This window comes from Eleutherodactylus coqui, chromosome 2, assembly GCF_035609145.1.
Source record: "Eleutherodactylus coqui strain aEleCoq1 chromosome 2, aEleCoq1.hap1, whole genome shotgun sequence".
Classification (NCBI taxonomy): Eukaryota; Metazoa; Chordata; class Amphibia; order Anura; family Eleutherodactylidae; genus Eleutherodactylus; species Eleutherodactylus coqui.
In genome coordinates, this window is record NC_089838.1 from 308151948 (window position 1) to 308224036 (window position 72089).

The 72089-nt window shown below is 45.0% G+C and overlaps 1 protein-coding gene and 7 non-coding genes across 8 annotated transcripts; all 8 read right to left on the minus strand.

The window, feature by feature from the left end:
- Nucleotides 1-7462: 7462 nt before the first annotated feature.
- On the minus strand, nucleotides 7463-7535 carry TRNAM-CAU (transfer RNA methionine (anticodon CAU)). The gene has a single exon. It is a non-coding gene; the product is annotated as a tRNA-Met (tRNA).
- A 707-nt stretch (nucleotides 7536-8242) lies between these two features.
- TRNAR-ACG (transfer RNA arginine (anticodon ACG)) lies at nucleotides 8243-8315 on the minus strand. The gene has a single exon. It is a non-coding gene; the product is annotated as a tRNA-Arg (tRNA).
- Nucleotides 8316-8533: 218 nt separating this feature from the next.
- TRNAM-CAU (transfer RNA methionine (anticodon CAU)) lies at nucleotides 8534-8606 on the minus strand. The gene has a single exon. It is a non-coding gene; the product is annotated as a tRNA-Met (tRNA).
- Nucleotides 8607-9301: 695 nt separating this feature from the next.
- On the minus strand, nucleotides 9302-9374 carry TRNAH-AUG (transfer RNA histidin (anticodon AUG)). The gene has a single exon. It is a non-coding gene; the product is annotated as a tRNA-His (tRNA).
- A 939-nt stretch (nucleotides 9375-10313) lies between these two features.
- TRNAH-GUG (transfer RNA histidin (anticodon GUG)) lies at nucleotides 10314-10385 on the minus strand. The gene has a single exon. It is a non-coding gene; the product is annotated as a tRNA-His (tRNA).
- A 7640-nt stretch (nucleotides 10386-18025) lies between these two features.
- LOC136613680 (U4 spliceosomal RNA) lies at nucleotides 18026-18165 on the minus strand. Its single transcript, XR_010790905.1, has one exon. It is a non-coding gene; the product is annotated as a U4 spliceosomal RNA (small nuclear RNA).
- A 1610-nt stretch (nucleotides 18166-19775) lies between these two features.
- On the minus strand, nucleotides 19776-19916 carry LOC136613677 (U4 spliceosomal RNA). Its single transcript, XR_010790902.1, has one exon. It is a non-coding gene; the product is annotated as a U4 spliceosomal RNA (small nuclear RNA).
- A 10086-nt stretch (nucleotides 19917-30002) lies between these two features.
- LOC136610254 (kelch-like protein 24) lies at nucleotides 30003-55698 on the minus strand. The gene is made up of 4 exons (XM_066589492.1): nucleotides 55522-55698; nucleotides 50720-50798; nucleotides 34982-35209; nucleotides 30003-31437 (listed from the first exon to the last, which is right to left on the minus strand). The coding sequence occupies exons 1-4, from the start codon at nucleotides 55580-55582 to the stop codon at nucleotides 30003-30005; spliced, it is 1803 nt and encodes a 600-aa protein (XP_066445589.1). The 5' UTR covers nucleotides 55583-55698.
- Nucleotides 55699-72089: the final 16391 nt, after the last annotated feature.

A 72089-nucleotide genomic window follows, 5' to 3' on the forward strand; every position in this document is an offset into this window, starting at 1 on the left:
TGACTGTTTTAACGATATCGTAGAGGGAGCGATTCCAGATAATTTGCTTGTCTCCGTATCCCACAGAATGTCCATAAATTGCAAACACTCAAAAGAATGAACAAAAGAAACAGTATTAGTAATGGGTGAAACATAAAATCCATCATCTTTCCTGCTGTAGGTGACCATCCAGTAAAAAAGTATCATACCAGTTATACTCTGTGTCTACCTGGATCTTAGTACCTATGCTGACCAACTTATCTCCTACCCATACATGTTTTTCTAATTCCATAAGGGAGAGGTTAGTAACATCCAAATTCTTTTGAAGGTGTTCAGTGTCTTTCATTAGTCTTACAATTCTACCCAAGGTTACAGTCAGAGTTGTCATAGGGATAGCATCTGGGTGCCAGTAGTACCTTAATGTTGCTTCAGCATCTGGCAAAAAGGTGTAAGTTTCTGTAAACCAATGTATCACCGACATGTTCTGTATACATCCAGACAATGGAGTGGTGAGATTATACATACTGGTGGTTTTAGTTTGGTTGGTAACAAAGCATATATATTGGGGGCCAACTTCTATCAGCATATAGATGAAGCAGGTAACACCGTCCAATCACATATGCTGACTGAAGGCTGCAGGAAACATGGCTCATATGCGGCTGTACTCCGTCCGCATACTAGGCCATCCAGTGTTTCTTCACAGTTCTCTATGCCATGGGTTTTATTTTCACTATAAATCATCATACCTGCGAACTTGGGCAACCAATATTGTAAAGCATATAGAGGCGGTCCAAACACCACAGGTAGTACTACAGACTTACACATCAGGCTTGTGTCCTTTACATCATAAAATCATTTCCCCAGTGCTATACTCATCAGAGCATCCTACTCTATCAGCCCTGAACCGTATCCAAGATGCTACTGGAATTACGTTCTTGAGAATATTTCTCCACAATTTTCCATTATTTGTCATCACATCTGACTGCTTTGTCCCTCTCGTGAATCATAGATACATATTGCAGGCTACATTGTGTATAGTTCATGAATTTACTCATATTTACAAACAAATCCTTTTAAACCGCAAAACCAGATTAAAAAGCGTTAATACATCCTTATCATATCCTAATGCAAGACATCGGGGGAGGAACAAGGAAGGCATGCATTGTGCCTGAACATTTAGCAATCTAGAAACATCCTGTCCTACCCCAGCCATTTTATTCTTCATCACCTCTAAATCTATAGAGTTCAGAACCCCTACACCTGTACCAATTCCCCCTAATAGGGTATCATACCATTTTCGTTTTCCTCTGGTGCAGGGTTTCATTGACTGAAGAGAAATATTATAATGCACAATGGTTTTCTGGCTTTTTGTGGATGATAAGGGGTGTCAAATGCCTGGGAGTTACCCAGGGCAGACATGAAGTGTTGCATTATTTCACCTGTGAAATGTGTACCTCTATCTGACTCGATTACCTCTGGTACCCCGTATCTGCAGATTACCTTATTCATGAGCTTCTTTTCGGTTACCTGCTCATTTACTTTTGTAACAGGGTACGCCTCCAACCTGAAAAACATCAACAACAACAAGCACATATTCATACTTCCCAACACGTGGGAGCTGAATGTCGTCAATTTGCAATCCCTGAAATGGGTAGAGTGGTCCTGGCAAGTGCCTTTGTGGTCAATTTACTTCTACCCTGTTGCTTACGGCATAGCTCATGCAAAATTGGACAAATGATGTAGCAGCTACAGAGAATCCAGGGGGCCACCCTTTCTCTCTCAAGCATCAGTAGCATAGCTGCCTCCGATAGGTGAGTCTTTCTATGGATCAGCTGGGCCATCATGGGGTACAGGGATCGTGGTAGGCAAGTTACTGACTGTTTGCCATACGTCACCCTGTTCTACTGCTCCCATATTAGTCCATTTATCTTTTTCTTCTTTGCTGGCTTGTGACTGTCAATGTTCAAATTTTTATCAAAGTCCAAATCATAGTCTCTGACTTATGCGGTCAGTATCTTCTTTTCTTCTTTCTTCCACGGCTTATGGACCACTGCTTTTGCTGTGAAGTCTGTGAGGGCGTTGCCTTTTGCTACTGCAGTGTTGGCTTTAGTATGAGCTTTCACCTTTAGGATTGCTACTTTGTCTGGTAGGAGTAGGGCTTTCATAAGGTTCTGCACTGCTAGACCATTCTCAATGGGTTGTCCTACAGAAGTTTAAAAATGTCTGGCCTTCCATATTGGGCCGTAACCATGATCTATGCCGAATACATACCAGGAGTCAGTGTAAATGGTTACCTTCTGTCACTCTACACGCCTCAGTGAGGGCCTTCAGTTCCGCTTCTTGTGCTGAGACATGCGGAGGCATTCTGCTTTTAGAGATCTTCTTGTGTGAACACTGCATATCTGGTGTGGAGTTGTCAATCACCCTGGTACCATCTATAAAAAAAACAACTCAAAATATGTATTAACAAGGGGTTTCAGTAACTCTTTAAAACTTAAACTTTCTTGTTGCATCAATGCTAGACAATCATGCTGATATTCTATTCCAAATAGATCACGTTCTTATTTGCAAAAAATTTTTTAAAAATAGCTGATCTGTAATACCTAGATCACCTATGCCTCCCCCTCCCCCATTTGATCACCTATGCCTCCCCCTCCCCCATTTGAATCGGGATACTCGATTGGAAGAAGAGTAGCCGGGTTCACCATTGAAAAGAAATATTAAAGGGGGGGCATGAGCAAAGCACATTGCAACCTTATTTGATGAGCTAGAGACAGATGTTTAGGTTGCACTTGAGTGAGTATACTCTGGATGTCATGAGGGGTGAGAACCACTAGGGGGGGGTAGTTCAGGACCAACTCAGAAGACTTGTCAACTATTACTTGTACTGCTGCCACCGCACAGACACAGGAGGGGGCTCCTCGGGCTACCGGATCCAATCTCATGGAGTAATACCCAAGTGACCGTGGACGTCCTCCATGTTTTTGCGTCAATACTGCTGTCGCATGAAAGGCCAGGAACGGCAGTATGAGACAAGTCCCAAAAAGGTGCGAAGCTTTGGCAGCAGAAGAAGATACAGAAATGGCTTGAACTGCAGCCCTGCGTCGTTTTGTGAGATGTCTGCCTTCTTGAGCTAGACAACAACCTTTTGTTTACAAAGCTGTAATTTTTCCTTTTTAAGCCTTGCAGCCATTTTCTGCTAAAAATTTTTTAGAAGAGAAATGGATGCAGATTGACATGTTTCAGATCCTCAGCACAAAGCTGGAAAGTCATTAACATATTGCAACAGCACAGTTCCCTCAGGCGGAGTCCAAGCCTGCAGGACAGACTGGAATGCCTGGTTGTACATGTTTGGAGAATTCTGCATTCCTTGTAGCAGGACTGTCCAAGCATTTTTTTTTCTTTTCTTTTAGCTTTACCATAATGCCCTTTTTCTGAAAAAGGGCCGGAGATTCAGACTGTCTCCACTCTGGTTTATTATCTATGACCTTAGGGATTCCAATAGACCTTCTACAAAGGCCATACTAAGTACATGTTTGCCCATCTTTTCTATGCCCCTATACCCCAGATCTGACTAATGTTGTTGAAGGCGGGCATAGAATTGTTTTACACTTTCTTCCTTCTCTTTGTGTGATATTAGAAAGAGACAAGGAGGATTCTCTCAATTTTTTTTTCTTTTTCCCCAATGTTTCAGACAAATTAAAAATATTTTACCACTTCTCAATTCTCTGTTTAATTTTATCCCAATCTGTGCCGCAATAGTCTTTCACATAATTTTAGATTATAGTTCCCGCTGCCTTCCCTGTTTTACATATACTCCTGCATCTCCTCCTTGTCCTCCTTCTCATGCTTCCATTCACTAGCCTAGGATCTAGTGAGCATAGGCATAACCGGTTTGCACCGAGGAGCTCCGTAAGCAGGGCAGCTCTCTCTCCAATCCGGGTTCTGTTGTCCACAATGCCAGCAGGTCCATCCCTCCAGTCCAATGTTTGACCTTGGAGTGGATGACTAGGCATAGGGTGGGGGAGGAGACGGTTGGAATTGAGATGAAGGAGGGGGTGAAGGTGGAAGAGGGAACTGACCCCACAATGAGAGAACATTATATACCTGTGCTTTGAATTCTTTTCTCATTTCATTTTTAGCTATTGAACAGTATATATATATTTAATATAATACAACATAGGGGCTTTTTCCTGTGCAGCCAAATATAAGCAATTCTCAATTCACATTTCTTTGCAAAGACAAGTAGGCCCTCTAGTCTAAAGCCCAATATTCCACCCTTTGCCTATAGAACACAGAAAATTCTCCAGACAAATAGCAGAGTTGTATAACAGGTTCCACTGCCTGTAAGCATCTTCTATTGTGCAAATAACCTGGGCTGACTATTCAAAATGAACTTAGAGTGTAATATACCTGCCCCACCTTACAAAAACTGCAAATTCACACTCACTAAGGGGGGTTTTATTCATTCCTATACGGACTGATAATATGTGAAGTAGAAATTGGGATTGTATTTACTGTACACCAGACTTCCAATAATGAGCGAATTATGTATAGATAAGAAAAACTCTTAGTACCGCGGTTTTTACACAATTCGCTCAGAATAGGCTACCCAATGACAAACACAATACAACTTATGCCCATTTCTACCCACATACTGATATTCATCACACTGCGACCATTCAGCGGCCAATATATTATAGGGGGCTTTATTCCACCCTGGCATAATTAACAATTCATCGGACACTTCTTTGTTCTTAGCTACCGACATTTTCGTACTATTGCGGATTTTCTTAAAAGGCGACATTTTCACACTATGCCAGATTATCACAAGAAATTCTTCAACTATCAGTTTATCAAAATTTTCCTTTAAAACAAACTAGTGTATTACTCTCTGCGTAATCCTGTTCACAGCGCCATTAATATATATTGCTGCAAGGAGCAAGACTTAGTTCAAATTACGTTTTAAAGAGAATAAGACACTATAAAAGGTTCATACTGTAGTGGCTAAGGAGGAGTTGATTGGGACCCTAATAAGTGGGATGGGGACCAATATTCATTTGCCAATTTTTTTTTTAGCTGTGTTCCACACCTTATCCTCTTTACCAGCAGTATTGCCCATGGCTGGCGGTTTATGTACACCAAGAGGCTTATTGTTTTTATTCTTTCACACACATAAAACAATTGTTTGTTTCACTATTTTCTGTGCAGTCTTTTACACCTTATCCTCTTTACCAGCACTATGGCCAATGGCTGGCGGCTTATGTATACCAAGAGGCTTATTATTTTTATTATTATTTTCTTTGTACACTCTTCAAATAAAATACTGTTGTTAATTGAAAATGAATTACACTTTAAATAGAACTTTTGTTATTAATTTGACTAAAGTACTTATCAGGTGTTTCAAGTACACAATTATCTCATATTAATATCTAAATTCAATAATATTCAAATTAACACAACTCAATATTTTTGAATTCCACATATTCCACGAATCTGTATATACATATATACACTGTGGTAATCCTGGGCTATTATCTCACACAACTAGTCTCAGGAATAAAATTAGATGCCCCTCCTTTGGTCACTCCATTTGTTCAAGTGAGAGACTTAACATGGAGTCTAAGAGTGACCTTCACTCTATACATTACCACAATATACATATATATACACCAACATCCACTTAAAATGGAGACACACTTTTCACCTAGGCTGGACTGTGTGGAGGGTGGAGCAAGACCTGTTCCTATTGTTCTTCCCTCCCATCTCCTTACATCACCTAGCTCCACCCCCTGTGGTCTGGCTCAGCATTTGGTCATTTTTGCTTCATTTCGTTTCTGGTTACCGGACAGTATACACCATATAACACAGTCTCTCATACAGGTCCTTCCATTTATACACACACATAAAGACAAAAACATTTGCATGTCAGTTACTACTTTTTAAGTGTCAGTACTTCCTCACTTGTCTAAAAGTGTCGGTACTTCCCAACCCTGCTTATTTCCCCCCGTCTCAACTTCTTCTCTTATACCTATAAGAGGCTCCCATCAGGGATTTTATCCCCTGAAAATTTTAGGCTTCCCTGGTACAATTTATACCATGCCTTCCTGAGATCGGCAAGAGGGTTTAATATTCTGTACTTCCTCACCCTGCATATTTTACCTCGTCTCTACTACTTCTCTTATGTTTATAAGAGGATCCCATCAGGGGTTTTATCCCCTGAATACTTTAGGCTTCCCTGGTATAACTTATACCATGCCTTCCAGAGATTGGCAATAGGGTATCATATTCTGTACACTGACCATGCAAAGTAACAGATAAAGACAATAACAGTTAAACACCCGCACAGCATATTCAGCCCACCATATGGATTCTTAAAAGCTTGAAGATTTATAAGAGGCATGCACTTCTTACCCCTCGGACAGGAAAGGAGCAGCCAGGAAGCACGGATAGATTGTGGCAAGATAAAACCTTACCTTACTGCGCAGTTTTTGTCAATCCGTGGTTCTGAGTGGCTCCTTATCCCATCTGGGTCCGGGGGGGGGTTCGAGGTGTAGGTGGTCCTCTTGTTCCATCAAGCCCCGCGTTCGGGCGCCAATTAATGTTAGGGATAAATCCATGTTACGTTAATATGCTGTGGGGCTCCAAATCAGAGGTGGTTATGGCGGCCACCGTGAGAAAGCAGTAGACACAGACATCACGGTCGTGTCTTAGAGCAATCTGAGTTTATTGTGTAAATTGTCTTATTCTTATACAAAAATAAGTAGGCGTATCCAAGTGTCGTCCGAATCAAAGGCTAGTATTACAGAGGTTGAATCTGTTATACTGAGGTCAAAGTACTAAGGTGGTGAATAATTGCCTTTTCTCAGTAAACAATGCTTTATTTATTTGAATGTAGACTCACTGTCTGGTATCCTTGATTCCAATCTACATTTTAATCACATGCCCTACCTAGACAGCCGTCAAGAACAAAGCATTCCACACAACCTTTTGATCAGTGTAACGAGATAAACAAGATCTTGGAAACATGATGGACATTTAAGATTACACCTCTACTTAATGTAATTAAGTACTAACCTAAATGTACAAGCATTTAGCAGGGCTTTTCATAGGACACAGAATAGAGTGTACAATTTAGGCCTACAGCCTCCGGAAACGTATATCAAAGATACATACATATATAAATTAATATGTTCATAACCCTCACACGAACCTACAATCTTCTGATCTGTAGTCAGATGCGTTATCCATTGCGCCACTGGCCCTGTGTGAGAGGTTGCCACTAATCATGCTCCCCATTTTGGACTTTTGCTACGCTCGCAGCCATATTCAAAGACCTCAACACGGTTGCTTTTAGCCCCTAGCCAAAACCCTTCTGCCTTGTTTGCTACCTTTCCATATTATCCAGTATCGTTTCGGTATTGAATGGCAAAGAGCTGTGCCTATCCAGTTAAGGCGGAGGGAAAAAACAAGGATAGATCCATGCCCCGTGTGAGGATCGAACTCACGACCTTCAGATTATGAGACTGACGCGCTACCTACTGCGCTAACGAGGCATCTTGCGTGTGATTGGTTGTTGCCGTCCAAAGATAAGATGGAATTCTGTAAGCACAGAACTTCTTTTTTTTTTTTTTAATATGTACATGTATATAATCTACATATATCGGAAAGTTTAAAGCAAGCTGTGAAAGCAACTTTTCCCATATGGTCTAGCGGTTAGGATTCCTGGTTTTCACCCAGGCAGCCCGGGTTCGACTCCCGGTATGGGAATGAGTGTTTTGCTAAGCTTGTGCCTGCATTCAAAGGCCTGCACCTTTCTTGCAGAATTAAGCGGCTTAGGTTGCAGATGCTCTTGGCAGCCAAAAATGCTGCGCTAACGAGGCCACTAGCAAGTGGTTGTTGATGCCATCCATGCTTAAAAATGAGTTTTCAAATCATGAAACTGATTTTTTTTCTACTTATTACTGAAAAAGGGTCTCAACGGTTCCCATATGGTCTAGCGGTTAGGATTCCTGGTTCTCACCCAGGCGGCCCGGGTTCGACTCCCGGTATGGGAATGAGCATTTTCCTAAGCTTGCAACTACATCGAAAGACCCTCTGAATTAAGATAGGGCTCAAAAAGTTCATAAAAGTATCATTCAGGCTTGCCATCTACAAGAGCACCTTTGCTTTTTCATCAAGAATGCCGTGACCCGGATTCGAACCAGGGTTGCTGCGGCCACAACGCAGAGTACTAACCACTATACGATCACGGCGACATTCATGAGCCAGGTAGGAGTCGAACCTACAATCTTCTGATCCGTAGTCAGACGCGTTATCCATTGCGCCACTGGCCCTGTGTGAGAGGTTGCCACTAATCATGCTCCCCATTTTGGACTTTTGCTACGCTCGCAGCCATATTCAAAGACCTCAACACGGTTGCTTTTAGCCCCTAGCCAAAACCCTTCTGCCTTGTTTGCTACCTTTCCATATTATCCAGTATCGTTTCGGTATTGAATGGCAAAGAGCTGTGCCTATCCAGTTAAGGCGGAGGGAAAAAACAAGGATAGATACATGCCCCGTGTGAGGATCGAACTCACGACCTTCAGATTATGAGACTGACGCGCTACCTACTGCGCTAACGAGGCATCTTGCGTGTGATTGGTTGTTGCCGTCCAAATGTAAGATGGAATTCTGTAAGTAGAAAACTACTTTTTTTTTTTTAATATGTACATGTATATATCTACATATATCGGAAAGTTTAAAGCAAGCTGTGAAAGCAACTTTTCCCATATGGTCTAGCGGTTAGGATTCCTGGTTTTCACCCAGGTGGCCCGGGTTCGACTCCCAGTATGGGAATGAGTGTTTTGCTAAGCTTGTGCCTGCATTCAAAGGCTTGCACCTTTCTTGCAGAATTAAGCGGCTTAGGTTGCAGATGCTCTTGGCAGCCAAAAATGCTGCGCTAACGAGGCCACTAGCAAGTGGTTGTTGATGCCATCCATGCTTAAAAATGAGTTTTCAAATCATGAAACTGATTTTTTTTCTACTTATTACTGAAAAAGGGTCTCAGCGGTTCCCATATGGTCTAGCGGTTAGGATTCCTGGTTCTCGCCCGGGTTCGACTCCCGGTATGGGAATGAGCATTTTCCTAAGCTTGCAACTACATCAAAAGACCCTCTGAATTAAGATAGCGCTCAAAAAGTTCATAAAAGTATAATTCAGGCTTGCTGTCTACAAGAGCACCTTTGCTTTTTCATCAAGAATGCCGTGACCCGGATTTGAACCGGGGTTGCTGCGGCCACAATGCAGAGTACTAACCACTATATGATCACGGCGACATTCACGAGCCAGGTAGGAGTCGAACCTACAATCTTCTGATCCATAGTCAGACGCGTTATCCATTGCGCCACTGGCCCTGTGAGAGAGGTTGCCACTAATCATGCTCCCCATTTTGGACTTTTGCTACGCTCGCAGCCATATTCAAAGACCTCAACACGGTTGCTTTTAGCCCCTAGCCAAAACCCTTCTGCCTTGTTTGCTACCTTTCCGCTTTGTTTGCTACCTTTCCATATTATCCAGTATCGTTTCGGTATTGAATGGCAAAGAGCTTTGCCTATCCAGTTAAGGCGGAGGGAAAAAACAATGATAGATCCATGCCCCATGTGAGGATCGAATTCACGACCTTCAGATTATGAGACTTACGCGCTACCTACTGCGCTAACGAGGCATCTTGCGTGTGATTGGATGTTGCCGTCCAAAGATAAGATGGAATTCTGTAAGCAGAAAACTACTTTTTTTTTTTTTTTAATATGTACATGTACATATCTACATATATCAGAAAGTTTAAAGCAAGCTGTGAAAGCAACTTTTCCCATATGGTCTAGCGGTTAGGATTCCTGGTTTTCACCCAGGCGGCCATGGTTCGACTCCCGGTATGGGAATGAGTGTTTTGCTAAGCTTGTGCCTGCATTCAAAGGCCTGCACCTTTCTTGCAGAATTAAGCGGCTTAGGTTGCAGATGCTCTTGGCAGCCAAAAATGCTGCGCTAACGAGGCCACTAGCAAGTGGTTGTTGATGCCATCCATGCTTAAAAATGAGTTTTCAAATCATGAAACTGATTTTTTTTTCTACTTATTACTGAAAAAGGGTCTCAACGGTTCCCATATGGTCTAGCGGTTAGGATTCCTGGTTCTCACCCAGGCGGCCCGGGTTCGACTCCTGGTATGGGAATGAGCATTTTCCTAAGCTTGCAACTACATCGAAAGACCCTCTGAATTAAGATAGCGCTCAAAAAGTTCATAAAAGTATCATTCAGGCTTGCTGTCTACAAGAGCACCTTTGCTTTTTCATCAAGAATGCCGTGACCCGGATTCGAACCGGGGTTGCTGCGGCCACAACGCAGAGTACTAACCACTATACGATCACGGCGACATTCACGAGCCAGGTAGGAGTCGAACCTACAATCTTCTGATCCGTAGTCAGACACGTTATCCATTGCACTACTGGCCCTGTGGGAGAGGTTGCCACTAATCATGCTCCCCATTTTGGACTTTTGCTACGCTCGCAGCCATATTGAAACAGCTCAACACGGTTGCTTTTAGCCCCTAGCCAAAACCCTTCTGCCTTGTTTGCTACCTTTCCATATTATCCAGTATCGTTTCGGTATTGAGAGAGTTACCAAGATGGTGAGTGATCTGAAAACTATGCCCTTTGAGGAACAGTTTAAGGATCTGGGAATGTTTAGCTTGCAAAAAAGAACACTGAAAGGAGACTAAATAGCTGTCTACAAATAGCTGAAGGGTTGTCACAGTGCATACGGCTTAGATCTACTCTTATTTGCACAAGGAAAGACTAGAAGCAATGGGATGAAACTGAAAGGGAGGAGACACAGATTAAATATAAAAGAAACATTTCTTACAGTGAAGGGGGGGGGGGGGGTCACTGAGTAAAACAGGCTGCCACGGGAGGAGATGTGTTCTCCTTCAAAGGAAGTCTTCAAACATAGGCTGGACAAACATCTGTCTAGGATGATTTAGTGAATCCTGCATTGAGCAGGGGGATTGGACCAGATGACCCTGGAGGTCCCTTCCAACTTTACTATTCTATGATTGTATGATAAACTAAGGAGATGCACCTCAAATTTTATTCCACTGGTTATTCAGTGTTCAGAAATACCGTCATTGTAGCCCCATTCTGCTTACTGGACAAATAGCTAGGCATATAAAGGAGAGAGCACTCTTTGGCTTTCAGAGCGCAATTCAATAAATTATAGGCCTCATTGCACACTTGTAGAACCATCGGGCTCCTAAAACAGTAGCCTCGAAAATGACCACATTTTGAAAACTAAACCGCGTAGCACATTTATCTAGGTGTGTACTCAAAGTGTTGGCCCCACATTTTTCTGAAAGAATTAACCCCTTAGTGACGGAGCCTGTTTGCACGTTAAATGTCAGATTTCCAAAATTTGGCTTCGTCACTGTCACTTTAACAAAGAATAACTCCGTAAAGGTTTTGCCTATCCAAGTAATTGAAGGGATGTTAGCAAGGGAGGTGACATGGCTTATATGTGCAGGATATAAGGAGATTTGGGTATATGTTATTAAGAATTGAGGCCTTAAGGAGGGAATCTAATGGTTTATTCCTATTAAGCTGTCTTTCCGTATAGCCCTATGGTGGCAGTTGGGGACCTTCCCACCAAAATGTTGATTGATTTACATTCATTGCTTGATAGTAGAACCACAAATTGGGTACTCCCAGTCCAACTTGTCTGCGGTGAAGATATAGAATACCTGCTGCAACTCTGGGTCTCCTACCGCCCCACACCAGTCTTAATAATTGTTTTTGGAATCCGTTTTTGACATTGTGTGGAATCGGGAAGGCCGGGGTTTGAAAGTGGTACAAAGTTTTTGGTAATATTAGCATGTTATACCAAACTATTCTGCAAAACCATGATGGTTCTTTCTTTTCAAGCGAAACCAATTCCGATTGGATTGAGGAAAGTAGTGGATTGAAACTTAAAGAGATAATATCTTTTAGTGGATGACAAATCATTATACCTAGATAAGGAATCATGGGAGGCCCCTGAAAGGAAAACTCCTTTTGTATGTCTTTCTTTAGGAATGCACTAACATTTATACTTAGAATTTGGTATTTGCTTATATTTGGATTGTAGTATGAAGCTCTCCCAAATGAAGACACAGTACACTCCACTGCTGTCAAGGAGCTCAAGGGGTCCGTCAAGGTCAGGAGCACATCATCTGCGAATAGTTCGATTTCGTGTTGCCTGTCCCCCATTGTGAAACCTTTGATCTCTGGAGATGGTCTAATCAGCTCCGCCAAAAGTTCCATGACTAATATACATATCAATGGGGAGAGAGGACATCCTTGTCGGGTGCCATTCATTATATGGAAAGGTGATAAGGCTCTGTCAATTGGGACTCTGGCAGATGGGGCTGTATACAATGCTTGGATTGCTTTAAGGAAACCTCTCTTCATTCCAAATTTTTGGAGAGTGGCAAAAGCAAACTCCCAATGGAGTCTATCGAACGCCTTCTCTGCCTCCAGGGCAAGGAGGAGAGAAGGCGTGTGACTCGACTCCATCCTCGCCACCAGGTTCAATGCTCTTCTAGTACCATCCGCAGCCTACCTTCCTCTGATGAATCCTACCTTATTTCAATGTACAAGCCTAGGTAGAACCCCTAGGAGTCTCGAGACAAGAATTTTTCAGTATATTTTAGTATCTGTGTTTAGTAGCGAGATCGGCCTGAAATTCGCCAGGTAATCTGTTGTTTTATCAGGTTTAGGGATGGTGACTAGAATGGCTTGTAGCATTTCCTCCAGAAGGTTACCTCTAGAGATAGCTTCATCAAAGGTCATGGCAAGGTGTGGAGATAATATATTTGAAAAGATTTTAGAATATTCCTTTCAGAAGCCATCAAGATTGATTTTAATTCGCTTCTCAAAGACATTAATATTATTTTACCATCAGCTGGAGGAAGACTTAGCAAAGTCCTCTCTAGAGCTTGTATTTGAGCCAGAAGGTTGTTGATTTGTGCTTGCTTGTGTTTTTTATGTTGGGTGCTCATTTTTATCAGGACTCCTCTAATGCAAGCCTTGTGGGCATTCCAGATTGAGAAGATATATTTATTTCTAGGTTTGCATTCAGTTCAAAGTATTCCCTCAAGGAATTGCTGATTAAGGAATTATACTTTGATGATCTAAATAGGGATACATCATTTTGCCAAATACTTGCATTTCCCCGACTGTCTCCTAAATTAATTTTTAGGTAGATCGGAGAGTGGTCTGACCAGGTAGTTAACCTTATTTCCGAGGCAGTGATCTTAGGGAGCATCCATCTGTCAACTAAAATCATATCTATTCGCAAAAATAAGTTATGGCGTAAGGAGAAAAAAGTGTATTCCTTAGAGGAGGAGGAATCGAGGCATCTAAAAGAATCAGACAAAGATTCTTTATGTAGCCATATGAGTAAAACGGGGGCTGTTCTATGTTTGGTTGTGGAGTCTATTGTTCCATCTGAGATTAGGTTAAAATCCCCACATACGATCAGATTGCCACTCTGTACTTTTTTAACTTTAATGATTTTGTTTAAAAAGGAAATTTGGCCATTATTAGGAGCGTAGATAGGATTACTATCTAGAGTGCTCACCAAAATCAGGTGTCTACCTTTTAGGTCTATAATTTGTTCGATTACTACAAAGTTGGTGTTTGCTCTAAAAACAATTAAAACCCCTGCATGTTTTTTCTTTTGTGCATTTGCCATGTATATCTGGGGGTAATGCTTATTGGAGACGGTTGGACATGCATTATGCAGAGAATGTGTCTCCTGAATACATAACACATCAGCTTTATACTGATTGGCGTCTCTCCAGATCAGCGATCTCTTAAAGGGAGAGTTTAATTCCCTAGCATTTTGTGACAAGATCTTAAGTGACATTAATTTCCTTTAATTCAGCTTGGCTTATGCTTTCAGGAATGCCTCTCAGCTTTATGTTATTCCTGAAAGCATAAGCCTGCTTCTGTCCTCAAGGTCTGCCATCTTGCTTTTAATAGAAATTACTTCTTTTAAAAAGTAATGCACATATATCAAACTGTTGTGAGATGTAGTTAGTTCCTCCCTCTTGTTCTCTACGTGATCAGTGCATTCACCTACGTCCTGTAAGGAAGAATGGAATGCTGTGGACATGCTGCTATCATCCTTTAATGACCCCCTCAGTGCCAGAATGATGTGTTTTATGAATTCTTCGGAAGCAGGCTGGTTTGAGGTAGGAACCCTTAGGATGACATCCTCATCTGAGTTGGGGCAGTTATGTGTGGGGCTCGAGCAGTCTTGTGATAGATGCTGAGGAGAGAGCCTGGGCCTCTGCTTTTCAGGGTTTGCAGAGGGGAAGGGAGAAGGTGAAGCAAAGAGCTGCTGCATGTGCTCTGGCGCTATTCTGTTAGGGTCAGCAGGACTGTGACGTGCCGCTTTAGTGGAGTGACTCACGCCCTCTTAGAGAGACTTCTCTGGTCCATGCCTGTGTGATGGCCCCACACTGTCAGCAGCATTTGCAGCTCCATCCAATGTGTAAGGGATATCAGGCACTGCTTCTTCGCTCATTACTGAGCCTGCAGGAGAAGGGAGCTCATGGTCCTTTGCAATATGGCCGAAGTCCAATACCTGTTGTGGCTAGGCTCTGGAGAGTCTTCTTTTAGTCATGGCTCTCTGCAGGAAGGGTTCTCGTTGAAGGGACCTCTTCTTCACCGATGGGACACTTGCTTTTGTTGCTGCAAAGGCTATAGCCAAGCGGAGCTCAATGTAAAGCTGCCGTCTCAGTCTGCAGTAAGGCCATGCCCCCATACTGTACAAATTTTTGATAAGATATATAGTTCTGTTTACTTTATTCTGGATGCACATTGGAAACACTTTAGTTTTTTAACCATTTAGGAGACATAAATTTAACATTAATTATAATTTTGAGGAACATTTTGTTTTCCTACACTTAGCCAAGACTGCAAAGGCTCATAGGTGTCAGAATGATAGATACCCCCATAAATTACCCCATTTAAAAAAGTACACATTTTAATGTATTCACTGAGGGGTGTCATGAGTATTTTTACAGTTTTTTTTTTGCACCTGAAAATGAATACCTCGGTTTGTCCACATACCTATTGTGGCCTTAATCTTGTATCTGTATTGTAGCAGTGCAGGGGGAAACACAACAGGCCACGACCAAATGCTGAACGTCTTGTCTTTTATTCACACTTGCACAATATAACACAAAGTACTGGTAGTCTCCAGATAACAAAAGATATAAGGAAAGTCCTTTTAAATCAGCCGTCCAGTAATACTCAAAACAAAAGTCCTTTGGTTTCAATTAGGCATAGTCTCAGCGTGGTGCGGTGTCTCCAGCTCAGGGCTCTCACTCTCAGCCTCTGCTGCTCACACAGGATATCTCCCTCTGAACTGGTCAGCTGCACCACTTTATACCCACCACCTGTTCTGCTCAGGTGGAACTCCGTACCGGATCTACATCCCGGATGCTAGTAACCTCCGCGATATATACCTTTCGCCCCTCACTTCACCTCTCACCCTGCTACAGTATGCACAACGGGGCCCCAAACCAAAAAGAGCATTAAACTTCAACTGTTATTTAAACTTTTACGTGATTGCCATTATCCGTTGGATAATGACGATCACATGACCAGGGACCGCTCACTGCAGCCCTCGGTCACTGTTCCAGGCTCTCAGCCACCTCTAGGAGCAAAAAGATATTACATTTCACCGACCCTGCCCAGCTTCTGCGCTTGCATCCACCATTTTGGCAATGGGCACATTTGCGCCGAAGCTGGGGAAAGTTCCGCGGATAAAGATCCTGTTGGGGGACATTGCCGGAGACCTTAAGTACATTATTACACCTCCCCTCATGGATCAGATCTGTGACGGGAGGTAAAACTTTAATTTTTCTTTACTTTTACGTGATTGCCGTTATCCATTGAATCACAAGTGAGGGACCGCTTCCATTTTCGCGATGAGCGGTGCGCAGAAGTTGGGATAAGGTCGGTAGATAAATCCTTAGGTACGTCATTTCATCTCCCCTCGTGGATATTATTTGTCAGGGCAGATAAAACAAGCTTTTTTTAAAAAGAATTTTAAAACTTTTTACTTTACATGATCGCCGTTATCCATTGTCTAATTGTAATCATGTGACCGGAAACCGCATTCAGTGGTACCCAGTGACATCTCCCTGCTCTGGGCTACTCCTTCTGCACGTGACGAAATGACGTCTGGCGCGCATGTGAAGACACCGGTGTCAGGTTCTCGAAGACCAGAACATCGTGGGACATCACAGAGGATGGGGGTGAGTATTCTCAGCTCCCCTTATGGATCTGATCCGCGAGGGGAGCTGAAACTTTAACTTTTTTTTTACCTTTTATTTACCTAAATGCGATTGCTAATATCCATTAAATAGAAGAGATCGCATGACTGGGGGTCGGATATCCCAGCCCCCCATGACTGCTCCAGGTTGTCGGGTATCTCCAGCAGCTGACAACAGGGAGCTGTCACGTCCAAAGGCCTATATGGCTTTAATCCTCAAAGTAAGCATGTGTTTACAGCTCTGAGGATTAAAGCCCACTAAAGCAGCACGTAAAAAGGCAATGGGGCCGTCACTATGAGGTAAATAAAGAGCAGGAGAAAAAAAACTTTTTTTTTTTCTTTTTTTTTTACAAATATGTAACTTTTTATGACAGTTTTCTTTGTTGGAAACAGTGAAAACTGGGTAGACACAGCCCAAATGTTATTGCACTAGTTCTTCAGTGTTCAGCAGTACCCCTGTTCTAGCCGCATTCTGCTTATTGGAACCATGGCTAGGCCTCCAACTAAGGGGATGCATATTAGTTTTCGGGGGAACAAGTGATTGAATTCCAGACCCCACTGCACACTTAAATAGACTCCTTAAAAAGAATCCCCCTTTTTGTCACTCTCTATATCTTAGATAAAGTTAATAATCTAAATTTGCTCAAAACAGGGATTATTACAGAGGCCTGGTTGGGATGGGCACAGGGAGCAATAGAACATGGTATCCCTCATACCATGCTTGCTGCAAACCCGACGCCTTTTGGGGGCGGGGGTATTTATCAACCTATATGGTAAGAACAGGGTGTAGAAAGTAGCAACCGGTTTCCAGTCTTTTATCTCCTTTGGGCTGCAGCTATCGAGGAATGGGAGACACACATTTTTGTAGCTGCTACACAGAGCCCTGGAGAAACATTGAATGACCATCAGGACTCACAAAGGGGTTAATAATACAGACTGGATTTCAAATAATCATGGTGGGGTATTAGAAAGAGTTTATAACTAACAATAATTATGCCTTGATAAAACTGAATGGGCTATGATAGTGCCATTGTGCAAAGCCAAAAGACCCCAAGCCGCCAAAAACATTACGCTCTCATGAAGTACCTCATCCAAGTCATCGTAGGACAAAGAGGACTCATCCAGTTCCCCAGCTACTGTAAGGCACCCTTGGAGTTTAGGGACAGAAGGCTCAGGGTAGCCGTCCCTAAGGTAATAATCCAAATGGCATTTATTCTTGTCATGGGTTTGAGAAGTACACGTGGCAGTAAGACAATTGGCATTTCTTGCAGCTGGTAAATGGGCATTAGTTCACTTTATGGTAGGGTTTTCTTTTTTCCTCTGGTAGAAACAAACCATGTTAACATGCCTTCTAACTTCAATCTCTTAGGCCTCCCTCACACAAGCGTTCGACAAAGCGCCGTGATTTTACTTTCATTTTTATCCACAGCTCCCTGTGACCGACAGCAGAGGTTAACTTCCCTCATCATTGATTAGGTACGCTAAATGTCAAAAATAGAACAGACGCCACTCAAAAATTGCAGTGCTTGAAAGCGCCGTGATAAAGTGGCTGTCTGAGAAGTTCCATTGAAAACAATTGGAGCGTTATACAGTGATTAGCGCAGAGCAGAAAATGTTGCGCTAAATCGCTGAAAAAAGCATCTGCGTGAGGGAGCCCTTACTGCTTTTTCAGTTCTTCCTACTAAAGAAGTCGTTTACTGAGAAAGCAGCAAAACTGCAAATGTTGACTATGTTTCAAGCCATCATGACAGGGTGCTGGGAAAAGTTTTCGATCAGCAAAAATCACAGCTCGGTTAAACCTCATAGGATATGATACTGCCACTGCGCAAAATTAAAAGACTCCAAGAGGCCAAGAAATTCACGCGCTCTTGAAAGAGCTCATTTAAGTCATGGTGAGAAAGATGAAAAATATAATATGTAATCTGTGTCTCCTCCCTTTCAGTTTCATCCCGTTGCTTCTGGTATTTCCTTGTGCAAATGCGAATAGGGTTGATCCTTCTGCACTATGACAGCCCTTCAGATATTTGTAGACAGCTATTGTCGCCTCTCAGCCTTCTTTTTTGCAAGTTAAACATTCCCAGATCCTTTAACCATTACTTATAGGACATGATTTGCAGACCGCGCTCACCATCTTGGTAACTCTTCTCTGAACTTGCTCCAGTTTGTCTATGTCTTTTTAAAGTGGGATGCCCAGAACTGGACACAGTATTCCAGATGAGGTCTGACTAAGGAAGAGTGGAGGGGGATAATTACCTCGTGTGATCTAGACTCTATGTTTCTCTTAATACATCCCAGAATTGTGTTTGCCTTTTTGGCTGCTGCATCACATTGTTGACTCATGTTAAGTCTACGATCTATTAGTATACCAAAGTCTTTTTCACATGTGCTGCTGCTTTGCTCGATTCCTCCCATTCTAATGTGTTTTTTTTTCATTTTTCTTCCCCAGATTTAGGACTCTGCATTTCTCTTTGTTAAATACCATTTCCTTTGTCGCCGCCCACTGTTCAAGCTTTTCTAGATCTTTTTGAATACTCGCCCTCCTTCCTAGTGTAAGTTATCCCTCCTAACTTCATCCTCCAGATCATTTATAATAACGTTGAACAACACTGGGCCTAGGACAGAACCTTGTGACACCCCCCCCCCCCCCCCCCCCACACACACACACACACACACACACACACACACACACACACACAGTTGATATATTCTTCCACTTGGATGTGCAGCCATTTATGACCACTCTGAGTACAATCACTCAGAAAGTTGTGAATCTGCCTAACAGTTGCCTTGTCAATCCCATATTTGGTCATTTTTTCAATAATATTTCAAGTATGGTATGAGATACTTTGTCAAATGCTTTACTTAAGTCAAGATATACTATATCCACAGCATTTCCCTGATCAACCCAGTTGGTGTTTCTGCCATTGAAGGAAATTAGATTTGTCTGGCATGACTTGTTTGTTACAAACCCATGCTGGCTCTGGTTAATTGCTCCATTTTTATTCAAGTACTTGCATACATGCTGTTTAATAATTTGTTCAAAGATCTTTTCTGGTATAGAAGTCAGGCTCACAGGCCTGTACTCTCCTGGATCCACCTTCTTCCCTTTTTGAAGCTAGGGACAACATTTGCCCTTTTCCAATCTTTTGGAAAAGGGCAAGTTTTTTTTTGTTCTCCAGGAATTTTCAAAGATTATGGCGAGTGGCTCAGCAATTACATCTGCTGCTTCCTTTAGTATCCTAGGAAGTAATTAATCTGGACCTTGGGACTTGAATTCATTTAAGTTAGTCAAGTGTTCCCTCCTCAACTCTCGGATTATAGATATCCTGCCTTCTTTTATTCCCCCAATTTTCTGTTTTCCCTCTGGTAACAGCAAAGCAAGTTATCATGACTTCTAATCTCAATCTCTTACTGCTTTTTTGTTCTTTATACTAGAGATGAAATCTCCTGAGAGACCAGCAAATATTGCCAATGCTGACTGTATTTCAAGCCATTATGGCGGGGTATTAGGAAATGTTTTCAGTTAGCAATAATCCCGCATCAGTTAAACCTCATGGGCTATGATACTGCCACTGCGCAAAGTTAAAAGACCCCAAATAGCCAAGAAACTAGCACTCTCATGGAGGAGCTAATTTGAGGCATGGTGAGACAGAGGACTCATCCACTACCCCTGTTACTGTAAGTGATCCTGAGAGGCAGCAACCCCTGGTTCAAATCCAAGTCACAGCATTCTTGATTAAAAAGCAAAGTTAAAGGGGGGGGGGAGCATGGCCTAACGAGCAAGGAGAGAGGACGCACGTTGCCCTGCTCCTCCACAGAATCTCTATTCCTAGCTCTTTTTTGGACCCAAATCAGAGACCTAAACAAGGACAGACCGCGACACAGCACTTAGAGACCCACCAAAACCCACACCCGGCCCAGGGAGAGCTTGCCTGGAGGTCCAGGCCGCTGGGAAAGAGTCAGAGAGCTGCGGCCCTGCACAGTAGCGCGCACCCGCGACCTGGCCTGACGAGACCCGCACTTAGAGACGCCCGGCGGAGATCGCTTTCGGAGTCCCAGGCAGTGGAGAGCGGCACAGGGTAATACCCCTTGCTTGTAGTAGGGAGGCTCTGTCACTCTTGGAGGCCGCTCTCCCGTCGCGGCTCCCACTGAATATACCGCAATAGCACATACACTTACCGGGGTGGTCTCCCGCTGGACTGGACCCTCGGGTGGTGGCTTCTCTCTCCTGCCCTCCAGCAGTGACAATCAGCAGGGCACCACAGGCAGGCACGCCTGAAGACCAGCGCTCGGCTCCTGTCCCCCTGTGAGGTGGCGGCCATCTTGCCTCCCCTGAGACAATCAGGCTGGTCTGCAAACCAGCCAGACTGTATAGCACTGCCTGAGCAGTACAACAAAGTGAGACAGGGAGGAAATTGCAATCGACTCCCAGCCCATCCGCACCAGGCAAAAGGAGGGAATTCTAAGTGAAACCCTCACCCCAAGGCAGCACTCACTACAATTGGAGTCCAGCAGAAGAACGGAGACTTGCTCCCCATGACTCTCAGATCACAGCAAGCTACATTAGCGTATACCTCAGTCCACAGATTAATGTACCACAGCACCACAGGTACTTAATAGCACACTGAACCACTAAATAAAGCCAATTCTAACCTGTCAGGCAAAGAAAATTCTGGACTCACAAATCTATCTTTCAAATAACAGAATAATTTCCCCCCCCACCCCCTGCAATAAAGATCGCTAGGCTGGGAAAGTGGCTCACCCCACAAAAGCATCCGCTAAACAACTTTCCACTAATGTGAACAAAAAATACACCCTCCTCCCAACGTAGTGACAATAGGAAACAGATACAATGAGAAAGAATACCAAGAGCGCCAATTCGGAGACAACCAAAAGTTCTAAAACACCTAACAAATCACTTGAAAACAAAAAAAATAAATCAAAACAGACTTACACCTGATTACTCAAAACCTACAAGAACGAAAACTATCATAGAAGACAAAATTACACCTTTCTGCCTTACCTTCAGAACTGGACAGTGACTCAGAGGAGGAGGAGCGCACACAAGATGAGTCAAATTTGAGAAACTATATTAAAGCGCTACCCACCAAAGAGTGCATGAGAGATCTCTTCAGGGAATTCACCCAGACAATAAAAGAGCAATTTCAGAACTAAGAAAGATTGTCAAACAAATTTACTCAAGAGTGAAAACCCTGGAGGATAATTACACACAAATGACGCATCATTCCGAGAGGGTGACGGAGATCCTTGTTGATAAACAAAAAGGAGCTTACTTTCAGAAACTGCAAATCGATGACCTCGAAAAATCACTCAAGGAGAAACAACATACGGGTTAGGGAATCCCAGAGCCGATCTCAAATTAAGAAATACCAACAGTGCTATCAGCTATTTTCACAGAACTTTGGAACAAAACTGAAGGTCTCGACCTGGGCATAAAGAGAGCACATCGTGTCTTCAGACTGAGATCAATCAATGCAGATAAACCAAAGGACATACTCTGTTGCCTGCAAAGCTTCAAAATTAAAGAAGAAATCCTACACAAAGCTAGACTAGCGAAAAGGATAGAATATGACGACAAGGAGCTCATGATATTTCAAGAGCTATCCAGATTGACTCTTGACTTCAGAAGACAACTTCAGCCTTTAACCAAAGCTCTAAGAGACAAAGCTATAGTCTACAAATGGCTGTTCCCTTTTCGATTGGCTATATCCGGTACCAACAGAACATAGACCATCAGAACTCCCATGGACCTTCCACACGTCTTGTCCAAACTGGACCTGAGCCATATCCAAATACCAGACTGCACCACGGCTGAGGATCTCCTGAACCTTCCTGCTCTTCCAACCTGCAAGAATTGGTCATCAGCAACACCGCGTAAAGCCAAAAGATCTCACACTCATGACACGAGCCCAAACAAACCTTCCAGAAGAGGACCGCCTAACGATGATAATTGAACATCCCACTAAATAACCATACAAGAGATGCTTTGTGTCGCTGCCTCTTCCCTTTGATCTCACTGTTTGCCTTATAGTTGTTATGTGACTATATGCTTCAGTTTCCCTTTAACTTTCTTATATCCACAGAATTTACAGACTACGTTGGGAGTCGTGGTTTTCTCCTCTACGCTACTCCCCGTCCCCGCAAACTCTCTAATTTCTGCTCGATAATCTGGTTCCAGTAAGGACTATGTTCCCAAATCTGGTCCAGCAGCAAAAGGTTATAATAATTTCATTTGTTACTGGTCCAACAAAGACCAGCTGTTATGGTTATGTATTTCTTTTTATATGTGTTCTGAATTTTCATGACAGTTCTGCTGACACTATTTGCTTAAAATTACTCTCTACAAAATGTATCCATGGCTGATATACACTTAGCCTCGTTTAATGTAAAAGGTATTAATATCCCACAAAAAAGGTCTCAAATACTACACTACCTAGAGAAACAAGGCGTAGATATCATTATCTTTCAAGAAACTCACTTCAAGAAAAACACCCCTCTCACTAAAAATAAAACCTTCGCCAAATTGTTCAACACCACTACTCCAATGAAAAGGCATAGAGGCATAGCTATTGTTCTACACAAAAGAGTTCCCCTTCAAACACTAAATGTCTTAGCTGATCCAGAGGGTAGATTTATTTTCGTCAAGGGCTCAATTGGCGGCAGAGTACTTACCCTAGCAAATATTTATGCCCCTAATTCTAACCAGGATGCCATTTTCACAGCCTTCACAAAGCACTTCCAAGAATTCTCTGAGGGGGATATTATTATAGGTGGGGACTTCAACGTACCACTTAGCCCCACCTTGGACACGTCTAATGGCTCATCAGCGGTCCCCCTTTCCAAAATTCGAAAAATTAAAAATCTGTTGGCCAACCTCCACCTGGTAGACCCTTGGAGAGTTCTTAATCCTGACTCAAGGGACCACTCCTTTTACTCCTAGGTTCATAAAAAATACTCCAGAATAGATTTCTTTTACGTTAAACATTCTCTCTTAGATTCAATCACCAAAACTTTCTACGACCCTATTTTATACTCTGACCACGCTCCAATCTTTAGGAGGATAGCCATTTCCCCCAAAAAGAGATCAGTGTCCAATTGGCTATTAAACGACAGCCTGCTAAAACATAAAGAGGACATTGAATACATACAAAAGAGGTTTACAACATTACTTTGAAGAAAACACAATAGAATCATGCAATCCCGAGACCCTCTGGGAAGCCCACAAGGCGGTCAAACTTCCCAGTGTACCCATAATTCAATTACAATCGCTCCTCAAGCCGATTACCCCCCGAGAGGTGGAGGAATGTATCCAAGCAGCCCCGAATGGGAAATGTCCTGGGCCAGATGGTTTTGGATCCCTATATTTCAAAACCTTTAAAGAAATCCTCACTCCACATCTGGCTCATTATTTGAACTCCATCTCCGTAGGAAGCCCTTTTCAAAAGAGGCTCTGACGGCACACATTACACTAATCCCCAAAGAAGGAAAAGACCCCTCCCTATGCAGTAGTTACAGACCCATATCCCTAATCAATAATGACATTAACATTTACGCTAAAATCCTAGCTAAAAGGATCGAGGTGATCCTACCCGAACTGATTAGCCCTGAGCGAGTGGGCTTTGTACCAAACAGAGAAGCGAATGATAACACCCTAAAATTACTCAATATAATGCATACAGCACACCACAACAACTCTCCACTTGCCCTTCTCACTACAGACACCGAAAAGGCTTTCAATAGAGTTGAATAGTTATTTCTACGAATGTCCCTTTCAAAATTTGGTTTCCCAGAAGTATTTCTTGATAAGATCATGGCCTTGTACACCTTCCCCTCGGCCAAAATCAACTCGGAGTTCTGCACTGCAGTCTGAATTAATAATGGAACTAGGCAGGGCTGCCCTCTTTCCCCTCTATTATTCATCCTAACCATGGAAACTTTCTTGGAAAAAAAAAAATCAGACAAAACAATAAAATTACAGGTATGAAATGCGGTTCTAGGGAACACAAATTGGCCTCCTACGCAGACGATATGCTGTTCTTCCTTACGGATCCCAAAACCGCAATCCCCAAAATTCTGCATGAGTTCAAGATCTTTGGTCAGATTTCCAATTTTAAGTTAAACCTCTCGAAATCAGAATTACTAAATATAAACATTAAACAAGATTCCTGGTTAGAGATCTCAAAAATGTTGCCATTCAAAAATTCAAGTAAACAAGTTACATACCTAGGGGCAAGAATATCTCGGAGCGCAGCAGACCTGTACAACCTAAATTATATACCCCTACTTGAGAGAATGAAGAAGGACCTGAACTCCTGGAATTCTTTGCCGATTTCCTGGTTCGGCAGAAAGAACCTAATTAAAATGATTTATCTGCCCAGATTATAATACACGCTTCAAACGCTTCCTATAGAGGTCCCACGGCTCTTCACTAAACTTAAAAGCCTTGTAGCAAAGTTTATATGGCAAGATAAGGGACATCGGGTCAAACACACAATGCTTGTCAAAACTAAAAAATGCGGTGGAATCGGGCTCCCAGATTTTGAACTATACTGGACTGCATCACATCTGAACCGCATGGTGGACCTGTCCCGCCAAACAAGCTCAAAATTGTGGGTGGAACTGAAGCTCCTCTCACGAAACAATGATCAGAAATTTTCGCTTTGGCCCATTCCATATAACAAAGTTAAACTGAAAGAAATTCAAAACCCTTACACTAAACTAACTAAGCTTATGGCATACATCAAGCAAGAAACAAACTAGTACCTCAGATCAGCGGCTACACCCCACTGCCCGCAATAGTACCAAACAACTTTAGAGTACTCAAACAAAAAATTATTAGAGACCCCTACCTAGAGACGCTGCAATGTAGCGGCCTTATTAAGGACAAATCTGTACCCCAAGATATGCAGTTCTTAAACCATCTGGGGATGCTTCACTTCGATCCGAAGACCTATATATCATTAGAGATTCAGTGGTGCTGCATTCCCCAGATATCATAGATACAGATAAAAATGTACTATTCCATAAATTTTGGAGCCTCCAGCCCATTAAGAGTCCAATCTCTAAAATATATAGGACCCTAACACAAGAAAAACATAAACCTTCTTTTATAGCTCGCTGGGAATCTGAATTAAATACAACCTTTACCACAGACGAGATAAGGATATCATATCCAGGTCCCATTCGGTTTCTTCCTCCACTAGGTTCCAAGAACTTAATTATAAAAAATAGTATCCAGATGGTATAAAACCCCAGCTCTACTAAACAAAATAGACCCAGATTATTCTCCACTATGCTGGAGATGCTTGGACGGCATTGGATCATACTCTCACATATGGTTCTCATGCCCACTTCTACAACCCTTCTGTGAAGAGATACAGAGGCTACTAAGCAGTATCTTCAAATCCAACATCTCCCTTACCCTCGAGGCTGTTCTCCTAAACCTAGATACCCCAGGCCTCACATCTGAACACTAATCCATTATCCCATTCTTCATAAATGCGGCTAAGATCCTAATCCCAAGGTACTGGAGAGACAGCACCACCCCCTCCATATCGGAATGGTACAAAGAGGTGAACACGATCTATTCCTTTGAGAGAGTCAAGGCTAAACGAGTAGGGGACCCAAGGAGGTTTGAAAGCCTCTGGAATGTTTGGCTCCCTTTCATACATAGCCCATCTTTGCAACCCACTGCTACCCCTTGACCAACGAGGTCTCTCTTTTACTACGCATAAGCCCATTATACACCATTGCTTGTGCCCCACCCGGCTTCCGCCCTTCATAGGCTATTATTCGTTGTACTTTCAACAGAGCTGTCACCGTTTTAAGGTTTGTTATGTATTTGATTGATTTTATTTGTGATCATGCATTGCTTTTCTTGATTTCTTCTGTCCCCCCCCCCCCCCCAACCACCAACATTTCTTCTTACCAATCAAAAATAAAGAATATATACAACAACAAAAAAAAAAAAGCTAAGTCAAGGCAAACTGATACAAGACTTGCTGATTCCCCGCCTGTGTGGGAAGCTGGAATGATAATCTTATATATATTTTTTTTTGAATGGTATCTTAATTCAGAGGGTCTTTCAAATGTAGGTGCCAGCTTAGGAAAATGCTCATTCCTCTACCAGGAGTCGAACCCGGGCCGCCTGGGTGAGAACCAGGAATCCTAACCGCTAGACCAGGGGTCCCCAACTCCAGTCCTCAGGGACCACCAACAGGTCATGTTTTCAGGATCTCCTATAGTAGGAACACCTGTAGCAACATCTGAGGCACCGACAATAATTACATCACCTGTGCAACACTGATGAAATCCTGAAAACATGACCTGTTGGCGGTCCCTGAGGACTGGAGTTGGGGAACACTGCGCTAGACCATATGGGAACCGCTGAGACCCTTCCTCAGTAATAAGTAAGTAGAGAAGAAATTAGTTTCATAATTTGAAAACTCATTTTTAAGTATGGATAGCATCAGGCAACCATTTGCAAGCTGCCTCGTTAGCGCAACATTTTTTTCTTCCCCCTTTACTGGAGAGGTACAGATCTTTGCCATTCCATACCAAAACGTTACTGAATTCTATGGAAAGGGAGCAACTATAACAAACAAAGCAGAGGGGTTTTGGCTAGGGGCTAAATGCTGGACCATGCATTAAAAAATACCCCAAATTGCAGTAAAATGGTAGGGTTTCAAGCGGCGTTTATCTGAACACGTGCGAGTGGCCTAAGGCTAATTTCACATGGGCGAGTGCAACAACTGGCGTGAAACTTGGTCCAATATTGCGCTCGGCAACGTGTGACTTTCCCGTGGATGCAAGGCGGTTTCTTGTATAAAGTGCCTCGCATTCACTTAAGGGAAGTAGCGATCCTCCACCGTGGCTAAAGGTTTTCAATGGGAAATCTCACATTGTGTCACATCACACTCGCGTGCACCTAGCACGCCATGCAATGCTTTGCCAGCCCCACTGAAAACAATGGGATATGTGATGGAGCACCCAAAGGTAGGATATGCCACAATTTTTTCCCACATCTCAATGTGATGCAGGAAAAAAAACCTCAGGGTGAATTCACACAGGCGTACTACATGCGCAAATTGTGCATGTGTAATGCGCATTTAATAGAATCTTTTTATTTTCAATGGGTTCCTTCACAGGAACCCTTTTTTTTTTTTTTAAATCGCACTTATCCCTGTAAGCACACCCATAGGGCTCTCTCACACCACCGGATTTTGCTGTGCACTGCCCATGTATCTTCCATGCAGAAGCATGCCACAAGTACGCAAATCAAATGCATACTTCCCGTATTCTGGCAATCTCCTTACACTATTTTGCCTTGTGTGTACGAATAAGACATTTTAAGATTGTGGGTGCTGTGAACTTTTTTGTGCATGCATTTTGCATGCTGTGTGAGAGACACAATTGAAAGTCAATGTGAGATTGCTACTGTATATTAGTCACACAGAAATCCTATGTGTACTACCCAGTAGCATACACGCATGTGAGAGAACCCTGAGACCATGTGCATATGGCTGATTTTACTGTGAGTTTTGGGCTTTCATAAAAAAAGAACCCATTGTTTGTAAAACAAAAACAACAACAACAACAAAAAACACAGCAAGTCTTATTTTTTTGCGTGACATCGCCATGGTTTCCTTTTGGACAATAAAAAAAAATGGCATCACACATGCAGATGCAATTTTCATACAAGTGCAATGCAGGTTCACCCCCTTCCCCGTTGAAATACCATGTACTTTCCATGGAAAAGTACCAGAAACCTACTACAGTTAGCACCAGATGCAAGAGTGTTTGAAGGGTTGTGTAACACAAGAATGGTTGTCCCAAAAGAGTGTCCATCAGATAACAATGACTAAGGGTGTGCATGCCTTAGGGAAAAGAATTTTGCTGTTTATCAAGTATGTCAGGAAACATTCAATTCAAATCTGTTCAGAAGCGTTTATCTCCATATTGAAATTACCAAGATTTTGTCTGTATTGGAAAATCAAAGTTGAATCGCAAGTTAAAGAAAACTGTGTGTCCCCGGTTTTTAAAAGTATTGTGTTTGTGGAAGTCATTGATTCACTGCGAGTTACTTGTCACTTATCTAGGGACACTGGCCTTACGAAGACAATTGAGAACTTAAAATTTTATAGCCCCTGCTAGCAGCTAAGCCGGTAATACTTCGACCTCTGAAAAGGGAGACAGTAGAGCCACTGTGACCCACAACATTATTGAACCCCACTGTCTTCCCGGTTGAAGGCCTGGTTCTTGGTCGCTGCAGTCCGGAACTTGGCATCACAAACAGGATGATACCTCCGTGCCATGTGTTTTGATGGAAAAAGTAAACTGGACTATTCATTGTAATACGCTTGATCGTATCGGATTACAAAGGAAAACTGTGAGTAAAAGCAAAGTCTATTGAAATCAAAATGTACGTAGGAAAGATGCCCTATAAGCTGAAAGAGGACTGTGTGATACTGTTGGGTGCAGTGGCGTTATTGGACATGCATATGGAGATGGAAAATTTTGGTAACAAGCTGGTCATACAAAATAACACCCAGACTACACCTTTCTTTCCTCAGGAGAAGCCCGCCAATTCTTCCAACCTAGTGGAGTTGAAAAGGGAGTGGGGTGGGGTGTCTGGAGCCGCCCAAAGTTGGATCTAGTCAGGGTAGCAGGAGTCCACCAGGAGTGTGCTCAGAGGAGCTGAGAGAGCTCGAAGAGTATAGAGACGGCTACTGCTCAGGCCCTGCAAGATGTTCCCAATGGCTACCCGCTACCTAAGCCTTGTGGCACTTCAGGAATGGGAGAGAGATACAGAAACTGATGACCTCTATATACCTGTTGCCAGCAGGTTGTTCCCCAGCACTGTGGAGCACCGTTGAGGAGCTTTAGATTACAGCGCTCACCACAAGATGGAGCGATGTGGCTATGGCATCCGGGAGTACGGCAACTGTGTCTGCACTAGTGAGGAAGAGAGATTGGACTTTGGCTGTGTTTGGTTACATTGCCCTATGTGGATACTTATACATCGGGACAAGGTGGAGGCCCACCGGGCCATGCCAGAATATTTATTGCCCTTTGTGATGGAATATGGGAAGGACAATTTTTCTTTTGTATTCTAGGACGACCATCCTTAAAGTCCACTTTGTCTCACTCCCCCGGCTCATGGGATGCCAGACACTCGTACCCACACATACTCGTCCTATTGACATCATCCATGCTGCATAAATGATGGATGATGAGCTGAACGATGATCATTTAGTGTAAATAGCAGCTGTTCAGAATTGAACAGCCGCTACGTTAAGTCAATGGGGCGGGGGAGAGAAATCTCCTGCAGCCTCCCTACCCCCCTGCTGGCTGTTCTGTGATTGAGCCAGTGATACTAGCTCCCGTGCAACATAGTTTGCCTGAAATTTGTCCCGTCTAAATGGGCCTTAAGTAACTTGGTGTTATAGGAGGATGCTTAAGTGTTCCCAAAATTTTTTTGGTAATGGTAGACAAAAACTCACTTTTAGTTGAAGGAAGAAACATTGGAAGTACATGCGCACATATGACATTTTATTCATTCTTACCCACTCAACATATAAAAGATTTATACAAAAAAAAATAAAAAAATTATATATATGCTGCTATAGTAAATATCTCCCCTTATCATACTACTCATCATATTCAGCATATCGAAAATTATAAGATGACCTTCTCCCGGGAATAAGAGAGTAGAAACGTTTCATAGGAACTTGCATGGTAACTGCTCCAATGCCACCATCAACTAAGAAAGGAATGTCTTTGTCACATTTGGTCCATTTAGGTTCACCAGAGCTCCAGTAGAACATTTGATCAGGTAGAGAACTATCCCTATCATTTCCCCCCATGATGTAGATCCTATCTTTCCAAACTACTACTGCTGACAAGTCAAGGTTTTCAAGGATTGGTGGTATTTTAGAGTGACAAATTCTTCCCATGTCATCCACACAAAAGCTTCTAGATATATTTAGCTGCTCCCTAAGTAATTGATAGGGTCGATTGTCATCACAAGGTGGGTATGCCTGACACTCTCGTCGTTTGTAGCCATATCTCGCAAAGACGTACAGCATCTCATCTAACGCAACAGCAGTGACAGCCAGTAACTTCACTGGAAGGTAAACTTTGCTCCATGTGTCAGAGGGTATATCATAAATGAGAAATCCCTGATAATCAATTCTTACACTTCCAGAGACAGTCTCCCCACCAATGAGAAAAAGCCTTTCTTTAAACTGTGCCGATGTAAAATTGTGCAATGGCACCAGCAGAGAAGAGCAAGCACTCCAAGAGTTCTCCACCAGATTGAAACATTCAGCTGAACTAATTATTTCACGGTTCAAACATCCCCCAAACACATATAGAACTTGTCTGTAATGTAGGAGACCATGGCCATGTCTGGGAATAGCCATTGAGGGCAATTCCTTCCACTCATTTTTTATCGAATCATATGCATGCAGTAGATTGGAAACAGAAAGGTCATCAGCTTGACCTCCAGATACATACAACATGTTGCCTACAGCTATAAGTCCGGATCCATATGTGGGATTGATAAATGGAAGCTTTTCCCAGGAGTCTGTAATTGGATCATACGAATTTATATGATAATCGTCTTCTTCGGGAATTACGTCATCTCTTTCCAACACATCCATGCACAATATCCTGTCTTCAAACATTCCTTGACGTAAGTGGAATTCTGTGAAGGTTTGGGTTTGGTTTTCAGAAGGAATATCAATATTGACTTCCTTTAACTCATTTGGGATCATAAGTGGAAATCTGACAACCTGTGTTAACTCTTCTGGAAGAGGGCTGCCTTTGTCAAATTGAAATTCCCACCACTGGCAAACAATGTTATAGATGGTGAACTCTGATGAAACCATCAACTGATCGGAAGAGAGGATTCTGGTTAACTCTGATAGCTCCAGGTCAGAGAAGGCCTCTTTTTCAGATAGAGTAGTCACATGCTGGCTAATGTAATGCATAGTTACATCCAGCAGGCTTTGGTCATTGTGACTAAGAGCCAATCTGTAGATCCATAGGCAGTTTTCACTGTCAGTATTTTTCATGAGGAACCTGAAATAAAGCCACAGAAGATACCAGGATTTATCATGTTGAATATGAAAACTAGTATTTATTTTTTTTGCAAAATGTGTGAAATTTTATAAACTTGCTGATTTTGTAATTTTTAATTTTGGCTGATATGGCTTAAAGTAATAGAAAAAGCAAAAAGAGCATATACTAAGCACTTAAAACGACCTTCCCGTTTTGGGATAAAATTCATGTTGAGGAGAGGGTTACATTACCTACAGTTAATCTTCTCTGATGTCCCTCCGATCCTCCAGGTTTGGGCCCTGTTTTCCAACATAAAACATGGCTTCAGCAATTTTCTAAATACCTAATGCAAATTGTGAACTACTCCGATTGGCCAGTGCTGATCACATGAGCAACTCTAGCCAATCAGACAGCAAGCATAGTGTATTAGTATTCTAACACTACCGATGCACTGCAGAAATTAGGTCATCTGAGGATTGCAGCAGCAATCTTAGATGCCAAGTAACAGCTCCTGGAACCAGTGGATTGGAGGGATAGCAAAGTAGAAAATTTGCAGGTAACATACCCCACTCCCCCTCCAGTTCCGGGACAGAATTTTAGTTTCAAAAGGTTTTTATTAAAAGTAGCAAAATCTGATACATATGCCATTTTTGCAACCATTTTCCCCACGCAGGGGGCAAAAATAGCAAGAAAGCAAATAACATTTTTATAGTTATACTAAAATCTTGTTATAAGTTTTCTCACAGGTTATTAAAAGCTAATTAATTTAAATCTGAATTATGAACTAAAACTATAAGACTTTATCTAACCTTAACTTAGGTCATCCAGCTTCTTACTAGCCATACAATCTCAGTAGACTTGGAAAAAAAATAATCATCAATACATAGTCAACAGGATAGCTCTAGGTCAAAAGTAGGTTATATCGGAATCCTGGAATATCAACTAGATCAATCCATGACCACACATCACTCCAAAACTTTTTAGTGTATCAGACTGTATGGTATGTATCCTGTCATACAGAGCAATTTGTGAAATCTTGTTCATCACCTCCCTAATGGACATGTGGGTCTGTTTCCACCTAGCTGCAATGTGGATTCTGGTTGCCAGATAGCTTGTACAAGTTTGTTTACCTGGTGACTAACTCTAGGTGGGCGATCTTCCAGAAGGAATACCACTGGGAATTTTTGGAACGGGCCTATAATCTATGCAATAGACTATTAACCTGAGACCAGAGTCTTGACATCTCTGGACACAGCCACTAGTTATGCAATTGGGATCCCATCTCCATACATTCCCTGAAACATAAGGGTGAAGCAGATGGGTAGAATTTTTATTTATTCTAACGGGTACTAAATAAGTACGGTGAAGGATTTTTATAGAGGTCTCCATTAAAGGTAACCTGGTGACTGCCTTTAGAGAAAGTTTCACAACACTGGTACCATCTTCCTTTTGACAGGTTGATTTGTAAATCTGTCTCCCATCTTAGCATAAACCTGAGATAGAATTGTATTCCAAAATGGGAAGGTTGCTTTAATTAAATCAGAAGGACACTAGCACGCATTGTGACTGGATGTCTATAATCGAAGAGAAACAGCTATGCCTCTGAATTACTGATAGACACTAAGACACTGCAATGAGAATGCTATATGCACCATGGGTCAATAGTCAATTATGTACCTGTACACTTCCAATGTGCCAACTGAAGGTAATTCCCTTATGAAGGAAAGGGAGATAGCTCTCCGAAACACATTCAGACCTAGCATGCCACTATCTGGGTAGAAAATTATAGCACACAGTTACTCCTTCAATTGGCATACAGCACATGTAGGGTGCCATCGACCGGGGTATTCTTGTGCTTTGAAGCTAACTGCTGCCTTGGGACTCAATATATTCATCTGCTAAAATAACTTGGGACACCTTGCACCATATATCAGTCAAGCTGGGCAGACTGTTGGGCACCATTATGCTTTTCCCACCTTTATAACTCTTACAAACGTACAGCTGGATCATTGACTATTGGTCCATAATACAGATACACTACTGACAGTGTTCTAAATGCGTTTTTTGCATATAGCTTGACTGTAGACTTAACTACAATCAATGCCAGTCAGCTGCTGCAAAAGCAAATAAAGTTTTGGGGTTCATTAAAAGAGGTATAAGGGTGAGAACATTATTTTTCCACTATATAAGGCACTTATCAGGGCCTCACATTGAATACTGTGTACAGATCTGGACACCGGTGCTCAGGAATGACATTGCAGTACTGGAGGTGGTTCAAAGAAGGGCAACTAAATTAACAAACCAAATGGAAGGACTAGCATATCCAGAGAGGTTATCAAAATTGGGATTATTCATCCTGGGAAAGGCAGTTAAGGGGCGACCAAATAACGATGTATAAATACATAAGGGTACAATACAAGGATCTCTCCCATGATCTGTTTATACCCAGGACTGCAACGGTAACTAGAGGGCATCCTCTATGTCTAGAGGAACGAAGGTTTCATTATGAACATAGAAGGGGGTTCTTTACTGTAAGAGCAGTGGACTGTTGAACTCTCTGCCTGAGGACTTGCTGACTACAAAAATCGATATAGGAGTTTAAGAGGAGACTAGATGTCTTTTTAGAGCACTATGACATTACAGGTTATGGACATTAAATAAATAGTCAGAAGGATTGTTGATCCGAGGGATCTTCCGACTGTCAGACTTAGAGTTAGGAAGGAACTTTTGTCTGAAGAGTGTTGATCCTGGGATTAATCTGACTGCCATTATGGAGTCGGGAATGAATTATTTCCCCCAAATGTGGAAAATTAGCTTCTACCACATTAGGTTTTTTTTGCTTTCCTCTGGATCAACATGGGGGGGATGAACTAGATGGACATTTGTCCTTCTTCAGCCTAGCATACTATGTTGATATGTAAGGTGCTGGGATCTTGCCCTTTGTTAGCCAACAGGTCTGACAATTCATGTTTTATTTTAGAAGGGAAATGTAGTTAACATGATGTTGCGATATGTTATAGTTACAAGTAAGACGATCGCATTGGTGAAGACAGCAACTTTGCATCTGATTGGAAAGTTTGAGTAGATTTCCAAAAATAGAAAAGGTCAGTGGTTGTCAGAGATCACAATCATCACCCATGAGGTCTTTCACTGTAACTTTGATATAGCGGAAGATCGTTTTGACTGTATTTCTTCTTTGAGAAAAATGCCCCATAAACACATTCTAAACAGATGTAGCACTGGAGTCTTGGTGTTCCAGCCATAATACAGATAAGAAAATGCATCCATATTAGCCTTGTGTGCCATTGGCCATTTGCAGTCCCTACATAATCCAACTGGACACTAGAACAATAAACCATGTAGATGGTTTATTGTTCATAGTGAGCTTCAAAAGATTCAGCAAGATACTATTGTGGATAGAAGTTCCGTGGACCTTGTGTCTCCCCCACATTAAGAGTCATTGCAAATACATTTGACTGGGCATAGTGGAACAGGAAACCTCATTTAGTGTGTATTTGACCAGGTTTACAGTTTTGTATGTACGGTCACTGATCATGCATATTACCTGCTACATAGATCCTGCAATGGCTCAATCTGCAAACGACTGGACACAGTAAACAGCTCTACCACATTATCTATGCTGAATGTAACTTCACCAGTATATATAAAGTGCAGGATGACCTGCACGACTGACGAAGGGATATCCAGAAGAGAAACCTCTCCACTCGCCGACTCCTTCATTGGACAAACGAACAATGCTCGAAAGTAGGGACTGATGGATGAAAGGACAACTCTGTGGAATATAGAGAGTAAATGTCAGAGTGAATTTCAGTATACATCCAGAATAGAGATGAGCGAGCACACTCGTCCGAGCTTGATGCTCGTTCGAGTATTAGGGTGTGCGAGGTACTCGTTATTCGAGACGAGCACCACGCGGTACTCGAGTCAATTCCATTTCCTTCCCTGAAAGTTTTGCGCCATTTTCTGGCCAATAGACATGCAAGGAAGGCATTACAACTTCCTCCTGTGACGTGACAGCCCTATCCCACCCCCCTGCAGTGAGTGGCTGGCGAGATCAAGTGACTGCCGAGTATATAAGGCAGCCCCACCCGCTGCTCGCCTCAGACACACGCTGGCAAAGATTAGGTAGAGTGCTGCTGCTGCTGTAGGGAGAGTGTTAGCATCTTCAAGAACCCCAACGGCCCTTCTTAGGGCCACATCGGACCGTGTGCATTACTGTTGTGGCTGCTGGGAGCAGTTTTGCAAAATTTTTTTTCTTATATCGGGCGTGCAGGCTATAGCATTCTCAGGCTGCAGTCTGTGCTGCGTAGTATAGGGGAAGTATTGGTGAGGCAGGGACAGTGGTAGTGTGGAATCCTGTCTAGAAGAACCCCAACGGTCCTTCTTAGGGCCACATCTGACCGTGTGCATTACTGTTGTGGCTGCTAGGAGCAGTTTTGCACCAATTTTTTTTTCATCTTGGGCTCTGCAGACTATTGCATTCTCAGTCTGCAGCCAAATATACAGAGTATAGGGGAAGTATTGGTGAGGCAGGGACAGTGCTACTGTAGAATCCTGTCAACAAGTATCCCAAAAAAGCTCCCATTTAGGGCTATCTGTGACCGTGTGCATTACCGTTGTGGCTGCTAGGAGCAGTTTTGCACCAATTTTTTTTTTCATCTTGGGCTCTGCAGACTATTGCGTTCTCAATCTGCAGCCAATTATACAGAGTATGAGTATAGGGGAAGTATTGGTGAGGCAGGGACAGTGCTACTGTAGAATCCTGTCAACAAGTACCCCCCAAAAAAGCTCCTGTTTAGGGCTATATGTGACCGTGTGCATTTAACTCCGTGGCTGCTAGCAGTTGTAGTACCTCACTATTGCACAGCTAGGCCTGTATAATTTTTTTCCTGGGTGCAGTTTGCGTAACATAAGCGCTGTTTCCATCCAACTGCACACCAATAATTCAAAATTTTTTTACCCCGCAAATTTTTCTGCGGCCCAAAAGGCTCATATAACTTTTGTCAAACAATATTTCTACGTTTCTAACTAAAGCATTGAAACTTCAACATGAACCAATTTTTTTTTTTAACAGGGCTGCTTCCAGGCTCTGTTACAAATTAAGCCACAGTAAGCTAAAATATTAATGGGTTTCACCTGCCCTCTGGGTTGAGCAATTTTTCTGGGGTACATTTGTACTGTTTGTACAGCAATTTTTTGGGCCCTGGCCTACACTGTAATCCAAGTAATTTTTCTGGCCTTCGCCTACACTCATGTCACCCGGGTCTGCCTGCCTATACTTCTGCCACAGTAATGCTACAGGGGTCTGCCTATACTTCTGCTCCTAAAAAAGGTTACTGGGCTCATCCTAAACTGCTGCAACTGAAAGGCTTTTGGGGTCTGTCTACACTGCTGCAACTGAAAGGCTTTTGGGGTCTGTCTACACTGCTGCAACTGAAAGGCTTTTGGGGTCTGTCTACACTGCTGCAACTGAAAGGCTTTTGGGGTCTGTCTACACTGCTGCAACTGAAAGGCTTTTGGGGTCTGTCTACACTGCTGCAACTGAAAGGCTTTTGGGGTCTGTCTACACTGCTGCAACTGAAAGGCTTTTGGGGTCTGTCTACACTGCTGCAACTGAAAGGCTTTTGGGGTCTGTCTACACTGCTGCAACTGAAAGGCTTTTGGGGTCTGTCTACACTGCTGCAACTGAAAGGCTTTTGGGGTCTGTCTACACTGCTGCAACTGAAAGGCTTTTGGGGTCTGTCTACACTGCTGCAACTGAAAGGCTTTTGGGGTCTGTCTACACTGCTGCAACTGAAAGGCTTTTGGGGTCTGTCTACACTGCTGCAACTGAAATGTTTTTAGGGTCTGTCTACACTGCTGCAACTGAAATGTTTTTGGGGTCTGTCTACACTGCTGCAACTGAAATGTTTTTGGGGTCTGTCTACACTGCTGCAACTGAAATGTTTTTGGGGTCTGTCTACACTGCTGCAACTGAAATGTTTTGGGGGTCTGTCTACACTGTTGCAACTGAAATGTTTTGGGGGTCTGTCTACACTGCTGCAACTGAAATGTTTTGGGGGTCTGTCTACACTGCTGCAACTGAAATGTTATTGTGGTCTGTCTATACTGTTACTACTGAAATGTTACTGGGCTCTGCCTACACTGCTGCTACTGAAATGTTACTGGGGTCCAACTAGACTTCTGCAACATAACTGTTAGTGGGGTCAGCTTATACCTTTGCTACAGGAATACTACAGGGGTCCGTGCATAGTATGGCTGCACTAAGTTTTCACATCGCGGTGTTCTACGTATCTGGCCCAAGAAAAAAAAACCCAGTCAGACTGGGGCATGCAGTGTGGGCCGAAGCCCACCTGTATTTTACCTGACGTTAGCTCAGCTGTCCGGGGAACTGCAATGGGATTTATTAATGTACCGTCAATGGCTACCTGGGACCCACCCATGCTGTGGGTCCACTCCACACAGTCTTCCCATTGCGAAGTTGTACCTGCCTGTGACTATTAATTAAAAAACCCCAGTCTGACTGGGGCATGCAGTGTGGGCCGAAGCCCACCTGTACTTTATGTCACGTTAGCTCAGCTATCCGGGGCACTGCAATGGGATTTATTTATGTACCGTCGGTGGGTTCCAGGGAGCCACCCATGCTGTGGGTCCACACAGACTTCCAAGAGCGGAGTTGTACCTGCCTGTGACTATGAAAATAGGCCAGACTGACTAGAGCATGGAGTGTGGGTCGAAGCTAACCTGTACTTTGTCCCAATGCAGTGCCCCGGATAGCTGAGCTAGAGTGAGATAAAGTACAGGTTAGCTTCGACCCACACTCCATGCTCTAGTCAGTCTGGCCTATTTTCATAGTCACAGGCAGGTACAACTCCGCTCTTGGAAGTCTGTGTGGACCCACAGCATGGGTGGCTCCCTGGAACCCATCAACGGTACATAAATAAATCCCATTGCAGTGCCCCGGATAGCTGAGCTAGAGTGAGATAAACTAGAGGAGCAATACAGTGCTAATGAGACGTGCACAGCTACGCTAGCATTGGAGTCCGCAGTAGGCCCGCGATTGCTGAGGGTTTGTGCAGAAGCCTATGTCGTGGGCGCGGTGCAAGTCTGCCATGTTTGGCCACTCTGATTTATTGTTCATGTCTTGGGTTGCCTAGGACACACCTATGCTGTTGGTGCACACTTAGTTCCCATCGTGGTGTTTGACCTGTCTGGCACAAAGACACTGACTGACTTGGGTAGGGGGCAGAGTGCAGATGGCTTTCCCCTTGCGGTGTCGATTGAGCTATGCGACACCTAGACAGAATGAATACTGTGTGGGCACATGGATTCCCCATTGCTATGTAACTCATGGCCACATTTGCAGCTCCTGACGGAGGTGGCACAGAATTGGAATGAAGATCGAACGTCAATTTTTCATTGATTCTCTACAGCATTGTGGGTTATCGCCCCGCCCCTTTTAAAGAGGGTTGCTACCTGGCCCTGCCAACACTCTGCAGTGTGTGCCTCTGGTTCCTCCTCATGGCAGACGCACTTATAAATAGCCATGAGGGTGGCGTGGCTATGAGGCCAGCGTGTGGCATGAGGGCAGCTGAAGGCTGCGCAGGGACACTTGTGTGCGCTGCGGACGCAGGGTCTTGCGGGGGAGGGAGGGGGGTTTGGGCAGCATATAACCCAGGAAAAAAGGCAGCAGTGTGTCCCGCAGGCAGTGCTTGTGCTTGGTTGGAGGTAGTGTGGTGCTTAGCTAAGGTGTGCCTTGCTAATGAGGGTTTGTCCCAAGTAAAAATTGTAAGGGGGGGGGGGGGGGGAGGGAGGGGCTCACTCTTGCCGCCATTGTGGCTTAATAGTGGGACCTGGGAACCCGAGATGCAGCCCAGCATGTTGCCCCTCGCCTGCCCTATCCGTATCTGTGTCGTTTCCATCACTTTCGTAGGTTTTGAAGATTTGCACAAATGAACACCTTAGCGCGCATCGGCGATATACAAAAATGCTCGAGTCGCCCATTGACTTCAATGGGATTCGTTACTCGAAACGAACCCTCGAGCATCGCGGAACGTTCGACTCGAGCAACGAGCACCCGAGCATTTTGGTGCTCGCTTATCTCTAATCCAGAACTTTAAAAGGTAAAATTAATAGATTTTTAAAAAATTTTTAAAAAAAAGTTCTGCAGTTTTCTTAGGTCTTCCAATAAAATACATCGAGTTGGGCACAAAAAAAACTAATTTACGCATTTCAAATCACGCACTATTCTTACTCACAGCTTAAGCTGGCCATACACTTCAGTTAGATGTACACAGTTATTTCTCCCCGACCACCCCCATACTATAAAAGGTGACGTCACACCTGCACATAGGGTTCTGATTTCCTACTCCAGGGAACAGGAATCCCCACTGCTGAACAGCTCAGTCTCAAGACCTAACCTAATAGACTGCATTGACTATAATTGTTTCCGTTCCGTTTCTGCTCAGGTACCTGGTATTTTGAGAAGGATCAGCAACTTAGCCTCTGACTGGATGTTCCAACGTGATGTAAAACCGGTCTTATATGATCAGCTTAGCCGAGCATGCATGTGTTCTGTGGGGGAAGAGTGGTGTAAGCTGCTACCATACCTCTCTGATGGTGGCTTATCTGCCCAAGAACGCAATGATTGTGCATGAAATCCCACTCCAATTGCAGACACTGAAACTGTTTATTGGACCTTTGACTTTTTGATTGCTTTTTATTAAATTTTTTTCTTAGAGACAGGATGACCCAGAGAGCCCAGTGTTGGCATTGTGTATTGTTTTCTGATAACATTCACCATGCGGGATAAATACTACATTACTTTTGATAGACTGGACTTTCAAGGATGCAGCCATACCAAATATGGGAAAAAGTTGATTTTTTAAGTTGTATTACTTTTTGTTTTTACCAATAGTAACATGGTATGTTGGGCTTTAAAAACCAAACAAAAAAACACGACATTTGTCAATCTAGTACAGCCTTTTACCCACAAATGTTGATTCAGAGTAAGGCAAAACAACCCTAATAAGGATTGTTTTGCTGATATATTTATACAAACTTATTAGGTCGCCCCTCAACGTCTTTTTTCTAAATTAAATAACCCCAATTTTGATAATCTCTCAAGCTTTGATATGTCCTTGAGTACCGGTGCCCCAAACTGTCCACAATATTCTATGAGTGGTCTGACCAGTGACTTGTAAAGAGGAAGACCAATGCTCTTGTCATGTGCCCCTAGACCTCTTTTGATACACCCCATGATCCTATTTGCCTTGGCAGCAGCTGCCTGACACTGGTTGCACAGTTAACTAAAACCCCCAAATCCTTCTCCATGTCAGTGTTACCCAGTGGTTTCCAATTTAGTGTGTAACAGTGACATGTATTCCCCTGCCCTTGTTCAGATCCTTACAGTTATCAGTTTGTTAAGAAAATTGTAGATCAATGTACCAGTTAATTGTTCTGCTATTAGATTGTAGACAAGGAAGATATAGCATCCTGCTAGTATAAGTAGTGAAGGGGTTAAACGAAACCTTTTCTATATAGCAGAGTGTAGTAGGAGATAAGACAAACAGAAGATAAGATGGTCTCTCAGACCCCCTGCCTTGCATTCCTTCTCACTGAAATGATAATGGTTTCATTGTATATTAAGGTTACACCCTGAGAAATTTGCGCCCTTTTCTGGCCAATAGAAACACAGGGAAGGCATTACAACTTCCTCCTGTGATGTTCCAGCCCTATCCCACCCCCCTGCAGTGAGTGGCTGGCCAGAACAAGTGACCCCCGAGCATTTAAATCTGCCCCGCCCGCGGCTCGCCACAGACACACGCTAAGAGAGATGAGGGACAGTGCTGCTGCTGCTGGTTTAGGGAGAGTGTTAGCGTCTACAAGAACCCCAACGGTCCTTCTTAGGGCCACAGCTCACCTAGTGCACTACTGTTGTGGGTGCTGGGAGCAGTTTGCCTTTTTTTTTTTTTTTGGTATATCGGGCGTGCAGCCCCATTACAGCTATAGCGTTCTCAGGCTGCAGTCTGTACTAAGTAGTATAGGGGAAGTATTGGTGAGGCAGGGACAGTGGTAGTGTGGAATCCTGTCTACCTGTGCATTTAACTCCGTGGTTTCTGGGAGTTGTAGTACCTCAGCATTGCACTGCAAGGCCTCAGTTCAGCCTTCAGTGTCATTTTTTGCTGGGGGCAGTTAGCGTAACGTAAGCGCTCTCTGCTTCCAAGTGCATGTTTAAAAAGCACTCATTTTTCTCCGCTCTGTGTTACCAGTCAGCTGGTGGCGCAGTGTATGGTGCCAGACAGCCATAGAGGGAGAGTCCAATACACGCTCCATTGCCTGCATTGGAAAAAAACTAATTTTTAAAAAAGGACTCCTTTTTTACGTCTGCTTGTAACCCAGTGCACATTACTGCATGGCCTGTGGGACTGGAGGTGAATCTCAACTGCATAGTGCACCGCTAGTCCTGCTTGCATCCTTCCTTATAATTTAGCTCAGGCTTCTTTTTGCGTTGTATAACCGCTGGCAGCCACCAACTGTGCGGCAAGAATTAAAAAAAATTTTTACACCGCTCTGTCTCTGCTCGATTCTTAATCCAGCATGCTGAGAGGTAGGGGTAGGGGCAGAGGACGTGGACGCGGTCGAGGACGCGGAGTCCCAAGTGAGGGTGTGGGCATAGGCCGAGTTCCTGGTCCAGGTGAATCGCAGCCGGCTGCTGCGGGAGTAGGAGAGAGGACAGTTCCTGGGGTCCCCAGCTTCATATCGCAATTTTTGGGTCCACGTGGTAGACCTTTATTAAAAAATGAGCAGTGTGAGCAGGTCCTGTCATGGATGGCAGAAAGTGCATCCAGCAATCTATCGACCACCCTGTCGTCTACGCCGTCCACTGCTGCAACTCTGAATCCTCTGGCTGCTGCTCCTTCTTCCTCCCAACCTCCTCACTCCATGAAAATGACACATTCTGAGGAGCAGGCAGACTCCCAGGAACGGTTCTCGGGCCCCTGCCCAGATTGGGCAGCAATGGTTCCTCTCCCACTGGAGGAGTTTGTCGTGACCGATGCCCAACCTATGGAAAGTTCCCGGGGTCCGGGGGATGAGGCTGGGGACTTCCGGCAACTGTCTCAAGAGCTTTCAGTGGGTGAGGAGGACGATGACGATGAGACACAGTTGTCTTGCAGTGAGGTAGTAGTAATTTCAGTAAGTCTGAGGGAGGAGCGCACAGAGGATTCAGAGGAAGAGCAGCTGGACGATGAGGTGACTGACCCCACCTGGTGTGATAAGCCTACTGAGGACCGGTCTTCAGAGGGGGAGGCAATTGCAGCCGCAGGACAGGTTGGAAGAGGCAGTGGGGTGGCCAGGGGTAGAGGCAGGGCACGAGCGAATAATACACCAGCTGTTTCCCAAAGCACCCCCTCGCGCCAAGCCACCGTGCAGATGCCAAGGTGTTCTAAGGTGTGGCAGTTTTTCATGGAGACGCCGGACGACCGACGAACAGTGGTGTGCAAGCTTTGTCACGCCAGGATCAGCCGGGGAGCCACCACCACCACCAGCATGCGCAGGCATATGATGGCCAAGCACCCCACAAGGTGGGACGAAGGCCGTTCACCGCCTCCAGCTTGCGCCACTGCCTCTCCCCCTGGGCCCCAACCTGCTACTGAGATCCAACCCCCCTCTCAGGACACAGGCACGACCATCTCCTGGCCTGGACCCACACCCTCACCTCCGCTGTCCTCGGCCCCATCCAGTAATGTCTCTCAACGCAACGTCCAGCTGTCGCGAAGAGAATCGTTGGAGCGAAAGCGCAAATACGCCACCACGCACTCGCACGCTCAAGCTTTAAATGTCCACATAGCCAAATTGATCAGCCTGGAGATGCTCCCATACAGGCTGGTGGAAACTAAGGCGTTCAAAAACATGATGGCGGCGGCAGCCCCGCGCTACTCAGTCCCCAGTCGCCACTATTTTTTTAATGGTGTGCCATCCCAGCCCTGCACGACCACATCTCACGCAACATCGTACGCGCCCTCACCAACTCGGTTACTGCCAAGGTCCGCTTAACAACGGACACGTGGACAAGCACAGGCGGGCAGGGCCACTATATCTCCCTGACGGCACATTGGGTGAATTTAGTGGAGGCTGGGACAGAGTCAGAGCCTGGGACCGCTCATGTACTACCCACCCCCAGAATTGCAGGCCCCAGATGGGTGCTGGTATCTGCGGCGGTGTATGCCACCTCCACTAAACCTTCCTCCTCCTCCTCCAACGCAACCTCTACCTCGCAATCAAGACTTGTTAGCAGCAGCACGTCGCCAGCAGTCGGTGTCGCGCGGCAGCACAGCGGTGGGCAAGCGTCAGCAGGCCGTGCTGACGCTACTCAGCTTAGGAGAGAAGAGGCACATGGCCCACGAACTGTTGCACGGTCTGACAGAGCAGACCGACCGCTGGCTTTCTCCACTGAGCCTCCAACCGGGCATGGTCGTGTGTGACAACGGCCGTAACCTGGTGGCGGCTCTGCAGCTCGGCAGCCTCACGCACGTGCCATGCCTGGCCCACGTCTTTAATTTGGTGGTTCAGCGGTTTCTGAAAGGCTACCCACACTTCTCAGACCTCCTTGGCAAGGTGCGCCGGGTCAGCGCACATTTCCGCAAGTCCCACACAGACGCTGCCACCCTGCAACATCGGTTTAATCTGCCAGTGCACCGACTGCTTTGCGACGTGCCCACATGGTGGAACTCTACGCTTCACATGTTGTCCCGGCTGTATGAGCAGCGGAGAGCTATAGTGGAATACCAACTCCAACATGGGCGGCGAAGTGGGGGTCAGCCTCCTCAATTCTTTACAGAGGAGTGGGCCTGGATGGCAGATATCTGCCAGGTCCTTGGAAACTTTGAGGAGTCCACCCTGATGGTGAGCGGCGATGCTGCAATCATTAGAGTCACCATTCCCCTGCTATGCCTCTTGAGAAGTTCCCTGAAAAGCATAAAGGCTGATGCTTTGCGGGTGGAAACGGAGCGGGGGAAGACAGTATGTCGCTGGATAGTCAGAGCACCCTCATGTCTATATCTCAGCGCGTGGAGGAGGAGGAGGGGGAGGAGCCTGAGGAGGAAGAGACAGCTGGGCACACTGCAGAGGGTGCCCATGCAGCTTGCCTCTCATCCATTCAGCGTGTATGGCCTGAGGAGGAGGAGGATACTCAAAGTGATCGTCCTAGTGAGGACAGCCATATGTTGCTTACAGGTACCCTAGCACACAAGGCTCACTTTATGTTAGCATGCCTTTCTCGTGACCCTCGTGTTAGACGCATTCTGGCCACTACGGATTACTGGGTGTACACACTGCTTGACCCACGGTATAAGGAGAACCTTTCCACTCTCATTCCTGAAGAGGAAAGGGGTTTGAGAATGATGCAATACCACAGTGCCCTGGTGGACAAACTGATGGTAAACTTCCCATCTGACAGCGCTAGTGGCAGAAGGCGCAGTTCCGGGGGCCACATAGAGGGGGAGGCGCGGAGATCAGGCAGCATGTTCAGCGCAGGCAGGGGAACACTCTCCAAGGCCTTTGCCAGCTTTATGGCTCCCCAGCAAGACTGTCTCACACCTCCCCAGTCCAGGCTGAGTTGGAGGGAGCACTGCAAGAAGATGGTGAGGGAGTACGTAGCCGATCGTACCACCATCCTCCGTGATGCCTCTGCTCCGTACAACTACTGGGTCGAAGCTGGACACGTGGCCCCGAACTCGCGCTGTATGCCCTGGAGATGTTGGCTTGCCCTGTGGCTAGCGTCTTGTCAGAGAGGGTGTTTAGTGCAGCTGGGGGAATCATCACGGACAAGCGTACCCGCCTGTCAACTAACAGTGCCGACAGGTTTACACTCAAAGATGAACAAAGCCTGGATTTCCCCAGACGACTTCTCCACCTGCGGACAGCAGCGCTACCTAAAGAACTTTGTCAATCTGTGTATGCTATTCGTCCTCCTCCTCCGGCTCCTCCTCCTTTAACCTATCGTAATCACCGCGAATGGGCAATTTTTCTGTGGGCCAAAAGGCTCATCTAACGTTTCTAAATAATATTTATCTGTTTCAATTCTCATTAAAGCATTGAAACTTCCACCTGAACCAATTGTTTTTTAAACTGGGCTGCCTCCAGGCCTAGTTAAAAATTAAAGGCGTTGTCCCACGCCGAAACGTTTTTTTTTTTTTTATTCAATAGGCCCCCCGTTCGGCGCGAGACAAACCCAATGCATGGGTTAAAAAAAAAAAAAAGGTTTAGTACTTACCCGAATCCCCGCGCTGCGGCGACTTCTTCCTTACCTTACTAAGATGGCCGCCGGGATCTTCACCCACGATGCACCGCGGGTCTTCTCCAATGGTGCACCGTGGGCTCTGTGCGGTCCATTGCCGATTCCAGCCTCCTGATTGGCTGGAATCGGCACACGTGACGGGGCGGAGCTACGAGGACCAGCTCTCCGGCACGAGCGGCCCCATTCAGCAGGGAGAAGACCGGACTGCGCAAGCGCGTCTAATCGGGCGATTAGACGCTGAAATTAGATGGCACCATGGAGACGAGGATGCTAGCAACGGAACAGGTAAGTGAATAACTTCTGTATGGCTCATAATTAATGCACGATGTACATTACAAAGTGCATTAATATGGCCATACAGAAGTGTATAACCCCACTTGCTTTCGCGGGACAACCCCTTTAAGTCACAGTACGCTAAGCGATTAATGGGTTTCACCTGCCCTCTGGGTTGGGCATGGGTAATTTTTCTGGGGTACATTTGTACTGTCGGTACAACTATTTTTCGGGCCCTCGTCTACAATGTCATCCAAGTAATTTTTATGGGCTTCGCCTGCACTCATGGTACACCACTGTGTCTGGGGTTGGCCTACACTTTTGCTACAGAAATGTTACTCTGTTCTGCCTACCTATACTTCTGCCACAGCAATGCTACTGGGGTCTGACTATACTTCAGCAACAGAAATGTTACTTCGGTCTGCCGATACTTCTGCTCCTGAGAGGTTACCTTGGTTGGTGTATACTGTTAATACTGTAATTTTACTAATACTGGGCTCTGCCCATAATGCTTCAACGGAAATGTGTACTGGGGCAGGTCCATACTGCTATAACAGAAATGTAACTAATAGTGGGCTTTGCCCATACTGCTTCTAAATTACTGTTGCTGGGGCCTGACTATACTCCTACTACTGAAATCTTACCAATACTATGCTCTCCCTACACTGCTGCCAGGGAAATGGGAATCTGCTGCTTTGTCCCTACTGCTTCTACGTTACTGTTACTGGGGTCTGTCTATACTGATACTACTGAAAGGTTACTGGGGTCTGTGTATAGTGCTGCAAATGAAACGTTAGTGGGGTCTGTGTATAGTGCTGCCAATAAAATGTTACAGGGGTTTGTGCATACTCTTACCGCTGAAATGTTACTATTTCTCGGCATTGCCTATACTGCTGCTACTGCAATGTTACAGGGTAGTGGAAACGGAGGCTTCCCAAAGACATGATGGTGGCGAGGCCACGCTACTAGGTTCCACAGGCGTGACAACTTTTCAGCGACGCGGTCACTGGGAAGGTGCATATAACCACGGACACAGGGACAGGACACGTACTGCCTCAAAAACTTTCCCGTCCTCCTCCTCAAACTATGAAAATATTCTTGGCCGAAGCCCACCTGCATTTAATCTGACGTTAGCTCTGCTGTCCAGGGCACTGCAATGGGATATATTTATGTACCGCAGGTGGTTTCCAGGGACCCTCCCATGCTGTCGGTCCACACAGAGTTGTAACTGCATGTGTCTACTTATAAAAAAACCCAGTCTGACTGGGGCATGCAGTGTGGGCCGAAGCCCACTTGCATTTAATCTGATGTTACCTCAGCTGTGCAGGGCACTGCAATGGGATATATTTATGTACCGCCGGTGGGTTTCAGGGAGCCACCCATGCTGTGGGTCCACAGGGACTTCACATAGGGGATTTGAACTTCCTGTGTCTATGTATTAAAAACCCCAGTCAGGTTGGGCATGCAGTGTGGGCCGAAGCCCACCTGCATTTAATCTGACGTTAGCTCTGCTGTCCAGGGCACTGAAATGGGATATATTTATGTACCGCCGGTGGGTTCCAGGGAGCCACCCATGATGTGGGTGCACACGGAATTCCCATTGCGGAGTTGTACCTGCCTGTGACTATTTATAAAAAACCCCGGTCTGACTGGGGTATGCAGTGTGGGCCGAAGCCCACCTGTATTTAATCTGACATTAGCTCTACTTTCCGGGGCACTGCATTGGGACAAACTACAGGAGCAATACAGCGCTAATGAGACGTGCACAGCTACGCTAGCATAGGAGTCCGCTGTAGGCCCGCGATCGCTGAGGGTTTGTGCAGAGGCCTATGTCCTTGGTGCAGTGAAAGTCCGCTTCCTGCCTAGGATTGCTGAAGCTGTGGGCCGAGGCCTCTGTCGTGGGCGCGGTGCAAGTCTACCATGTTTGGCTGCTCAGATCAATTTTTTGTTCATGTCTTGGGCTTCCTAGGACCCCCCTATGCTGTTGGTGCAAACTTAGTTCCCATTGCGGTGTTTGACCTGTCTGGCACAAAGACACTGACTGACTTGGGTAGAGGGCAGAGCGCTGACGGCTTTCCCTTGCAGTGTGCATTGAGCTATGCGACACCTTGACAGAATGAATACTGTGTGGCACATGGATTCCCCATTGCTTTGCCCACGTTTGCAGCTCCTGACGGAGGTGGCACAGGATTGGATTTCTCATTGCTTCTGTACAGCATTGTGGGCTATCGCCCCGCCCCTTTTAAAGAGGGTCGCTGCCTGGCCCTGCCAACCCTCTGCAGTGTGTGCCTCCGGTTCCTCCTCATGGCTGACGCACTTATAAATAGACATGAGGGTGGTGCGGCTATGAGGCCAGCGTGTGGCATGAGGGCAGCTGAAGGCTACGCAGGGACACTTTGGTGTGCGCTGTGGACACTGGGTCGTGGGGGGGGGGGGTTGGGCAGCATGTAACCCAGGAGAAGAGGCAGCGGTGTGTCCCGCAGGCAGTGATTGTGCTTGGTTGCAGATAGTGTGGTGCTTAGCTAAGGTGTGGCTTACTAATGAGGGTTTGTCCGAAGTAAAAATTGTTAGGGGGGGGGGGGGCACTCTTGCCGCTATTGTGGCTGAATAGTGGGACCTGGGAACCAGAAATGCAGCCCAGCATGTAGCCCCTCGCCTGCCCTATCCGTTTTTGTGTCGTTTCCATCACTTTCTTGAGTTTTGCAGATTTTCACCAATGAAAACTTTAGCGGAGCATGGCTGATATACAAAAATGCTCGAGTCGCCCATTGACTTCAAATGGGGTTCGTTACTCGAAACGAACCCTCGAGCATCGCGGAAAGTTCGACTCGAGCAACAAGCACCCGAGCATTTTGGTGCTCGCTCATCTCTAGATCCTATGGATGGAAACAACTTGTCCCTGAAAAGGGTCAAAGGAGGATTTCAAGCATCATTCTGATGAACAAGCCATGCACCATCAATTAAATTGCAACCGTATACAACACAGTTGCTCCAGCTAACATGTCTAAACACACAACTTCTCATTCCTTAGCACGGAAGGGCTGTAACATCAGACAGACAGTAATGACGTTGGAACTGGCCAAGAAAAATAAAAAGCTGAAAGTCAATTTGGCAAAAATAGTATCCTGAGCAGTAGGGGGGAGGGGGGAAAAAAAACCCAAAACATTGCCTGGTCAGATGAATCCAGATTTCTGTTGCACTGTGCTGATGGTAAGGTCAGAATTTGGCACAAGCAGCATGAATCGATGACCCCTTTCTGTTGGGCTGATTAGAGTATGTCACCACCTCCATTTTACCCCTGAATGACGCGGGCATTTTTCTTTTTCCATTTTCGTTTTTTCCTCCCCCCTTTAAAAAAATCATAACTCCTTTATTTATCCATCCACGTCGCTGTATGAGGGCTTGTTTTTTGCGGGACGAGTTGTATTTTTCAATGGTTCTATTTAAAGTACCATATAATGTACTGAAAAACTTTTAAAAAATTCTAAGTGGAGTAAAATGTAAAACAAACGACATTTTGCCATCTTTTAGTGCGTCTTGCTTCTACGGCGCACAAATGGCAACAAAAAAGACATGATAACTTTATTCGATGGGTCGGTACGATTACTACGATGCCAAACTTGTATAGGTTTTTTTTTACTATACTCCTTTTTTTTTTAAAGACATAAAAAATTTTTCAATTATTTTCTGCGGTCATTTTGTGCGCGCAATAACTTTTTTATTTTTCCGTCGACGTAGTTGAGCAAGGTTTCATTTTTTGCGGATGTCCTGTAGTACCGTTTTGGAATACATACGACTTTTTGATCGCTTTTTATTGCGTTTTTTCTGGGAGACAGGGTAACTAAAAAAATGCATTTCTGGCGTTCTTCATTTCTTTTTTCGAACGACGTTCACCGCGCGGGAAAAATTATGTGGTACTTTGATAGTTTGGACTTTTACGGACGCGGTGATCCCAAATACATATTTTTAATTTATTATTTAGATTTTTTAATAATAGATATGGCAAAAGGGGGGTGATTTAAACTTTTACAACTTTTTTTTTTTTTCAATTAAAAAAAAACTTTATTGATTTTTTTTTTACTCTACTTTGAAGTCCCCCTGGGGGACTTTAAGATGCGATGCTTTTATCGCTCCTGCAGTATGACGTAATGCTATAGCATTACATCATATTGCTTTTTGACAGGCAGCCTATGAAGCCACCCCACGGGGACGGCTTGATAGGCAGTCTGCTAAGGCAGCCCTGGGGCCTTTCATTAGGCCCCCGGCTGCCATGACACATGCACGGCTCTCCCGATCTCAGAATTGACAGCGGCATTTAAATGGTTAATAGCCGCGATCGGCCGCGCGGCCGCTCGCGGCTATTGCCCGCGGATGTCAGCTGTTATAAACAGCTGATGCCCGCACTGTATGAAGAGAGGTTGCATCACAACCTCTCTTCATACATACCCCGACGCTCCATGACGTACCAGGTCATTAAGAGGTTAATATTATAGCAACTACTAGAAGCTTCCTGTTTGCAACGGCCAACATTCCTGCAGAACGGTTTCATCTCCTGGTGGAATCGACGCCATGATGAACTGCTGCGGTGCAGAAGGCCAAAGGAAGCCCGGTGCACTACTAGATGGGATCTCTAATAATGTGGCCTTTAAATCCATACGTCAGTTCTGGTATTTTTCCCTCCACATGTGCATTGAGAACATCAGTACTTACTTGTGACATAGGAACCTTTTATCAGCCGTCACTATAGTGGCATCACATAGGATTTCTGACAGGTAGAACTCTCGCAGTCCTGATACATCAATATAGAAGGACATAAAAAATAAATAAAATAAATAATCACATAAAGCAGCATTAACATAGCAGGCCTCATGTATCAGGACTGTAGCAGTAAGACTGTTCTTGTTGCCCATGGCAACCAATCAAAGCTGAGCTTACATGTCAAACTACTCTGGAAACATGAAAGCTGAACTTTGATTGGTTACTATGAACAACAACAGTGTTAACGCCTTAGAGATGGCCAAAACACCTTTTTACTGACCTCACTAATAGGCTTTAAACTTGCACATATATATTTTTTTAAGGTTGTGGCCTGGCTGACTACTGACAGCCGGGCTCCTGCTCTAACAGCCAGTAGTGGAGATATCTCAGATCCTAGTAGATTAACCCCTTACATGCCACAATCAATAGCAACTGTATCATGTAAACAGACTACAGGGGGAAAGGGCTCTGTCACCCAACGACACCCCACAGTTTGAGGGCAAGGTACTAATGGGTTTCAATGGCAGCCGGAAGCCTCCCTGTCTGCAATGTAGCTCAGCCTAATAGGCTTCTGTCATGTACCTGCATTATATTAAGCCTATGAGTAATGCAGTGCACTATACAAGTGATTGAAATATCTTCACATTAAAACTTACATAAAATCTTATACAAGCTACAAATGCTACCAATACACATGCCCAAGTCCTTCTTCCAAAAAATTAGAACACAGTCCTCCTGCTTCTTCTGGAAATATAAACGCCCGAGGATAGCATACTCATTAATGTCCAAGAGAAGGCAATACAGTGGCGTGGGCTCCCTAACATGCTGGATTATTACAAGGCAATAAACCTGAACAGGTGGTTGGAACTAATATCTCCGTTAAAAAAAAACGTAAGCTGAGAGAAATCGCGCAACTAACTTATGGTGAAAACTTTCTTAGGGCCATGTGCCTCCCCAGCCCTAAAATATAACGCTCCAAAGACTTTGACATATTATTGAGGGGCATCTGCGAGACCTGGGACTATCACATGAACTAGCACCTCCATCATCACCCTGTACACCCTTAAATTTACTTCCACATGTCATCAAGCATCCCAAGTCCTGGATCCCAGAGAACCTCTGGAATATCTTTGAAAGACTTTCAATCCATGACTTACAAACCATCATACATAAGGAACCTATCTCCATAATAAATACCTTATACACACAAAGGAAGCTGCAAGATCTACACATAGCGCACATCTCAAATGTAATCACAAACTTCAAAAGAGAACATCTCTCATCAAGACAGTCAACAGAATTCGAAAGACTAATAAAAAAAACAAAATATAGAATCTAGGAAAATTTCCTATATAACTAGAGATGAGCGAACGTACTCAGATAAGCACTACTCGTCCGAGTAATGTGCCTTATCCGAGTACCTCCCCGCTCGTGCTGATAGATTCGGGACGCGCTGCGGAGCGGGGAGCTGCAGGGGAGAGCGGGGAGGAACGGAGGGGAGATTTTTCAAGACGAGTACAGCGGTACTCGGATAAGGCACATTACTCGGACGAGTAGTGCTTATCCGAGTATGTTCGCTCATCTCTATATATAACCAAAAACTTAACAACCCACAATTTAACTAGACCAACCTTTATCACGTCATGGGAGAAGGAACTAGATATAAAGATTACAGATGCAGAACTTAAAATAATTTTTAAATCCTCTTCCGGTATTTCACCATGCATACGCCTCCAAGAAAACCATTATAAACTCCTATCCAGATGGTATAAGACCCCCGAGTGGCTATTTACTTACAAACTCTCAGATTCAGACAAGTGCTGGCGCTGCCAAGAGAACTCAGGCTCATACCTACACATCTGGTGGAGTTGCAAGAAAATAAAACCTTTCTGGGCAGAAATTGAAAATGAAATCGAAACTATCCTCAAAAAAACCTTCCAATTATCCCCAGACGTGATAATACTGAGCAAACTGAATACGACATTTAATCCTCAAAAAGACAAGCTCATGTCCTTCATGTTGGCAGCAGCAAAATCACTGATCCCCCTATATTGGGGAAGCACAACATGTCCTTCCATAAAAAAGTGGAAAGAAAAGTTGGCTCAGATTCATCAGTTTGAGGAGATCCTGAGTTGGACAAATTCAATATACACTTCCTTCCTGAACACATGGTCACCCTGGGTAAGCTGCAGATCTAACACCATAGCAAGGGATTAGGCTCCAAGACTTAGAGTCCCCCTGTCTCGACGTAACCAAGCCAAATTACATATGACTATACTAAACCTAATCGTCTCTCAGAAAACAAGGAATCGGACACACAAGCTAGGAGGTTGACAGCCCCCCTGGCCCTTGGCTCTAAGACAAAACCAATTTTCAACCCTACACGGAATATCTTCCCCGAGGGGTTAGAGCGAGCGCAGTTTATGAGACAGCGAATCGGGCGCGCCCTCTGGTGGCTGCCTCTCTGCAATCCCCCAGCGGAGATGCGGCATATCATCTAGGCTACTTCGGCCGAGATCAGACATAGTTTAAAATCCTATAGCTTATAAACAGAGGGTGCGACGATTTGCATGCAGGGACACACGCAGAGAAACAGGGGAAATGATACCAGGAGCACCGGTCACAAGGAATGCAGGCAGAAGTAAACAATATAAACAGGGTGGGTCGGGAAACCAGACTCTACCCTGTGGATAACAGCCCCCCCCCCCCCCCCCCGTTAATAATCTTTATCGAACTTACAAGTTTATTAAATGTTTTTAAATACATGAGTGCGCTCATAGAGGGGTGGTGGCAGCGGCCTACTCCGATCCGGCGAATAAAGCCTCTAAGCGAACAAATCTGGGTGGGGAGAGACTGCTGTGACCGGTTATCAGATATAAGCAAGACGTTTGACTGTACCCGTTTATAATTCCAAAACAATATATTTGATCCTTACAATGTGAAACTATAATTCTGTAAAGCACGCCCTTCCGCTGTTGCTGTTGTATACTCTGTTACATGAAAAACGTTTCAATAAAAAGTGAATTAACAAAAAAGTTTAAAGAAAAGAAAAATCTATTAACAAAAAATAAAAAAATAAACATATTTTTCCTAAAAAAACAAACAAAAAAACACCCTACTTTTAATTGGATAAAATACAAGTTAAAAAAAAACAAACAAAACACAAGACAAAGTACGTATTACCACACTCAAATTAACTCAGACAATAAATATATTGCCATTTATTGTGCATGGTGAAAGCTGTAAAACTACATTTTAAAAAGTAATGCCGGAATTGTTATTTTTGTTTTGTTCGCCAGTCAAAAAACACAATGGCACTGGCAACAGATTACAATACACAAACAAAATATGTGGTACCTCACTCGCTCTCACCCTTGAGGAGGTGCTACTGTGGTTGCCCTCTAGACAGATAAACCCCTCAAAAAGACATCTACCTACAGTATTGATTTCTGCAGCAAAACGTCTTAGACCGCTTTTCTGGAAAAATAAAAGAATCCCTACACTATCTCAATGGAAAGATAAGGTGCCTCAGATATACCGTTTTGAAGAGATTGCTGCTTGGGAATTCGGCACAAGATCTAATTTCCTACTGACCTGGACACTTTGGGTACTATATCAAAAGACACAACCCTCGTAATGTATTTGGCATACACTCACAATCCTGACACTTCAATACCTCTCTCTGCGCAGATAAACACCTAGAGCAGAAACCTCTCCTTGACATGTTCATATCCCTTTCCCTATTCCTTCGTCATGTTCAATCTGTTTTCACTTAATACATGAGGTTGCAATGGAGCCTTAACGTAACACTTGAGTTGCCTCAGTGCTTGACAGTCAGCAATCTTCACCCACAGGTATAGGACTGGTAGTGGCCTGGTCTGTCAACACCACCTACTGACCATTAATCTAGTCCCGCTTATTTTGAGTTATGAGAAACTAACGCAGTAGCCCCTGGGACCCAGCCAGAAATCACTCACACACAACTATCGCCATACTCCATCTAACACCTTTCTGAAGACTAATACATTAGGGTGAGCACGCCCACAGCACAACTCTCAGCGTATCTACTAATTCAATTCTGAGCTACTTCTGCTACCTGTCAAACTGTATACTTGCATTGTTTACAGGACCTGCGAGTCCTAACTTTGATGTAACACGTAGTTGCTGAGCACTAGCGCTTCTATCTACCTCAATTGTTATCTTGTCACTTTTCAATAAAAAGATTGTTTAAAAAAACAAAAAAAACAAAAACAAAAACAAAAAAAAAAACTTTGTTTGATGAGCCAGATAAGAAAAATTGGTATTTTAACTGAATGGTGAACACTCTGAAAACAAAACCCCAAAACAATGGCAGAATTTCTGGGGGGAGGTTCCCTTCCCACCAAAAAACAAAACAAAAAAAAAAACAAAAATATTATATGTACCCCAGAGTAATGCCATTAAAATGAACAACTTGTCCTAAAAAAAAAAAAAAAAAACAAGCGCTCATACAGCTACGTCAATGAGTTATGGCTTTTGCAATTTGACAATGAAAAATTTCTTGGCCCTTAAGGTAAAAATTAGGCTCGTTATGAAGGGGTTAAACAGTTCTTAGTACAAGAAGCTCAACACATCAAAACACAAGGAAAACAGAAGGCAGAAGAGCAGAAAGACTGAAGACCTTTTTCTCACCAAGAGAAAACCTGGCCAGGTAGGAATGTATCCTCTAAGCTTAGTTATTAGAGCTGCTCTGTCATCTAGTCTTGGTAACTGACCACTTATGATGCTTTTCCCCACAATGTCATGCTTGTCCCCATAGTCCTCAATATGCGTCATGTTGCTGGTTGTCGATGGTGAAATCTTCAAAAACCTAAAAAAGTGTGAATTAAAGTTAATTTCCAGAATAACCTGACCGTAGTTGGAAGATTCAGCAATGTCTACTATGTTGAGAAGATTAAAATACCCCCAATTAAAAGGTGGACAACTTCTAAGGTAGTTGAAGACCAAATCTCATTGAGGCAGATTTAGGCCTAATTTACATGGACAAATGCAATTTTGGTCTGTGAAAAATGCATCATTTTCACCGTGTGTGGATGTGCAGAGAAGGTGGGACGGGGGTGATGGAGTTTGCTACATATTGGAAAATTCTGTCAAGTGCGAGTTTTGTGCACCTCACAACACACAAAACTCACACGAGAACATCGGCTGTAAATGTGGCCGAACGGTGCATTCACTTGGATGAGTGCAATATCGGTGCAAGAAAAATGGAGTGCATCACTGCAAGCTGCATTTTTCACGCCTGTGAAAACCACGTTTCAATAGGAAAATAGAAAAATTGCATGAAAGTCACATTTACACGCAAATGTAAATTTTTGTGCTCCATAGGAAATAATAGAAATTCCGAACCCCCCCCCCCCCCCCCCCCAAAAAATAAGGCATGTGGCAATATTTCAAATTTGGTCCAAGAATGTGTATGCCTCGAGTAAAGGGGAAATGAGAGCAGGAAAAAAAAACAAAAAACGCTCATGTGGATATTGTGCAGCGGCCGAGTGAGACACGCCCAAGTGGAGGAGACCACAGGGATTGCAAGATGGGTGTCATGAGTGGCTCTGTAATCTCTCCCTAGAATGGTGGCAAAGGTGTCCCACTCGGTTGCAGCACAGTGGGACACATAATGGATTTGGTTTTGATGATAAGCGGTTTTGTCACGGGTGACGCCAGCACTTCATCCGAGACTACGGTAGTCAATGTCGGGAAATAACTTGACACTGGTCCAGGTACGGTTTAGTTAGCAAGCCAAAAGTGCAGTTTACTTCAGTATTTTAAAAGAGTTGAAATATGGTACAATTCACAATTTCAGTCTTGCAAGCTGATAGCAGATCAAACATTTATGCACTACAGTTGAATCACTGGTTAAACACAATTTTCCTTTTCCTCTCCCTCTCTATTTGGAACTTGAGAAGTTTACCCAGTATGACTTCCTACAGGCTTAGTTATCTCTTGTGCTGCTGGAAGTAGATTATGCAAGTGTTAGAACTTCTAGCTAGGATGGCTGCTTTACTATTCCTGGCTTTTAATTCAGTGGGTTTATGTAACTCACTGTTTAGTGGAACAGCTGCACTGTCACCCCTTAACACTGACTGCAAGATCTGAGAGCTGATAAATCCTGGCTTCCCTAAAGGTGAACACTTGATTTTGCTGTTCGCTCTGCAGACCTCCTCCCCACACGTCCTCCTCCGACGACTTCCTACGCAGACTGCTTACTGAGAACTCACCTGACTCCTCCTTCACTCCCTGACTTGCTCCTGCACTTTTTCTCCTCTCCTCCCCTTCTGCATAGAGGCTTACAGTACAATCTCCCGCTCTAGACTTTTTCTCACCGCCCTCTACCAATCAGTGAGGCTATGACAGACAGCCAATGAGGACAGCTGTTGCCAAGCTTTCAGCTTAGAAAGGGGAGAATCAGGGTTTTTCTGATTTACAGCACTTTCTATGTCTCCTGAAAGCACATAGCAAAGTGTGACAGGACAATGATAGCATGGCTATTCTGGAGGACCCTCTGGGCCACTACAATTAAATTGAAAGTAAATATTGCTAATTGGTCAGATATCGCATGTGAACGCACTCTGACACTCAGGATACTACAAGTGCAGCAATTCCTGATACATATAAATAAGGGTGCGTTCACACGAACGTATATCGGCTTGGTTTTCACGCCGAGCCGATATACGTTGTCCTCATGTGCAGGGGGGGGGGGGGGGGGGCTGGAAGAGCCCAGGAGCAGGAACTGAGCTCCCGCCCTCCTCTCCACCCCTCTGCACTATTTGCTAAGTTCCGAGAATTAGCCCCGCCCCACCTCTCCCCATTGCAAATAGTGCAGAGGGGCGGAGAGGAGGCAGAGAGGGGGCGGGAGCTCAGTTCCTGCTCCTGGCTCTTCCATCCTCCCCCCCTGCACACGAGGACAACGTATATCGGCTCGGTGTGAAAACCAAGCCGATATACGTTCGTGTGGCTTCACCCTAAGGCTGTGTTTACAGGTAAGTGGGAAATTTAGACTAGAATCAGATTTGTAAAATTGCGATTTTTCTATACAAGTTGCGATAAAACGCCATCCTATTGCTGAACATGCAATTTTCTTACACGTGAAAAAATGTTTCACGTTTTTCTTCAATAGGAAAGTTTTAAAAATTGCATTGGCAGGGAACTCACACGTACATGCGAGCCCAATGCAATTTTTAACTTGCACATAGGAAATAATGGTCGAGTTTGCTGCCAAATTGCAGTAAAATAGAACATGCTGCGATCTGATCTTGGAGCATCGCTGGGAGAAAAAAAATATATAAAAGTGTAGCATGTAAATAGATGCGTTGAAAACAATTCGGTTTATTTCTGTCCGAATTTTGTGCACATCGCAACGCACAAAACGTGCATGAGGAACTCGCCTGTGTAGTTACGACAGCCTGGCTGTAGAGAGAGAAGGTGAATGGCTTGCTGGTGTGATGCTCAGTGGGGCCATCGTATACGAAAGTCGGTCCTGCCTAGTAGTGGTACGAGGTACAATGACAGCTCGGCGATATGTTCGGAACGTCCTGCAGCCACATGTGTTCCTCTCATGGCGGCTTCCAGCAGGATAATGCTCGGCCGCACACACAAGGGGGTCACAGGAGACCCCACAACATTGTCACACTACTGTGGCTACCCAGTCACCAGATTTATCACCAATAGAACATGTATGGGACCATCTGGGATGCCAACTTCATCAGCCTACGAGTTTGCATGATCTAGAGCACACCACCCCATTTTATGTTGCCCGTCAGCCATACATCAAATCTAACAGGAATTTCATTCACTCCACCTGCAGCTCCGGTCCGGGGGCAGTGCAGAGTCTGTGACCGCTAACCTGTCCCCCAGCATCTGTGTGCACCATCCTGTATGCAGTGCAGACATCAAGGTGAAAGGTCAGCAGTTACAGACTCTGCACTGCCGCCGGACTAGAGCTGCAGGTGGACGAGTAGAAAGCCTATAGGGATGCTGCCTGGCCAGAGGCAAATACAGAAGATACTGTTAGTACTGGGGCCACCAAAAATTACTTACGTCTGTGCTTTTCGGTGGCTTTTAAATGTACACCAATAGACTGTATTTTCACATACATAAAATATACTGTCAAAGCTGATACTGGCATGGATATCAGACAGGTGATATTTAAAAAAAGAAAAAAACATGGAGGGCGCTCGCCTTTAGGGCACATTCAGATGACAGCGTCTCTCTCTACAGTGGGTGGAGGCTGGAAGAGCCGGGAGCAGTGCTCTGAGCTCCCGCCCCCTCTCTGCCTTCTCTCCACCCCCCTGCACTATTTTCAATGAGAAGAGGAACTTAGCCCCGCCCCCATCTCGCCTCCTCTCATTGCAAATAGTGCAGAGGGGCGCAGAGGAGGCAGAGAGGGGGCGGGAGCTCAGATCACTGCTCCCAACTCTTCCAGCCTCCACCCCCTGCACAGAGAGACGCCGTATATCGACTGGCGGCCAATATACGGTCGTCTGAATGCGCCCTCAGGGTCGCAAACGACTCATGAGCTAACAAAAACAAAAGAGCGCAGACAGGGCCGTTGAAATGGTGCACAAACATGGAGTGATCATGCTGGTTTACTGCATATTTGCGCCCACCCATTCACTTCAATGGGCAGTTGCAATAAGCACCCAAATAAGTCACGCAGTCGTGTGAAAAAATACGCTCATGTGAACAAGTCAATTGAAATTGGTGCTAATCACTACATAGGATGCGTAATACACTGCGAAAATCCACTCATGGGAGCAAGCCTTTACTGTACAATTACAATTGGCCCTTTGAAGGCAACCATAAGGCCGTCTGCACATTAATTTGTTGCGTACCGCCCGCATATGACAGTCACGCCGCAAGTATGCAACAACATTGTTTACTTGCTGCAAGACGCCAATTGTCATACACAATCTTGGTGTGGATACGCGCCAAGATAGAACATACTGCAATCTTTATTGCACGTGTATTTCATGCAATGTGTGTAAAAGACAGCATGGGAATCTATGGCAGATTGCTACAGTGTATGCTGGGAGGAAAATACATACACAGAACACGCTGTACCTTCAAGGTCGTGTCAAGAAGCCCTAAAGGCGCTTTTACACGCAACAATTATGGCTCAAACTTCATCAAATGTCCGAAAGTGAGTGATAATCATTACATGTAAACGCGGGCAGTCGTGCACTATTCGTTTAATAGTCGTTCAGCGCTGGCTTTTAGCCGGCATAAAATCTATCGTTAAGCTGCTGAGAATCCATTCTATTTCAATGCAGTTTATTCAGTCTTTACAGCGACTTTAGGATGGATTTGTTTGCTTTACATATACAATGAGTGCCGCCTATACTCATGCCCAGAGAGAGCAATGGAATCTGCTGGCCAGATAATTGCTCACAAACACATCCCAGCTGCTACTGTTTAAATAAACTAATGAAGGAAATACAGATTATTAGGCGTGAGTAATTTTATTCAAAAATGTCAGTGGTTCATTCACAATTCGCTCAGTCGTACGGTTGTTTAAGTGATAATCATAGCATTTAAAAGGGCCTTAATGCTGATGAGGCCAGAAAACGAGATTGACACCTCATATCTACAGGCTCAGAGCTCTTTCACATAGGCGTAGGTGTTTTTACGTGCGCCCGCTGGCACCGTAAAAACGCGTGAACTGGCGCACAAAACTAACATTTGTGTGTCCATTCAGATGGCACAGGCCTTAATGCATACATGCCGGGCCCACAATGCCGTTAGGCCTCCTCTTCTCCCGTCCAGCTGTTTGCAATGCTAGGGGGGCAGGACAGGGGTGGAGCCAAGCTCCCACCCCCTTGCCTTGTCTGCAGCCAGCAATGGGAGGTGGTGGGCCAGGCGGAGCTTAGCTGCACCCTTGTCCCGCCCCTCCCATTGCAAACAGCTGGAGGGGAGGAGAGAAAAGGGAGGGAGTTTAGCAGTCACACTGACGATCTATTGCGGCCTGAAAGATAGTTCCAGGACTATCTTTGTGGGCCGGCGTGAAGGTGCTCAGCAATAAATTGTCCTGAACGGGTGCTTTCATGCTGTGGGAATACGGCTATCTGATTAGATGCATTGGAATCCAATGCATCAAATCGTAGCGTATATTGGCCGGATGTGAAAATGGTGGCCGATATACATTCATGTGAAAGAGGCCGCAGTTAGAGCAAATGTTAAAAGTGATATGCCACAGGATACCATACGGAAATGGTAAGCCTCCATGCCCACCCGTATCACATCTTGTATCCAAGCTAGAGGCTGTACAACAGGGTACTAGAGCCTCCATGCTCCCCATATGACATCTTGTATCCAAGCTAGAGGCTGTACAACAGGGTACTAGAGCATTCAAGCCCACCCGTATCACATCTTGTATCCAGGCTAGAGGCTGTACAACAGGGTACTAGAGCCTCCATGCCCACCAATATCACATCTTGTATCCAAGCCATAGGTGGTACAACAGGGTACAAGAGCCTCTTTGGCCGTCCGTATTATTTCTTGTATCCAAGCTAGAGTAGGTACAACAGGGTGGATAGAAGGGTGATACGCGGTGAATGGAGCCAATGAAATTTAATGTATGCACATGTGCATGTAGACACGCACGAGAAATAAATCGCAGCATGCTCTATTTCTCTGCGTACGTACACAGAGTGAGCCCTATACATTTGTTTAGGCTGAGTATTATACACTGTCCATATACAGTACATTATATATGGGCAACGGTTTCATATGCATCATCAAAAAAAAAAAAAGAAAGAAAAAAAAAAAAAACCTTCCACTGTGAATGACCGCGTGTGCATGATAAGTAGATATGCGCAGTGCACACACAGCCATTCGCGGTCTCTGTCTGATTTTCACAAAATGGGTAAGACGCAGCGAGGAGACCCGAGTGTTTTATGCATACTCCTGTGGGCATGAGCCCTTATGGTTGCCTTAAAATCGTAATACTTCATAGTAAGGATTCGTTAAAATTTTTGTGCGTAAAACACAGTGAAGCGAACCCATTAATTTCAACGCATTTGTTTACACAAGTGTATTTGTTCGTTTAAACATGTGGGAAAAAAAAATACATGTCATGACGTAGTTTGGTGCTGTTTATGCACCACAATAGGCCATTGAACTGAATGGGCTGAGAGAAATACGCTAGCAACTTGCACTTTACTGCGTATTTGTGCACCATTTCCAAGAGCCCATCTGGGCACCTTTTTGCGCGCAGTATATATGCACGCATAAAAATGTATTGCGGCGTCCCAATAAAAACAGGCGTAAATGATTATCGGTCATGCGAATATGCAACGTATTTGCATGACCAAAATGCGATTGTGTCCATGTGAACAAGCCCAAATAATGACGCCCATAGTGGCCCCAGTAGAAATAGTGAACCCCCCAATAGGGCAGCATGCCTACAGGCTTTTAACTCACCCAGTCACCTAACCTATAGCTCCAGAGTCTATAACTGCTAACTCTTCCCTCGATGTCCGCGTACAGGATGGCGCACACAGACACCGATGGGGAAAGGTTACGGGTCACAGACTCTGCACTGCTGCCCCCACCAGACTGGAGCTGCAGGCTGTTTGCTCCACGGCTAATGAGCCACATAAAATGAGGTGGCGGTCCACATTCGCCCCTTGTCCTTGTGTTTCACATGGATGGATTATATTTCACAATGAGTGTTTAGGAATTGCTAAACATGTAATTGCCTTTCATACAAAAAAAAGGTTCACTTACTTCTATACCAGTCACCATTGCTAGAACAAATATTAATTAATAAAGCTAAAATCTAAAGCAGACCTGCTCACCTCAATGCCGGATTAAAGGACTTCTCTGCTGATCAGCACAGCTGGAAGTCTCAGAGCAAATGACTTGGGATATAATTACCCCCCTATAATTGCTCAAATGGGAATCAGGGCCGTCCCTTCTGGTTTCCTGGGTGCTATTATACTGCTTATAATCGTTAGTATGAGTTTGGAGACGCTGATATGCTCAGAAACAATGTAACTAAAAGTAGAAAAAAAATAAAATACAGCAAAAGTTAAGGAATGTAAAACATCTAACAAATGTAAAAAAAAGTTCACTGCATTGACTGGGAATCAAACCTGGGTCAGCTGCTTGGAAGGCAGCTATGCTCACCACTATACCCTATAGAGAAGCCCTTAGATTGTGTGGTTGGTATATATAGGAGATGTATCACACGGTGGAGCATTTGTTGTGTGCAGCCCTTAACTTCCCACAAATCCTTCTCTACAGGATTATATCCCCTCACTGTGAGACCTCTTCTGTTCCCCATTGCAGGTTCCCGTGGGCGGCCTTGGTGGCAATCATATATAAAATGCAAAATCTGTTTCTGTCCTGTATAAATCCACAGTTCTGGTCCGATTTGAGTGAGATTTTGCATGAGCATGCTTCAGCACCAGATGACCGATACTGGTGGGATTAAAAAATGGAAAACTCACCGAATCAGTCACAGCGCAGCTTTCAGTTCTTATACTGCTGAGGTAAAATGAAAGCTGCGCTGTGATTGGTTGCTATTTCTTATACTATTGAGGTAAAATGAAAGCTGCGCTGTGATTGGTTGTTATTAGAGTTGAGCGAACGTACTCTGCCGAGCTTGATGCTCGTTCGAGTATTAGCGTACTCGATGGTGCTCGTCACTCGAACGAGCATCAAGCCGTTTTCGACCCCGCCCCAGTTTTTGTCCCTTCTCCGCCGCGATGCAGCGCGCATCATTGGCGATTTTTGTGTCGAGAGAGAGAGAATGAACCAAGAAAAAAAAAAAAAAAGCTCGGGACCCGGTGTCCCACATACAAAAATGCTTGAGTCTCCCATTGTAGTCAATGGGGTTCGTTACTCGAGTAGAGCTCTCGAATTTTTCGAAAAGCTCGACTCGAATACCGTGGACCCGAGCATTTGGGTGCTCGCTCATGTCTAGTTGTTATATATTATACTGCTGAGGTAAAATGAAAGCTGCGCTGTGATTGGCTGCTATTTTTTACACAGCTGAGGTAAAATGAAATCTGCGCTATGATTAGTTGCTATTTCTTATACTGCTGAGGTAAAATGAAAGCTGCGCTGTGATTGGTTGCTATGAACAACACAGATTTTCTTTTGGACACCTTCCATAAGATGTGGTGCTCGGCTCAGTTTTGTGGCCCACTTTGTATATTCCAGGACTGCTATTCATAAAAGCGCCGTGCCACGCACGGGTATATCGCCTAGTTTCTTCACAATAGGACAACTAGGTCTTATGCAATTTTTAAACAAGAAAAACAGAGCCAACATGAGCGTGTGGTGACAGTGTAGTACGCGCCCAGGTTTTGCATACCATAGGCTGCCATGTTGCCGCTCACACAAATTGCATGGATTATGGCGCAAGAAAAATTGCAGCATGCTCTATCTAGGCACATATACATGCCAAGCTAGTGCATGGTAATTGGCAGAAAGTATGCAATATCATTGCGTACTTGCTGCGTGATTGCCTCCCATGGGCGGCACATAGCAAATTATGCTCATGTGAACCAGACCTTATATGGAACTCATAGGCCACTGGCAAAATATGATTTTAAATCCACAGCAGATCACCCGCATGCGGATCCGCATCCCATAAGGATGCATTGACCACCCGCGGGTAGATTAATACCCACGGATGGTCAATAAAAGTGAATTTTAAAAAAAAAAATGGAGCATGAAAAAAAACGTGACATGCTCCATTTTCGTACGGGTCTCCTGTGGGGACGGCTCCCGCAGGCTTCTATTGAAGCCTATGGAAGCCGTCCGGATCCGCGGGAGACCTAGAATAACTTACCTGCAGCATCAGAAAGAGGTACAACAATCTGCAGAGGAGCTTCTGCAGCCAGAGATGGAGAGGCAGTGGGAGGCCCTATCCCCTGAGAATCGTTGCCGGTGCGCCGGGTACATCCGCTGGCCGAAGAAAGAAGATCCGGCCGTGAAGAAGAGAAGACCTGCCCGGTCCGCTGCAGGTAAGTTTATTCTTATTTTCAGCGCTCATGTCCGCGGGGCAGAAGGGACCCGCTACGGATTCTCCATGGAGAATCCGTAGCGGGCCTGATTTTCCCAGTGGACATGAGGCCATAGTGCCAACAGAGTTTAACGATTCTCAGGGGATAGGGCCTCCCACTGCTTCTCCATCTCTGGCTGCAGAAGCTCCTCTGCAGATTGTTGCACCTCTTTCTGATGCTGCTCCCACAAAACCTACTGCTCATCTAGTCTAGTGGACATGTAGCACGATCTCGACACTATGAATTCCATATAATAGGAATTGTTGCTGTGCTACCAGCAGTGCAAAGGACAGTGAGCAGTAAGCAGTAGGTTTTGTGGGAGCACCATCAGAAAGAGGTGCAACAGTCTGCAGAGAAGCTGCTGCGGCCAGAGAAGGAAAGGCAGTGGAAGGCTGAACTCCTGAATGTGAGAGGGGCTGTTTGGAGAAGGCAAAGAGCACTGTGCTGAGGGACCAGAGACTGCTGTCATCAAAGAGGGAGAGAGATCCTGCTACATGTCCAACCTCCTAGACTAGACGTCTTTTTAGAGTGCTATGATATTACAGCATCTAGACATTAAATAACCAGCAGGGTTGCTGATGCGGTTCTTGAAGGAACTTTCAAATGTTGATCCAGGGATTATTCTGCCTGCCATTGTCGAGTTGGTAGGGGATTTTCCCCCACAAATGCGCTAAATTGACTTCTGCCTCTTTGAGGTTTTTTTTTGCCTTACTCTGGATCAACAAGTGTGGATGGGTGGGGTGTGGAAACAGGCTGAACTAGATGGACATTGTCTTTCTTCAGCTTAACATACTATGTTACTATGTAACAACACATGACACATTGTCTGGTTATGCTGGTTTGTGATGACAACTACTGTACAGTATATAATAAATGTTTTTTTTTGTTCAACAATAAATGTGAATTCTTCATCATGGAAAAATAAGACATCCCCTAAAAATAAGACCTAGTGCATCTTTGGGGGGCAAAAATTAATATAAGACACTGTCTTATTTTCAGGGAAGCAGGGTATTACACCATGTCATTACTTATTTAATAAAAAAACTAGGCCAAAATGCAATAGCAGAGTATGAAAAATTGTTCTGTTGCATGACTCTGTTTCAACCAAGCCTTAGCATTTGGACTCAAGTTTGATTCTAGAATACTTTGGTATGCAGAGAAGTTCATGGTCGACTCAAGATGCCCACAAGATGCTCAGGTCCTATGGCTGCAAAACAAGCCCAAATCATCAACCCTCCGCCACTGTGCCTAGCAGTTGGTATAAGGTGTTTGTGCTGATATGCACTGTTGGTTTTTCACCAAATGTGATGCTGGACATTATGGCCAAGCATCTCCACTTTGGCCTTTACTGTCCAAAGGACATTGTTTCCGAAGTCTTGTAGTTTATTCAGATGCAACTTTGCAAACTTTAACTGTGCTGCCATGTTATTTTTAGAAAGAATACACTTCCTACTGATAACCCTTCCAAATGAGTCATAGTTGTCCAGTCCTTTTCTAATTGTACTGTCATGAAGTTGAACATTTAACATGCTAACTGAGGCCTTTAGGCTGCATTCAGACGAACGTATATCGGCTCGTTTTTCACGCCGAGCCGATATACGTTGTCCTCGTGTGCAGAGGGGGGAGGATGGAAGAGCCAGGGCCAGGAACTGTGCTCCCGCCCCCTCTCTGCCTCCTCTCTGCCCCTCTGCACTATTTGCAATGGGGAGAGGCGGGCCGGGGGCGGGGCTAATTCCTGGAACTTAGCCCCGCCCCCATCCCGCCACCTTTCATTGCAAATAGTGCAGAGGGGCGGAGAGGAGGCAGAGAGGGGGCGGGAGCTCAGTTCCTGCTTCTGGCTCTTCCATCCTCCCCCCTCTGCAGATGAGGATGACGTATATCGGCTCGGCGTGAAAACCGAGCCGATATACGTTCGTAGGAATGCACCCTAAGGGTGCATTCGCACGAGCGCATAAACGGCGCATTTTTGCACCCAATTGTAAAAATGTGACCATCTGAGGCGTTGGTTTCCAATGTATTCGTTCACACGGGCGATTTTACGGCGCGTAAAAACGGCAACCCGCAGAAATCAGAACATACGCGACCGAAATACGTGCCAACGTATATTCGATGGCCGAAAAGATCGCTTGAAAAGTAGGAACAAACGATAATACGCTTTCTAGCTCTGGTCATGATCGCCGAAAGACGTTCTTTCCGGCGATTAAACGCTGCGCACGTGCGAACGTAAATACGCCTACGCTCATGTGACCGCGCCCTTAGAGTCTGAGATGTAGCTCTTGTTTTTTTTGCAATTTCTCTGAGCACATCATGGTCTGACCTGGGGTGAATTTGCTGGGACATATATTCCTGGGAAGATTATCAATCATCTTGAATGTTTTCCAGTTGTAAATAATCTTTCTCATTGTAGAATGATGGACTCCAAATTGTTTAACTATACCTAAGTTGATGGGCAGCAATAATTGCTGATGTCTTTCTTCCTTGGCATTGTGTTAACTCATACCTGAATGCTCCAGACCAGCAAACTGCCAAAACTTCTGTTTTTATAAAAATGGTCACATTTGCTGATGATGAATTAATCTAGGACATTTGATTACCAGCAGATGGCTGCTACTTACCCTTTTAACTTTTTACACACTGCTTCTAGATGTTGGTCTAATTTTTGTTAAATAAATATTTACAAGGTGTAATTTGTCATTTGTTGTTGTTCATCTGAGGTTGCATTAACCTAATTTTAAAACTTCTAGGGACTAGTTCTTATTATGCCCTAATATGTCTAATCATAAAAGTCAAAGAGGGCGTACTTAGTGTTTCTAATACCAGCTCTGCACAATACTAATGATTACAGAACAGGTATTTCGAGCAATCACAGGTGATGTCTCCTCTGACTAGTAACGTCTGCTTTATCTTTTCTTCTCTATCCAGATCCTGACCGCCAAGATATTTGTCATATTCATCATGGACTGCGAACAAGAACAGGGTATGGGGGGCAGCCAGGATGGACATGGGAACTAGCTTGTACAGGTGGCTAGATGCAGAACAGAGAGCACCTCTGCAGAAAGGTGAAGGCCTGTATATCTCAACCGTGCCACGTAAATGTAAAATAATTAGAGATGAGCGAACGTACTCGTCCGAGCTTGATACTCGTTCGAGTATTAGCGTGTTCGAGATGCTCGTTACTCGTGACGAGTACCACGCGATGTTTGAGTTACTTTCACTTTCATCTCTGAGACGTTGGCGCGCTTTTCTGGCCAATAGAAAGACAGGGAAGGCATTACAACTTCCCCCTGCGACGTTCAAGCCCTATACAACCCCCCTGCAGTGAGTGGCTGGCGAGATCAGGTGTCACCCGAGTATAAAATTGGCCCCTCCCGCGGCTCGCCACAGATTTATTCTGACATAGAGGAGGGAAAGTGCTGTTGGTGCCGGAGCTGCTATAGGGAGAGTGTTTTACTAGTATTTTAGGCTTCAAGAACCCCAACGGTCCTTCTTAGGGCCACATCTAACCGTGTGCAGTAGTGTGGAGGCTGCTTTTTGCAGTGTTGCACTTTTTTTTTTTTTGTATATCGGCCGTGCAGAGCATTGCGCCCTGCAGTAATTATACATACCCCAGGGCCAGTAGTGGTGGTGAGGCAGGGACAGAAGACATATATTTATTGAATATAGGCAGTGGGCCTTTCCAAAAACATTTGGGGAAAAAAATCTATTTGGGCTGCCTGTGACTGTCCTCAGTGTACTGGGTCTGTGCTGGGTGTAGTTGTCCTCCTAATTTATACGCAGCCAGCTAAGTGATACAGCAGGCTTGCGCAAAATTATTTCCTGCCTCTGCTGTGCGTTCGGTAAGCGAAGTCAGCCTCCAACCACAGGCCAATAAGCGGCACATTTAATTACAGCGTTCTGTTTCTGCACTACTGGTAATACACCATGCTGAGGGGTAGGGGTAGGCCTAGAGGACGTGGACGCGGGCGAGGACGCGGAGGCCCAAGTCAGGGTGTGGGCACAGGCCGAGCCAGTGCGGTGGCCAGGGGTAGAGGCAGGGCCAGACCGAATAATCCACCAACTGTTTCCCAAAGCGCCCCCTCGCTCCATGCCACCCTGCAGAGGTCAAGGTGCTCTACGGTGTGGCAGTTTTTCACAGAGACGCCTGACGACCGACGAACAGTGGTGTGCAACCTTTGTCGCGCCAAGATCAGCTGGGGAGCCACCACCAACAGCCTCACCACCACCAGCATGCGCAGACATATGATTGCCAAGCACCCCACAAGGTGGGACGAAGGCCGTTCACCGCCTCCGGTTTGCACCACTGCCTCTCCCCCTGTGCCCCAACCTGCCACTGAGATCCAACCCCCCTCTGAGGACACAGGCACTACCGTCTCCTGGCCTGCACCCACACCCTCACCTCCACTGTCCTCGGCCCCATCCAGCAATGTCTCTCAGCGCAGCGTCCAGAAGTCGCTAGCGCCACTGTTTGAGCGCAAGCGCAAGTACGCCACCACGCACCCGCACGCTCAAGCGTTAAACGTGCACATTGCCAAATTGATCAGCCTGGAGATGCTGTCGTATAGGTTTGTGGAAATGGAGGCTTTCAAAAGCATGATGGCGGCGGCGGCCCCGCGCTACTCGGTTCCCAGTTGCCACTACTTTTCCCGATGTGCCGTCCCAGCCCTGCACGACCACATCTCACGCAACATTGTACGCGCCCTCACCAACGCGGTTACTGCCAAGGTCCACTTAACAATGGACACGTGGACAAGCACAGGCGGGCAGGGCCACTATATCTCCCTGACGGCACATTGGGTGAATTTAGTGGAGGCTGGGACAGAGTCAGAGCCTGGGACCGCTCACGTCCTACCCACCCCCAGAATTGCGGGCCCCAGCTCGGTGGTGGTATCTGCGGCGGTGTATGCTCCCTCCACTAAACCACCCTCCTCCTCCTCCTCCTCCTCCTCCAACGCAACCTCTGTCTCGCAATCAAGATGTGTCAGCAGCAGCAGCACGTCGCCAGCAGTCGGTGTCGTTCGGTGTGGCAGCACAGCGGTGGGCAAGCGTCCGCAGGCCGTGCTGAAACTACTCAGCTTAGGAGAGAAGAGGCACACGGCCCACGAACTACTGCAGGGTCTGACAGAGCAGACCGACCGCTGGCTTGCGCCGCTGAGCCTCCAACAGGGCATGGTCGTGTGTGACAACGGCCGTAACCTGGTGGAGGCTCTGCAGCTCGGCAGCCTCACGCACGTGCCATGCCTGGCCCATGTCTTTAATTTGGTGGTTCAGCGCTTTCTGAAAAGCTACCCACACTTGTCATACCTGCTCGGAAAGGTGCGCGGGGTCAGCGCACATTTCCGCAACTCCAAGACGGACGCTGCCACCCTGCGGACCCTGCAACATCGGTTTAATCTGCCAGTGTACCGACTGCTGTGCGACGTGCCCACACGGTGGAACTCTACGCTCCACATGTTGGCCAGGCTCTATGAGCAGCGTAGAGCTATAGTGGAATACCAACTCCAACATGGGCGGCGTAGTGAGAGTCAGCCTCCTCAATTCTTTACAGAAGAGTGGGCCAGGTTGGCAGACATCTGCCAGGTCCTTGGAAACTTTGAGGAGTCTACCCAGATGGTGAGCGGGGATGCTGCAATCATTAGCATCACCATTCCTCTGCTATGCCTCTTGAGAAGTTCCCTGCAAAGCATAAAGGCAGACACTTTGCAATCGGAAACGGAGGCGTGGGAAGACAGTATGTCGCTGGATAGTCAGAGCAACCTCATGTCTATATCTCAGCGCGTTGAGGAGGAGGGGGAGGAGCATGAGGAGGAGGGGGAAGAGACAGCTTGGGCCACTGCTGAGGGTACACATGCTGCTTACCTGTCATCCTTTCAGCGTGTATGGCCGGAGGAGGAGGATCCTGAAAGTGATCTTTCTAGTGAGGACAGCCATGTGTTGCGTACAGGTACCCTGGCACACATGGCTGACTTCATGTTAGGATGCCTTTCTCGTGACCCTCGCGTTACACGCATTCTGGCCACTACGGATTACTGGGTGTACACACTGCTCGACCCACGGTATAAGGAGAATCTTTCCACTCTCATTCCCGAAGAGGAAAGGGGTTCGAGAATGATGCTATACCACAGGGCGCTGGTGGACAAACTGATGGTAAACTTCCCATCCGACAGCGCTAGTGGCAGAAGGCGCAGTTCCGAGGGACAGGTAGCAGGGGAGGCGCAGAGATCAGGCAGCATGTACAGCGCAGGCAGGGGAACATTCTCCAAGGCCTTTGCCAGCTTTATGGCTCCCCAGCAAGACTGTGTCACCGCTCCCCAGTCAAGGCTGAGTTGGCGGGAGCACTGTAAAAGGATGGTGAGGGAGTACGTAGCCGATCGCACGACCGTCCTCGGTGATGCCTCTGCCCCCTACAACTACTGGGTGTCGAAGCTGGACACGTGGCCTGAACTCGTGCTGTATGCCCTGGAGGTGCTTGCTTGTCCTGCGGCTAGCGTCTTGTCAGAGAGGGTGTTTAGTGCTGCTGGGGGAATCATCACGGATAAGCATACCCGCCTGTCAACCGATAGTGCCGACAGGCTTACACTCATCAAGATGAACAAAGCCTGGATTTCCCCAGACTTCTCTTCTTCACCAGCGGACAGCAGCGATACCTAAGCAATACGTAGGCTGCACCCGCGGATGGAAGCATCGTTCTCTATCACCATCAAAAACGGGGACATTTTTGCTTCATCAATCTGTGTATAATATTCCTCCTCCTCCTGCTCCTCCTCCTGAAACCTCACATAATCACGCCGAACGGGCAATTTTTCTTAGGCCCACAAGGCTCAGTCATATAATTTTTCTAAACAATTTTTATACGTTTCAATGCTCATTAAAGCGTTGAAACTTGCACCTGAACCAATTTTTATTTTAACTGGGCTGCCTCCAGGCCTAGTTACCAATTAAGCCACATTAACCAAAGCGATTAATGGGTTTCACCTGCCCTCTTGGTTGGGCATGGGCAATTTTTCTCAGGTACATTAGTACTGTTGGTACACCAATTTTTGGGGGCCCTCGCCTACAGTGTAATCCAATTAATTTTTAGCCCACCTGCATTACAGCTGACGTTACATCAGCTGTGTTGGGCACTGCAATGGGATATATTTATGTACCGCCGGTGGGTTCCAGGGAGCCACCCATGCCGTTGGTCCACACGCAGTTGTAACTGCATGTGTCCACTTCTAAAGAACCCCAGTCTGACTGGGGCATGCAGTGTGGGCCAAAGCCCACTTGCATTAAAC

Excerpts from the sequence above, each read along its gene's own strand:
- LOC136610254 (XM_066589492.1), bottom strand. The coding sequence starts at position 55,582 with ATGACGCATATTGAGGACTATGGGGACAAGCATGACATTGTGGGGAAA. Across the intron at positions 50,799-55,521 it reads GGGGAAAAGCATCATAAGTG|GACTGCGAGAGTTCTACCTG; the intron begins GTCAGTTACCAA and ends TTGATGTATCAG. Across the intron at positions 31,438-34,981 it reads TTGCAGGATCTATGTAGCAG|GTTCCTCATGAAAAATACTG; the intron begins GTAATATGCATG and ends GCTTTATTTCAG.